General features: G+C 45.2%; 2 protein-coding genes across 5 annotated transcripts in view; one reads left to right on the plus strand and one right to left on the minus strand.

Moving 5' to 3' along the window:
* The window catches only part of mxd3 (MAX dimerization protein 3), a 48,728-nt gene extending 45,853 nt beyond the window's left edge, over positions 1–2,875 (minus strand). The window contains exon 1 of the mRNA XM_041873021.1: positions 2,707–2,875. Within this exon, the coding sequence (XP_041728955.1) occupies positions 2,707–2,776 (70 nt within the window). The 5' untranslated portion in view covers positions 2,777–2,875. The remainder of the gene's footprint in view (positions 1–2,706) is intronic.
* A 5,116-nt stretch (positions 2,876–7,991) lies between these two features.
* Positions 7,992–44,485, plus strand: LOC121559987 (protein FAM193B). 4 transcript variants are annotated; one of them, XM_041873026.2, is made up of 12 exons: positions 7,992–8,280; positions 11,800–12,078; positions 17,185–17,371; positions 17,768–17,980; positions 19,096–19,621; positions 22,785–22,974; positions 31,495–31,731; positions 33,519–33,797; positions 39,506–40,060; positions 40,106–40,700; positions 41,947–42,022; positions 42,237–44,485. In XM_041873026.2, exons 1-12 carry the CDS (start codon positions 8,125–8,127, stop codon positions 42,331–42,333), a joined length of 3,390 nt encoding a protein of 1,129 aa, XP_041728960.1. In that variant the 5' UTR covers positions 7,992–8,124; the 3' UTR covers positions 42,334–44,485. The 4 variants fall into 4 exon arrangements, with proteins under 4 accessions (XP_041728960.1, XP_041728961.1, XP_041728959.1 ...); XM_041873027.2 differs by having other exon boundaries at positions 40,247–40,700; XM_041873025.2 differs by having other exon boundaries at positions 39,506–40,700.
* The last annotated feature ends 9,973 nt before the right edge of the window (positions 44,486–54,458 follow it).

Genomic DNA, 54,458 nt, shown 5'->3' on the forward strand with positions numbered 1-54,458 from the left:
CCTACAGCTCTACACCAATATCACTAGACAACTAGCCTACAGCTATACACCAATATCACTAGACAACTAGCCTACAGCTATACACCAATATCACTAGACAACTAGCCTACAACTATACACCAATATCACTAGACAACTAGCCTACAGCTATACACCAATATCACTAGACAACTAGCCTACAACTATACACCAATATCACTAGACAACTAGCCTACAGCTCTACACCAATATCACTAGACAACTAGCCTACAGCTATACACCAATATCACTAGACAACTAGCCTACAACTATACACCAATATCACTAGACAACTAGCCTCCAGCTATACACCAATATCACTAGACAACTAGCCTCCAGCTATACACCAATATCACTAGACAACTAGCCTCCAGCTATACACCAATATCACTAGACAACTAGCCTCCAGCTATACACCAATATCACTAGACAACTAGCCTACAGCTCTACACCAATATCACTAGACAACTAGCCTCCAGCTATACACCAATATCACTAGACAACTAGCCTACAACTATACACCAATATCACTAGACAACTAGCCTACAGCTATACACCAATATCACTAGACAACTAGCCTACAACTATACACCAATATCACTAGACAACTAGCCTACAGCTATACACCAATATCACTAGACAACTAGCCTACAACTATACACCAATATCACTAGACAACTAGCCTACAGCTATACACCAATATCACTAGACAACTAGCCTACAGCTATACACCAATATCACTAGACAACTAGCCTCCAGCTATACACCAATATCACTAGACAACTAGCCTACAACTATACACCAATATCACTAGACAACTAGCCTACAGCTATACACCAATATCACTAGACAACTAGCCTACAACTATACACCAATATCACTAGACAACTAGCCTACAGCTATACACCAATATCACTAGACAACTAGCCTACAACTATACACCAATATCACTAGACAACTAGCCTACAACTATACACCAATATCACTAGACAACTAGCCTACAGCTATACACCAATATCACTAGACAACTAGCCTACAGCTCTACACCAATATCACTAGACAACTAGCCTACAACTATACACCAATATCACTAGACAACTAGCCTACAACTATACACCAATATCACTAGACAACTAGCCTACAGCTATACACCAATATCACTAGACAACTAGCCTACAACTATACACCAATATCACTAGACAACTAGCCTACAGCTATACACCAATATCACTAGACAACTAGCCTACAACTATACACCAATATCACTAGACAACTAGCCTACAGCTATACACCAATATCACTAGACAACTAGCCTACAACTATACACCAATATCACTAGACAACTAGCCTACAGCTATACACCAATATCACTAGACAACTAGCCTACAACTATACACCAATATCACTAGACAACTAGCCTACAGCTATACACCAATATCACTAGACAACTAGCTCCAGCTATACACCAATATCACTAGACAACTAGCCTACAACTATACACCAATATCACTAGACAACTAGCCTACAACTATACACCAATATCACTAGACAACTAGCCTACAACTATACACCAATATCACTAGACAACTAGCCTACAACTATACACCAATATCACTAGACAACTAGCCTACAGCTCTACACCAATGAGCATCGAATCCATCCAAGTATAGGTTAATGACAGTAGGACTGTAGTTGTCTTTTTCTGTTAGAAGGATTAGATGTTGCATGGGCCTACATCATTTAGGATTTGTGTGCCCATGAGAACTGTTTTCACGGAGAAACACTTCCAGTGCATTTCCCGAGATCTCCATGATTCGGGATTCGTATAGGGTTTAAGTTTAATGTTCTGAATTTCATTGTCAATAAATTTGCTAACATTTCTAAATGTTTTCACTTTTTCCTTATGGGGTATTGTGTATAGATGGGTGAAATAATAGTTTTTTATCCATTTAAAATTCAGGGCTGTAACACAACAAAATGTGGAATAAGTCAAGGGGTCTGGATACTTTCTGAAGGCGCTGTAAGTAGTTGGACGTTTCAGATGACAAATATACCGGCGAAAGTCCCCACAATTTAACTGCTTCATGGGATATTGAACAACAATCCATAACAGGTAAAGTGAGGAAATAGCTGTGATTGCAAACACAAAGATCAATTTTAGGCGGCTGGCTATTGTGCAGAAGAAAGAAAGCCGGGTGTCGTCTGTTCTATTCTCCCGTCCAAGTGTCAGACAGACGATGCTGCAGACGTTTTGTTTTCGGGTTTTGGCGCAATCGAGCAAATTTTAATCACGGAGCATCACATGGGCTATTTTGGTTATTGGTGCCAGTTGGCCACAAAGAACAACTGCTTGGAGTTGTTGAATTGCAACATCTTTATTAGCTCATTCATTTTCATTCATAAATTCTATCGCTGCAGCGGCTCCATTTTCAAACCGCTCCAGACTTGGCGCCTTTGAGTCCCGTATCTAGGTCACCGAGTCAGACATGAAGCGCCGAATATAACTAGGCTACTTTAACTGCTTATTGCATCGATCTATTACGGAATAGCAACGATCTTAACCGTACCATGCACCATTTATGTGAGATATTTGCAGTTAATGAATAGATATTCGCTATTTGTGTACATTTCGTTATTGTGCCTTAGCTGGTTGACAAGTGAAGTTGACAAGACAGAACAGAAACCTACCTCGTTCTCTTCTCTCCAAGAATTCAGCAGCTTGCAGAAGAACCTGAATGTTGCAAGTGTTCGCGTCCATTGTAAATAGTTGAAATATAGGTAAATATACCAAGCAAGATGTATCTCAACGACAGACTGCTGGAATAGTGTGTGCTACGTCTTCTGCACTTCAGCAAGAAATCACCTTCTTTTTAGCGACGTAATTGACGTCAGTCTCCCCCCTCCACACTGCCGCTCCCCTGTTTTCCTCTCGGTCCGAGAGGGCGCGATTTTGACTTTGAATTATGAACAGCCTAACAATAGAACAGAACTGATCGACTAATATTCTCGCAATATATGACCTTGAACTATTATATTTTTTAAATCAAGAACATGTTGTATTGACATCTAAAAAAAGCAGTTTTCAATGTTTTGTTCTTTAAAATGACACTTTGTACCTAGAGTATGTATGCATATTGAAACTGAAAACAACTTTTAGTGAGAAGTTCGTATGCCGTCAGTCGTTTTGTCTTCTTTTAATTTGGTGTTCAAGAGGATTGTGTCTTTATATCAATAATCATTCCACAATTGTCTAGGGCTACCATGGTCGTCCAAAGGACACACACATCTGTGCATTATTGCAGAGAGGATACAAAGTATGTCATCGTACACTGACATCAATAGCGTGCTACAAAATGTTCTGCAAATACAAAAAATTGGATGACCTTTAGGTCCACCCTATGTTCCCTTAGCCCTATGTTTCCTCAACCAGTATTCCTTCAGCCCTATGTTCCCAGGGCCCTATGTTCCCTCAGCCCTATGTTCCCTCAGCCCTATGTTCCCTCAGCCCTATGTTCCCAGGGCCCTATGTTCCCTCAGCCCTATGTTCCCAGGGTCCTATGTTCCCAGGGTCCTATGTTCCCTCAGCCCTATGTTCCCTCAGCCCTATGTTCCCAGGGCCCTATGTTCCCTCAGCCCTATGTTCACTCAGCCCTATGTTCCCAGGGCCCTATGTTCCCTCAGCCCTATGTTCACTCAGCCCTATGTTCCCAGGGCCCAATGTTCCCTCAGCCCTATGTTCCCAGGGTCCTATGTTCCCTCAGCCCTATGTTCCCAGGGTCCTATGTTCCCAGGGCCCAATGTTCCCTCAGCCCTATGTTCGCAGGGCCCTATGTTCCCTCAGCCCTATGTTCCCTCAGCCCTATGTTCCCTCAGCCCTATGTTCCCAGGGCCCTATGTTCCCTCAGCCCTATGTTCCCAGGGCCCTATGTTCCCTCAGCCCTATGTTCCCTCACCCCTATGTTCCCAGGGTCCTATGTTCCCTCAGCCCTATGTTCCCAGGGTCCTATGTTCCCTCAGCCCCTATGTTCCCAGGGCCCTATGTTCCCCTCAGCCCCTATGTTCCCAGGGTCCTATGTTCCCTCAGCCCCTATGTTCCCAGGGCCCTATGTTCCCCTCAGCCCTATGTTCCCTCAGCCCTATGTTCCCAGGGCCCTATGTTCCCTCAGCCCTATGTTCCCAGGGCCCTATGTTCCCTCAGCCCCTATGTTCCCAGGGTCCTATGTTCCCTCAGCCCTATGTTCCCAGGGCCCTATGTTCCCTCAGCCCTATGTTCCCTCAGCCCTATGTTCCCAGGGCCCTATGTTCCCTCAGCCCTATGTTCCCTCAGCCCTATGTTCCCTCAGCCCTATGTTCCCAGGGTCCTATGTTCCCTCAGCCCTATGTTCCCAGGGCCCTATGTTCCCTCAGCCCTATGTTCCCAGGGTCCTATGTTCCCTCAGCCCTATGTTCCCAGGGCCCTATGTTCCCTCAGCCCTATGTTCCCTCAGCCCTATGTTCCCAGGGTCCTATGTTCCCTCAGCCCTATGTTCCCAGGGCCCTATGTTCCCTCAGCCCTATGTTCCCAGGGTCCTATGTTCCCTCAGCCCTATGTTCCCAGGGCCCTATGTTCCCTCAGCCCTATGTTCCCTCAGCCCTATGTTCCCAGGGCCCTATGTTCCCTCAGCCCTATGTTCCCTCAGCCCTATGTTCCCTCAGCCCTATGTTCCCAGGGCCCTATGTTCCCTCAGCCCTATGTTCCCTCAGCCCTATGTTCCCTCAGCCCTATGTTCCTCAGCCCTATGTTCCCAGGGCCCTATTATCCCTCAGCCCCATGTTCCTCAGCCCCTATGTTCCCAGGGCCCATGTTCCTCAGCCCTATGTTCCCTCAGCCCTATGTTCCCTCAGCCCTATGTTCCCAGGGCCCTATGTTCCCTCAGCCCTATGTTCCCTCAGCCCTATGTTCCCAGGGTCCTATGTTCCCTCAGCCTTATCTTCCCTCAGCCCTATCTTCCCTCAGCCCTATGTTAGTTCCCTCAGCCCTATCTTCCCTCAGTACCAACTGAACCAATTTAAATCAAAATTGGCACAAATGCTTATTGACCAAATAATTTGTATTGTAGTCAAATTTGGCCTTGTTTGGGGATGGAGATCATCAGAATAATGTGCTAATTTAATAGTGTGGTTTCCAAGTGTTCATTTTTACATACAGTAACATTTTGGTCATTTAGCAGATGCTTTGATCATACCATAGTGCCATCACGCTTCTGATACCAATGCAATACATTTGGGGTGATAGGGGGCCACAAAATTGTGAGCCGCTATAAAAAATGGTATAGAAAAGTATTTTATATTTAGAAATTGTGAAACTTATTACGAAACACATTGCAGTTCAGGCCAGTGAAATACACATGACTAAATACTCAAAAGTAATTGAAATACGTATTTCAAAAACACATATAACAGAAACACTGCCATCTCTGTTCCAACATGCAACAGTGGATCAACTCACCCAAATATATGTGTACATCAAGGGTGTGAAAAATATAAGCTTTGTAAAATATTTTAGGACCCAGGAAACATAGGACCCAGGGAACATAGGACCCAGGGAACACAGGACCCAGGGAACACAGGACCGAGGGAACATAGGACCCAGGGAACACAGGACCCAGGGAACACAGGACCCAGGGAACACAGGACCGAGGGAACATAGGACCCAGGGAACACAGGACCCAGGGAACACAGGACCGAGGGAACATAGGACCCAGGGAACACAGGACCCAGGGAACATAGGACCCAGGGAACATAGGACCCAGGGAACATAGGACCCAGGGAACACAGGACCGAGGGAACATAGGACCCAGGGAACATAGGACCCAGGGAACATAGGGCAGAGGGAACATAGGACCCAGGGAACATAGGACCCAGGGAACATAGGACCCAGGGAACATACGGCAGAGGGAACATAGGACCCAGGGAACATAGGACAGAGGGAACATAGGACCCAGGGAACACAGGACCCAGGGAACACAGGACTGAGGGAACATAGGACCCAGGGAACACAGGACCCAGGGAACACAGGACAGAGGGAACATAGGACCCAGGGAACACAGGACCCAGGGAACATAGGACCCAGGGAACATAGGACCCAGGGAACATAGGACCCAGGGAACACAGGACTGAGGGAACATAGGACCCAGGGAACATAGGACCCAGGGAACATAGGGCAGAGGGAACATAGGACCCAGGGAACATAGGACCCAGGGAACATAGGACCCAGGGAACATAGGGCAGAGGGAACATAGGACCCAGGGAACATAGGACCGAGGGAACATAGGACCGAGGGAACATAGGACCCAGGGAACATAGGACCCAGGGAACACAGGACCCAGGGAACACAGGACCGAGGGAACATAGGACCCAGGGAACACAGGACCCAGGGAATATAGGACCCAGGGAACATAGGACCCAGGGAACATAGGACCCAGGGAACACAGGACCGAGGGAACATAGGACCCAGGGAACATAGGACCCAGGGAACACAGGGCCCAGGGAACACAGGACCCAGGGAACACAGGACCCAGGGAACATAGGGCTGAGGGAACATAGGACCCAGGGAACATAGGACCGAGGGAACATAGGGCTGTGGGAACATAGGGCAGAGGGAACACAGGACCGAGGGAACACAGGACCGAGGGAACATAGGACCCAGGGAACATAGGGCAGAGGGAACACAGGACTGAGGGAACACAGGACCGAGGGAACATAGGACCCAGGGAACATAGGGCCGAGGGAACATAGGACCCAGGGAACATAGGGCAGAGGGAACATAGGACCCAGGGAACATAGGACCCAGGGAACATAGGGCAGAGGGAACATAGGACCCAGGGAACATAGGACCCAGGGAACATAGGACCCAGGGAACATAGCACCCAGGGAACACAGGACCGAGGGAACATAGGACCCAGGGAACATAGGACCCAGGGAACATAGGGCAGAGGGAACATAGGACCCATGGAACATAGGACCCAGGGAACATAGGGCAGAGGGAACATAGGACCCAGGGAACATAGGACCCAGGGAACATAGGACCCAGGGAACATAGGACCCAGGGAACATAGGACCCAGGGAACATAGGGCTGAGGGAGTATAGGGCTGTGGGAACATAGGACCCAGGGAACATAGGACCCAGGGAACACAGGACCCAGGGAACATAGGGCCGAGGGAACATAGGACCCAGGGAACATAGGACCGAGGGAACATAGGGCTGTGGGAACATAGGGCAGAGGGAACACAGGACCGAGGGAACACAGGACCGAGGGAACATAGGACCCAGGGAACATAGGGCAGAGGGAACACAGGACCGAGGGAACACAGGACCGAGGGAACACAGGACCCAGGGAACATAGGACCGAGGGAACATAGGACCCAGGGAACATAGGGCCGAGGGAACATAGGACCCAGGGAACATAGGACCGAGGGAACATAGGACCGAAGGAACATTTCACTCTAAAATTGAATATTGAACCGCATGTGCAAATGTATGCATGCACCAATCTGCATTATGTTATTTTTTAGTTTACATTTAGATCTTAGACAAAATTTAGATCTCTTAGATGTATAATGCAATTCATATAATGCGCGTGTAATAACATTACATTTTACATTTTAGTCATTTAGCAGACGCTCTTATCCAGAGCGACTCACAGTTAGTGAGTGCATACATTTTCATACTTAACATGACATTGAATGGTGTGGTAGCCAATCATTGATAGATTATTATCATTATATAATAGTTCAGGTGGAAATATTCATTATGCCAATAAATGCAAAATGCACCAATTTGTGGCCTGTAACCAGAGATTTTGTACAAAATCACTGTGTGATTTACCTGGTACGGTTGCCCTCACTCAACATGGCGACTGCTTAGCTTCATCACGGTGAAGCCATTTTGCCATCACTATCTTTGACCTATGAACCCCAGAGTGTGGCAGCGCTCCGCCATATTGACTGTTGTCTTGACTGGAGAAGATAGGGCGCGTTTGTGATCCTAGAAGAATCGAAACCGTGCTTTTAAACACCTCTAAACTAGTGCAACCTTGGTCAAAGGATATCTCCGACACCTGCGTGATGGCGAGGAAAAAAAGCAAACAGCAAGGAGTCGGGAGCAAGGAGCTGGTGCCCGTACAACAGAACATATCGAAGAGCCCCGTATCTCCCGGAGATGCAGCTGGCGGTGGTGGCGGAGATGCAGGGCTGGATAGACTGGCCGCCAGGGCGAACCAGGTAACGTTAGCTAGCCGCAAAAATAACTAGTGGGCTAACTAAAAGGTTTGCTAACCTACCAATCAGTTAGGGCCATCCTTTATTTCTGCTAATTCCTTTATTTATTTTTTGATGGCTGATTGGGGATTCTAGCTAGTTAAGTTGCATAACTAATTAGTGTTCCAGGGTTGTATTTTTGTTCATTTACTATTTCTGGTCGGGGCGTAGTGATATCTAGCTCCACTTACATTTTACATTTTAGTCATTTTAGCAGACGCTCTTATCCAGAGCGATTTACAGGTTAGTTGCTTAATAAATAATTCAAACTCAGCCAGTGTTGTAAATTGTGCAACCTATAAATAAAAGACCCATTCACATTAGTTTTAGCCAACAAGGCTAGCTAGCTAACGACATCCAGTCTGCATTTGCTGGTAGTAGTTAGTGTCAGGCGCAAGATTGACATTGTTGCCACAGACACGTCGTAAAATGTTGCCTATCGAATTTGTATCTAGCTTGTTAGCGCCTAGCCCGCGGTGGTATTGCAAGTTTGCTGACATTCAATCTCACTTGGCAGCTAGTACACAATATACTGCGCACCGGTACTGTAACTACATGTGCTAGCTAGTTGACTAACAAACTACATCCCGGGGATATTTACCTGGCTAGCTGTAAATAGTGTTAACGTTTAGCTAGCACCATGCATGGCTTGCTTTGTGAAGTTTGCACTTTGCAAACGTGTGCACTTTCTCTGCACACATTTCTACTCTCAAGTGTCATATGCATGCGTCGAAGTTTTTACATAAACGTTACATGGACGCCCTTGTAGGTGTATGGGGTTTTGTGGTAAACAAAGTTTACTGTACCAGAAGACCACTAGCTAGTGTGGACCTGGGCCACATTAAATCACTACATACTAACCACTGTGTTTTGTAAGAAACCACTGTGCATGTGGCAAGCTGCCTCCATGGTCAACTTTTGCTTCCTCTTTGCAATACAGATGTTGTTGTGATCATTGTCAACATGGTGAGATCTTACTCGTGAAATTCTAATCTCTGTGTTAAAAATCTGACCTTAGATCAGTGTCCAGGGGGTTAAAAACCTGAGCTTTGATCAGTGTCCAGGGGGCAACTTCATCATACTCCATGTCCATCTCACTAACATCCACCTCTCCTCAGATCCCATCCTCTTCTCCACCCCTAATCTTCTTGACCTAAAATGTCCTTCTCTCCCCCATCTTCCTCTCCCCCATCCTTCTCTCCCCCATCCTCCTCTCTTCTCTCCCCCATCCTCCTCTCTTCTCTCCCCCCATCCTCCTCTCTTCTCTCCCCCATCCTCCTCTCTTCTCTCCCCCCATCCTCCTCTCTTCTCTCCCCCCATCCTCCTCTCTTCTCTCCCCCCATCCTCCTCTTCTCTCCCCCCATCCTCCTCTCTTCTCTCCCCCCATCCTCCTCTCTTCTCTTCCCCAATCCTCCTCTCTTCTCTTCCCCATCCTCCTCTCTTCTCTTCCCCATCCTCCTCTCTTCTCTCCCCCATCCTCCTCTCTTCTCTCCCCCCATCCTCCTCTCTTCTCTCCCCCCATCCTCCTCTCTTCTCTCCCCCATCATCCTCTCTTCTCTCCCCCATCCTCTCTTCTCGTCCTTCACCTAGATGATTGACCTCCTCTCTCCTCCTCTCTTCCTGTCCTTCACCGAAACGCAGCAAAAAAAGAAACATCCCTTTTCAGGACCCTGTCTTTCAAAGATAATTTGTAAAATCCAAATAACTTCACAGATTTCAATTGTAAAGGGTTTAAACACTGTTTCCCATGCTTGTTCAATGAACCATAAACAATGAATGAACATGCACCTGTGGAACGGTCGTTAAGACACTAACAGCTTACAGACGGTTGCAATTTAAGGTCACAGTTATGAAAACTTAGGACACTAAAGAGGCCTTTCTACTGACTCTGAATAACCCCAAAAGAAAGATGCCCAGGGTCCCTGCTCATCTGCGTGAACGTGCCTTAGGCATGCTGCAAGGAGGCATGAGGACTGCAGATGTGGCCAGGGCAATACATTGCAATGTCCGTACTGTGAGACGCCTAAGACAGCGCTACAGACAGCTGATCGTCCTCGCAGTGGCAGACCACGTGTAACAACACCTGCACAGGATCGGTACATCCGAACATCACACCTGCGGGACAGGTACAGGATGGCAACAACAACTGCCCGAATTACACCAGGAACGCACAATCCCTCCATGAGTGCTCAGACTGTCCGCAATAGGCTGAGAGAGGCTGGACTGAGGGTTTGTAGGCCTGTTGTAAGGCAGGTCCTCACCAGACATCACCGGCAACAACGTCGCCTATGGGCACAAACCCACCGTCGCTGGACCAGACAGGACTGGCAAAAAGTGCTCTTCACTGACGAGTCACGGTTTTGTCTCACCAGGGGTGATGGTCGGATTCGTGTTTATCATCGAAGGAATGAGCGTTACACCGAGGCCTGTACTCTCGTGCGGGATCGATTTGGAGGTGGAGGGTCCGTCATGGTGTGGGGCGGTGTGTCACAGCATCATCGGACTGAGCTTGTTGTCATTGCAGGCAATCTCAACGCTGTGCGTTACAGGGAAGACATCCTCCTCCCTCATGTGGTACCCTTCCTGCAGGCTCATCCTGACATGACCCTCCAGCATGACAATGCCACCAGCCATACTGCTCGTTCTGTGCGTGATTTCCTGCAAGACAGGAATGTCAGTGTTCTGCCATGGCCAGCGAAGATCCCGTTCTCAATCCCATTGAGCACGTCTGGGACCTGTTGGATCGGAGGGTGAAGGCTAGGGCCATTCCCCACAGAAATGTCCGGGAACTTGCAGGTGCCTTGGTGGAAAAGTGGGGTAACATCTCACAGCAAGAACTGGCAAATCTGCTGCAGTCCATGAGGAGGAGATGCACTGCAGTACTTAATGCAGCTGGTGGCCACACCAGATACTGACTGTTACTTTTGATTTTGACCCCCCCCTTTGTTCAGGGACACATTATTCAATTTCTGTTAATCACATGTCTGTGGAACTTGTTCAGTTTATGTCTCAGTTGTTGAATCTTATGTTCATACAAATATTTACACATGTTAAGTTTGCTGAAAATAAACGCAGTTGACAGTGAGAGGACGCTTCTTTTTTTGCTGAGTTTAGATGATTGACCTCTCTCTTCTCTTCCTGTCCTTCACCTAGATGATTGACCTCTCTTCCTGTCCTTCACCTAGATGATTGACCTCTCTCCTTCTCTCTTCCTGTCCTTCACCTAGATGATTGACCTCTCTCCTCTCTTCCTGTCCTTCACCTAGATGATTGACCTCTCTTCCTGTCCTTCACCTAGATGATTGACCTCTCTCCTCTCTTCCTGTCCTTCACCTAGATGATTGACCTCTCTCCTCTCTTCCTGTCCTTCACCTAGATGATTGACCTCTCTTCCTGTCCTTCACCTAGATGATTGACCTCTCTCTCCTCCTCTCCGCTCCATTCCTAATGTCACTGACTCACCTCTCTGTCGCTCTCCCCCAGCCGATGCACACCTGCTGCCTCCTGTGTCATCGTGAGTTTAAGGACTGGGGGGCGAGCTCTGACAACGGTCTGCCTGGGGGCCACGGGGCGAAGCTAGCCGATGCTGTCCCAGCCCTGTCCCAGGCCCTGCTCAGAGAGGTGCCGGGCCGGAAGCTGTCCGACACCGTGCCTTCACTGAGCCAGTCTCTGCTGGGAGAGGTGCCGCTATGGATCTGCCAGAGCTGCCGGAAGAGCGTTGAGGAAGAGGAGAGACAGAGCGCACAGGAAACGTCTGCACCGGTAAGAGGGGGAGGGAGGAGGTAGGGGAGAGACGGAGCGCCCAGGAGACGCCCGCACTGGTAGGAGGGGAAGGAAAGTAGGGGAGTGGAAAAGAGAGGAGAAGAGCGAGAAGAGCGCCCAGGAGACTTCTGCACTGCTGAATATTACAAGACCATGCAACTCAAGCTAGCCCAGCATTAGCACTAACTACAGTTACATGAATACCCATGTTACAGCTCGCTAGCTATGGGCTGTTTGCTACAATAGGGGGTATGTCTGGTCACCTCATCCACCAACAAGCTGAAAGGCACTGGATTTGGTGATGATGAAACCTGCACCATTTTCCAACTGTGGATGGATACAGGCAGCTTCAGTACTGTTATCCTGTGGCTGTTTATGTGGTGCTACAGTGGTCCATTCTGCATGGCTAAATGAATACCACATCTAAGGATCCTGACATCATAAGATTCGTCTCTTCTAAAGCGGTTTGTTCTCTGTCGGACTTGGCCTTCTCTCGTCACAAGCAGAGGTTCACTGAGGTAGACTTATTCATGTGGATTCAGCACAAGAACTGTTCGTCGGGAGCTTCATGAAATGGGTTTTTCCATGGCCGAGCAGCCACACACATGCCTAAGATCACCATGTGCAATGCCAAGCGTCAGCTGGAGTGGTGTAAAGCTCACCGCCATTGGACTCTGGAGCAGTGGAAAGTGATAAATCACGCTTCACCAATTTGGGGAAGGCCCTTTCCTGTTTCAGCATGACAATGCCGCCGTGCACAAGGTGAGGTCTATACAGAATGGTTTGTTGAGATCGGTGTGGAAAAACTTGACTGGCCTGCACAGCCCTGACCTCAACCCCTTCGAACACCTTTGGGATGAATTGGAACGCCGACCGCAAGCCAGGCCTAATCGCCCAACATCAGTGCCCGACCTCACTAACGCTCTTGTGGCTGAATGGAAGCAAGTCCCTGCGACAATGTTCCAACATCTAGTGGAAAGCCTTCCCAGAAGAGTGGAGGCTGTTATAGCAGTAAAGGGGGACCAACTCCATATTAATGCCCATGATTTTGGAATGAGATGTTCAGGTGTCCACATACTTTTGGTCATGGAGTGTAACTAGTCTTGTCAGAGCCAGACCGGCCCATAGGGTGGGAGTAGAGCTGGGATGATAAACCCAAAATCATTGACACTGATTTATCACAGGCATTTTGTCTGATATCATTCATTATGATAAGTAGTTACTAGAGAAATGTGAAGTTTGAAATCAACTGTGGATCACATTATTCACAGGGCAGGAGTCTATCTCCTGTTTCTGTAGAGTGAACCAGAACGGCCCATAGGGCAGGAGTCTATCTCCTGTTTCTGTAGAGTGAACCAGAACGGCCCATAGGGCAGGAGTCTATCTCCTGTTTCTGTAGAGTGAACCAGAACGGCCCATAGGGCAGGAGTCTATCTCCTGTTTCTGTAGAGTGAACCAGAACGGCCCATAGGGCAGGAGTCTATCTCCTGTTTCTGTAGAGTGAACCAGAACGGCCCATAGGGCAGGAGTCTATCTCCTGTTTCTGCAGAGTGAACGGAACGGCCCATAGGGCAGGAGACTATCTCCTGTTTCTGTAGAGTGAGGCAGCTTGATGTACCAGTACAACCCTAGCCTAGACAGGACGCTAGTCTATCGCAGGCGTCTTGGCAAGGTCATGTAAATGACAAGGAAAAATGGGACCGTCTTGGTGAGGTCAGGAGAAACTCAGGGCTCTGCCTCTCAACCTGAGCTAAGGGCTTCTCTCCTGTCCGTATTTAAATGCTACGCACATCCAGGAGACTGCTCAAGTGCTTATTCAACTCCTCTCCTCTATCCTCTAACTTTTACTCAGGTGTTTGCTGTAAAACAGAATGTGTTCTGGTAAAACTAGAGTCATTTGTATTTATTATGGATCCCCATTAGTTCCTGCCAAGGCAGCAGCTACTCTTCCTGGGGTTTATTATGGATCCCCATTAGTTCCTGCCAAGGCAGCAGCTACTCTTCCTGGGGTTTATTATGGATCCCCATTAGTTCCTGCCAAGGCAGCAGCTACTCTTCCTGGGGTTTATTATGGATCCCCATTAGTTCCTGCCAAGGCAGCAGCTACTCTTCCTGGGGTTTATTATGGATCCCCATTAGTTCCTGCCAAGGCAGCAGCTACTCTTCCTGGGGTCCAGCAACATTAAGGCAGTTATATACCATGGTAATATTTTAAATGACATTACATTTCATAACACTTTTCACAACATATTTAGTGTGTTCCCTCAGGCCACTACTCCACTATCACATATCTACAATACAGAATCCATGTGTAGGTGTGTGTATGGAGTGCGTGTCTTATGGTGTGTGTTTCTTCACAGTCCCCGCTGTTCCATAAGGTGTATTTTTATCTGTTTTTTTAATCTAATTCTACTGCTTGCATCAGTTACCTGATGTGGAATAGAGATCCATGTAGTCATGGCTCTATGTAGTACTGTGTGCCTCCCATAGTCTGTTCTGGACTTGGGGACTGTGAAGAGACCTCTGGTGGCATGTCTTGTTGGGTATGCATGGGTGTCCGAGCTGTGCGCCAGTAGTTTAAACAGACAGCTCGGTGCATTCAACATGTCAATACCTCTCACAAATACAAGTAGTGATGAATTCAATCTCTCCTCCACTTTGAGCCAGAAGAGATTGACATGCATATTAATAATGTTAGCTCTCTGTGTTCATCCAAGGGCCAGCCGTGCTGCCCTGTTCTGAGCCAATTGCAATTTTCCCAAGTACCTCTTTATGGCACCTGACCACACGACTGAACAGTAGTCCAGGTGTGACAAAACTAGGGCCTGTAGAACCTGCCTTGTTGATAGTGCTGTTAAGAAGGTAGAGCAGCGCTTTATTATGGACAGACTTCTCCCCATCTTAGCTACTGTTGTATCAATATGTTTTGACCGTGACAGTTTACAATCCAGGGTTACTCCAAGCAGTTTAGTCACCTCAACTTGCTCAATTTCCACATTATTTATTACAATATTTAGTTGAGGTTTAGGGGTTAGTGAATGATTTGTCCCAAATACAATGCTTTTAGTTTTAGAAATATTTAGGACTAACTTATTCCTTGCTACCCACTCTGAAACTAACTGCAGCTTTTTGTTAAGTGTTGCAGTGATTTCACTGGCTGACGTGTATAGTGTTGAGTTATCCGCATACATCCGCATACATCGACACTCTGACTTTATCCACAATATAGCAGGGGGTGTAAAGCCATAACACATACGTTTTTCCAGCAACAGACTATGATCAATAATGTCAAAAGCCGCACTGAAGTCTAACAAAACAGCCCCCACAATGTTTTTATCATACATTTATCTCAGCCAATCATCAGTCATTTGTGTAAGTGCTGTGCTTGTTGAATGTCCTTCCCTATAAGCGTGCTGAAAGTTTGTGTCAATTTGTTTACTGTAAAAATAGCATTGTATCTGGTCAAACACCATTTTTCCCAGAAGGTCACCAAGGGTTGGTAACGGGCTGATTGGTCGGCTATTTGAGCCAGTAAAGGGGGATTTACTATTCTTAGGTAGAGGAATGACTTTTGCTTCCCTCCAGGTCTGAGGGCACACACTTTCTAGTAGGCTTAGATTGAAGATATGGCAAATAGGAGTGGCAATATCGTCCGCTATTATCCTCAGTAATAAAGCTGTCAGACCCCGGTGGCTTATCATTGTTGATAGACAACAACAAAAAAATTCACGTCTTCCACACTCACTTTACTGAATTCAAAATTACAACGCTTGTCTTTCATAATTTGGTCAGATATACTTGGATGTGTAGTGTCAGCGTTTGTTGCTGGCATGTCATGCCTCCGTTTGCTAATCTTGCCAATGAAAAAATCATTAAAGTAGTTGGCAATATCAGTGGGTTTTGTGATGACTGAGCCATCTGATTTAAATGAATGCTCCATTTAAGGTGCTCCAAAAGCGTTTTTACTATAATTTTTTATGTCATTTATCTTTGTTTCATAGTGTAGTTTCTTCTTCTTTTTATTCAGTTTAGTCACATGATTTCTCAATTTGCAGTACGTTTTGCCAACCGGTTGTGCAGCCAGACTTACTTGCCATTCCTTTTGCCTCATCCCTCTCAACCAGACCATTTTTCAATTCCTCATCAATCCACTGGGATTACTTTTTTTTTTTTTTTTACAGTCATTTTCTTAATGGGTGCATGCTTATTAGTAATTGAAATAAGCAATTTCATAAATGTGTCAAGTGCAGTGTCTGTTTGCTCCTCATTACACACCACGGACCAACATATATTATTTACATCAACAACATGGGAATCACTACAAAACTTATTGTATGACCTCTTATACACTATATTAGGCCCAGCCTTTGGAACTTTGGTTTTCCTAGATATGGCTACTATATTGTGATCACTACACCCGATGGATCTGGATACTGCTTTCAAACAAATTTCTGCAGCATCAGTAAAGATGTGATCAATACATGTTGATGATTTCCTTCCTGTGCTGTTTGTAACCACCCTGATAGGTTGACTGATAACCTGAACCAGTTTGCAGGCACTAGTTACAGTTTGAAGCTTTCTCTTGAGTGGGCAGCTTGCTGAAAGCCAGTCAATATTTAAATCACCCAGAAAAATACCTCTCTGTTTATCACATGCATTATCAAGCATTTCACACGTTATCCAGATACTGACTGTTAGCACTTGGTGGTCTATAGCAGCTTTCCCACCAGAATGGGCTTTAGGTGAGGCAGATGAACCTGTAGCCATATTACTTCAACAGTATTTACCATGAGATCCTCTCTAATCTTTACAGGAGTGTGGTTCTGAATATAAACAGTAGTGCGTTGCTTTGACCAGAGCCCTGTAGGCCTTGCTTTGGGCCCTGGTTAAAAGTAGTGTACTGTTTTTGACCCTGAACTAACATCTCTTGTTTCTCCTGTGTCCTCCTCTCCCAGGTACCAGTCAGACGGCTCCAGTTAATGTAAATTAATACATTGTCTTCCTCCATTTCTGCTCTGTCTACAGCATCAAATGTTTAGTGGGGAAAAAGGCTGTACCTATCAACCATGTCCTGAACCACCATCTTCCCTTTCCCTTCTCTGCCAGGTTCCGTTGTCCCACTCATCGTCGTGTAAGGCCCAGAGTTGTGATAACGGTTACCCAGAGCAGAGCTCCGTAGACTGGGACCCATCCTCCTTCCTCTCAGCCCACAAGCTTTCTGGTCTCTGGAACTCGGCTCACAGCAACGGAGGGGTCCACTGCAACCACAGCACTGCCTTGCACGCACAGCAAGGTAAACACACACACCATGACCTTGACCCCACACCTCTCTCTCTCTCTCTCTCTCTCTCTCTCTCGCTCTCGCTCTCGCTCTCGCTCGCTCTCGCTCTCGCTCTCGCTCTCGCTCTCGCTCTCGCTCTCGCTCTCGCTCTCGCTCTCTCTCTCGCTCTCGCTCTCTCTCTCTCTCTCTCTCTCACACAAATGCAAACTAATTTAGACATTTTGTTATTTGGCATGTTTTCAATTAATTTACTTTAACGAAATTGTAACATTTGCAGACATTTGCACTGACAAAATTGAGGGAACTGTACTCGTGTGTAGCTAGCTACTGGCTACCTGGAAACAGCAACACAACCTGTTACTCCTCTGAGTAAAACGTTCTCCCTCCCCCCCTCCTCTGGTCCAATAGGAACAGGGGGACCAACGTGTCACGAGAAGCGAGTCTCTCACGAGGCTCCTGGGAAATCTGCTAAAACGCCTGGGGCCAAGGTGTGCCCCTACAGTCACCCTTCCCAGAATTCCAGTGGTTCGTCCCCCGGGAACCCGCTCTCTACCTCCGGGGACCTCTGTAAGAACACCCCCAAGCACTTCAAGACCATGTGCCGACGACCAACTCCGCCTGGTGAGGTCTTTTTTTTTCCTCACCCTTTTTAGGACACAGACAACTCAAGACATACCGGCATCTAACTCGAATTACTGTTCACATGTCCCATTGACAATAGTGCATTATTAATGGATACACACGTAGAACTCAAGGAAGGATTGTGCCCATAGATTACACCTCTAGAGAGAAGCAGAGATATGGCCCATAGATTACACCTCTAGAGAGAAGCAGAGATATGGCCCATAGATTACACCTCTAGATATGGCCCATAGATTACACCTCTAGATATGGCCCATAGATTACACCTCTAGATATGGCCCATAGATTACACCTCTAGATATGGCCCATAGATTACACCTCTAGATATGGCCCATAGATTACACCTCTAGAGAGAAGCAGAGATATGGCCCATAGATTACACCTCTAGATATGGCCCATAGATTACACCTCTAGATATGGCCCATATATTACACCTCTAGATATGGCCCATAGATTACACCTCTAGATATGGCCCATAGATTACACCTCTAGATATGGCCCATAGATTACACCTCTAGATATGGCCCATAGATTACACCTCTAGATATGGCCCATAGATTACACCTCTAGATATGGCCCATAGATTACACCTCTAGATATGGCCCATAGATTACACCTCTAGATATGGCCCATATATTACACCTCTAGATATGGCCCATAGATTACACCTCTAGATATGGCCCATAGATTACACCTCTAGATATGGCCCATAGATTACACCTCTAGATATGGCCCATATATTACACCTCTAGATATGGCCCATAGATTACACCTCTAGATATGGCCCATAGATTACACCTCTAGATATGGCCCATAGATTACACCTCTAGATATGGCCCATAGATTACACCTCTAGATATGGCCCATAGATTACACCTCTAGATATGGCCCATAGATTACACCTCTAGATATGGCCCATAGATTACACCTCTAGATATGGCCCATAGATTACACCTCTAGATATGGCCCATAGATTACACCTCTAGATATGGCCCATAGATTACACCTCTAGAGAGAAGCAGAGATCTGTAACCACTGGGAATCACAACTATGTTTGTCCAATATTCCACTCAACACTTTTGTCTCTCCTCCAGGCGAAGCGTTCCACCCCAGCGACCACCACCAACACTCGGACCTGTCTGTCCCCCCCAACAGCCCCACTGGCCTCTCCTCCTCTCAGCATTCCTCTCTCCTGCCCCTCAAGCAGAGCTCTGGAGGGCAGCAACACGGCCATGTCTCCTCATCCTCCTCCTCTCCCAGTCTAGCTGCTCCCGCTCCCTTCTCCCCGCTGGTACCAAACCTCCACGGCCCCGCGGCAGGGGCCAAGCTGGGGACCCTGGGTGGCCCTGACTGCCCAACAGGGGCCCTCCATAAGCCCTTGGCCTGTAAGAACTCACACATTCCTCCTGTGAACGGTCAGCACAGCAAACTGGGCCCATCCCTGATGGGCTGTAATCACCCCTGCAACGGCCACAGTGGGGGGGCACTGCCCTCTTCCAACGTGGGACACCTGACCGCTGGGCAACACCTGAGCGCTGGGCAACACCTGACCGCTGGGCAACACCTGACCGCTGGGCAACACCTGACCGCTGGGCAACACCTGACCGCTGGCGCCTGCAGGTTGGTAGTTTGGTAGATAGTTTCACAGGAATCTGATGGAGAAGAACAATGTGTATATACTATCTAGTGATGAGACGGGTCTATCTAGTGATGAGACGGGTCTATCTAGTGATGAGACGGGTCTATCTAGTGATGAGACGGGTCTATCTAGTGATGAGACGGGTCTATCTAGTGATGAGACGGGTCTATCTAGTGATGAGACGGGTCTATCTAGTGATGAGACGGGTCTATCTAGTGATGAGACGGGTCTATCCAGGTCTTGGTTGTTACTTTCAACTTCCAACTACAGTAGTGTTCCGTAGATAGTTTGATGGTTCTACAGTAGTGTTCCATAGATAGTTTGATGGTTCTACAGTAGTGTTCCGTAGATAGTTTGATGGTTCTACAGTAGTGTTCCGTAGATAGTTTGATGGTTCTACAGTAGTGTTCCGTAGATAGTTTGATGGTTCTACAGTAGTGTTCCGTAGATAGTTTGATGGTTCTACAGTAGTGTTCCGTAGATAGTTTGATGGTTCTACAGTAGTGTTCCGTAGATAGTTTGATGGTTCTACAGTAGTGTTCCGTAGATAGTTTGATGGTTCTACAGTGTTCCTAGATAGTTTGATGGTTCTACAGTAGTGTTCCGTAGATAGTTTGATGGTTCTACAGTAGTGTTCCGTAGATAGTTTGATGGTTCTACAGTAGTGTTCCGTAGATAGTTTGATGGTTCTACAGTAGTGTTCCGTAGATAGTTTGATGGTTCTACAGTAGTGTTCCGTAGATAGTTTGATGGTTCTACAGTAGTGTTCCGTAGATAGTTTGATGGTTCTACAGTAGTGTTCGTAGATAGTTTGATGGTTCTACAGTAGTGTTCCGTAGATAGTTTGATGGTTCTACAGTAGTGTTCCGTAGATACATTTTACATTTACATTTTAGTCATTTAGCAGACACTCTTATCCAGAGCGACTTACAGGAGCAATTAGGGTTAAGTGCCTTGCTCAAGGGCACATCGACAGATTTTTCACCTAGTCGGCTCGGGGATTAGAACCAGCGACCTTTCGGTTACTGGCACAACGCTCTTAACCACTAAGCTACCTGCCGCCCCACCAGATAGTTTGATGGTTCTACAGTAGTGTTCCGTAGATAGTTTGATGGTTCTACAGTAGTGTTCCGTAGATAGTTTGATGGTTCTACAGTAGTGTTCCGTAGATAGTTTGATGGTTCTACAGTAGTGTTCCGTAGATAGTTTGATGGTTCTACAGTAGTGTTCCGTAGATAGTTTGATGGTTCTACAGTAGTGTTCCGTAGATAGTTTGATGGTTCTACAGTAGTGTTCCGTAGATAGTTTGATGGTTCTACAGTAGTGTTCCGTAGATAGTTTGATGGTTCTACAGTAGTGTTCCGTAGATAGTTTGATGGTTCTACAGTAGTGTTCCGTAGATAGTTTGATGGTTCTACAGTAGTGTTCCGTAGATAGTTTGATGGTTCTACAGTAGTGTTCCGTAGATACATTTTACATTTACATTTTAGTCATTTAGCAGACACTCTTATCCAGAGCGACTTACAGGAGCAATTAGGGTTAAGTGCCTTGCTCAAGGGCACATCGACAGATTTTTCACCTAGTCGGCTCGGGGATTAGAACCAGCGACCTTTCGGTTACTGGCACAACGCTCTTAACCACTAAGCTACCTGCCGCCCCACCAGATAGTTTGATGGTTCTACAGTAGTGTTCCGTAGATAGTTTGATGGTTCTACAGTAGTGTTCCGTAGATAGTTTGATGGTTCTACAGTAGTGTTCCGTAGATAGTTTGATGGTTCTACAGTAGTGTTCCGTAGATAGTTTGATGGTTCTACAGTAGTGTTCCGTAGATAGTTTGATGGTTCTACAGTAGTGTTCCGTAGATAGTTTGATGGTTCTACAGTAGTGTTCCGTAGATAGTTTGATGGTTCTACAGTAGTGTTCCGTAGATAGTTTGATGGTTCTACAGTAGTGTTCCGTAGATAGTTTGATGGTTCTACAGTAGTGTTCCGTAGATAGTTTGATGGTTCTACAGTAGTGTTCCGTAGATAGTTTGATGTTTCTACAGTAGTGTTCCGTAGATAGTTTGATGTTTCTACAGTAGTGTTCCGTAGATAGTTTGATGTTTCTACAGTAGTGTTCCGTAGATAGTCAGATGTTTTCATGGAATGTGCAGTAATAGACTGCTTGGCTAGTATAGGTAGTGTGAGTAAAGATGGTTTCATGTGAGAAAAACAACAACAGGTTTATTATAGAATCTAGTAGGTAAGTACTTGATTCAAGGTTTGTATTCGATTGCTAATAATCGAATACAAGTACTGGAAATGTCCAAACTATTTAGCAGGTTAAATTGATAAGCACTGACTAAATGTCAATCTCTAAGATGTGTTTATTGTTTGGGGAAGTATTGCCCAAATGCGGTGACATTTTTTTTCAATTTAAGTTGTAAATTACAGCACCATTTCACGGTAACATGCGAGGACTTTAAATGATTTGCATGAGATACTGGAACACAGACATAGTTTCAGATGGCCTCCCCTAGAATCTAGTGATAGGACATGGTCGTGGTTCTGTCTGTCATCACATGGTTTCTCTCTGTCACTGTCTGTCCATCTGTCTGTGCTACCTGTTGTCCACTGTCTGTCCATCTGTCTGTGCTACCTGTTGTCCACTGTCTGTCCATCTGTCTGTCCATCTGTCTGTGCTACCTGTTGTCCACTGTCTGTCCATCTGTCTGTGCTACCTGTTGTCCACTGTCTGTCCATCTGTCTGTCCATCTGTCTGTGCTACCTGTTGTCCCCATCCTGTGTCCACTGTCTGTCCATCTGTCTGTGCTACCTGTTGTCCACTGTCTGTCCATCTGTCTGTGCTACCTGTTGTCCACTGTCTGTCCATCTGTCTGTGCTACCTGTTGTCCACTGTCTGTCCATCTGTCTGTCCATCTGTCTGTGCTACCTGTTGTCCACTGTCTGTCCATCTGTCTGTGCTACCTGTTGTCCCCATCCTGTGTCCACTGTCTGTCCATCTGTCTGTGCTACCTGTTGTCCCCATCCTGTGTCCACTGTCTGTCCATCTGTCTGTGCTACCTGTTGTCCCCATCCTGTGTCCACTGTCTGTCCATCTGTCTGTGCTACCTGTTGTCCCCATCCTGTCTCCATGCTACAGGGACCAGGCGTGTAAAGGACACAAGCTGTCTAACGGGGCGGGGGGGTTGTGTCACCCCCCGTCGGAGCTGGAGGAGGGAGAGGATGAGGACTCTAGTTCTGAGAGGAGCTCCTGTGCTTCCTCCTCAAACAACCAGAAGGATGGGAAGTACTGTGACTGCTGCTACTGTGAGTTCTTCGGACACAACGCGGTATGTATAGGAGGGGGGGGGACGCGGTATGTACAGGAGGGGGGGGGGGACGCGGTATGTACAGGAGGGGGGGGGGGGGACGCGTATGTACAGGAGTGATGGGGGAAAAAGCCATACATATCGGATATGATTTTTGACGATATATTGCAATATTATTTTGGACAATATCACAATATTATTTTTGCGCTAGTCGGCTCTACTTACACCAAAACTCCGGGATTTTTCCTTAATAGCTTCTCTTCTCCTTCTCCTCTTCTTCTTCTCTGTTCTCCAGCTTCTTTTTAAAAGGGGAGCGTCTGTTTCCATGACTGATCAGAACTACACTGCTCCAAAAAATTAAGGGAACACTTAAACAACACAATGTAACTCCAAGTCAATCACACTTCTGTGAAATCAAACTGTCCACTTAGGAAGCAACACTGATTGACAATACATTTCACATGCTGTTGTGCAAATGGAATAGACAACAGGTGGAAATTATAGGCAATTAGCAAGACACCCCCCAATAAAGGACTGGTTCTGCAGGTGGTGACCACAGACCACTTCTCAGTTCCTATGCTTCCTGGCTGATGTTTTGGTCACTTTTGAATGCTGGCGGTGCTTTCACTCTAGTGGTAGCATGAGACGGAGTCTACAACCCACACAAGTGGCTCAGGTAGTGCAGCTCATCCAGGATGGCACATCAATGCGAGCTGTGGCAAGAAGGTTTGCTGTGTCTGTCAGCGTAGTGTCCAGAGCATGGAGGCGCTACCAGGAGACAGGCCAGTACATCAGGAGACGTGGAGGAGGACGTAGGAGGGCAACAACCCAGCAGCAGGACTGCTACCTCTGCCTTTGTGCAAGGAGGAGCAGGAGGAGCACTGCCAGAGCCCTGCAAAATGACCTCCAGCAGGCCACAAATGTGCATGTGTCTGCTCAAACGGTCAGAAACAGACTCCATGAGGGTGGTATGAGGGCCCGACGTCCACAGGTGGGGGTTGTGCTTACAGCCCAACACCGTGCAGGACGTTTGGCATTTGCCAGAGAACACCAAGATTGGCAAATTCGCCACTGGTGCCCTGTGCTCTTCACAGATGAAAGCAGGTTCACACTGAGCACATGTGACAGACGTGACAGAGTCTGGAGACGCCGTGGAGAACGTTATGCTGCCTGCAACATCCTCCAGCATGACCGGTTTGGCGGTGGGTCAGTCATGGTGTGGGGTGGCATTTCTTTGGGGGGCCGCACAGCCCTCCATGTGCTCGCCAGAGGTAGCCTGACTGCCATTAGGTACCGAGATGAGATCCTCAGACCCCTTGTGAGACCATATGCTGGTGCGGTTGGCCCTGGGTTCCTCCTAATGCAAGACAATGCTAGACCTCATGTGGCTGGAGTGTGTCAGCAGTTCCTGCAAGAGGAAGGCATTGATGCTATGGACTGGCCCGCCCGTTCCCCAGACCTGAATCCAATTGAGGACATCATGTCTCGCTCCATCCACCAACGCCACGTTGCACCACAGACTGTCCAGGAGTTGGCGGATGCTTTAGTCCAGGTCTGGGAGGAGATCCCTCAGGAGACCATCCGCCACCTCATCAGGAGCATGCCCAGGCGTTGTAGGGAGGTCATACAGGCACTTGGAGGCCATACACACTACTGAGCCTCATTTTGACTTGTTTTAAGGACATTACATCAAAGTTGGATCAGCCTGTAGTGTGGTTTTCCGCTTTAATTTTGAGGGTGACTCCAAATCCAGACCTCCATGGGTCGATAAATTTGATTTCCATTGATAATTTTTGTGTGATTTTGTTGTCAGCACATTCAACTATGTAAAGAAAAAAGTATTTAATAAGATTATTTCATTTATTCAGATCTAGGATGTGTTATTTTAGTGTTCCCTTTATTTTTTTGAGCAGTGTAGTTTTAATCATGGCTCTCTCGACCTTCTGCAGCAGACATGGGGCGGCCCTAGGGAAACCCTTCACATCGTGAAATATATATTTCTGAAAACTACAAACCGTTCCAAATCCAGATTTTTTTTTTTAATCGCAGATTTATTTATCAGAACCCGAGTTATGAGCTTTTAAAGTTCACCAAAGCCAAAAAGTAAAAAACTGCTAAGATTTGTTACGTTGTTTTCTAATTCCGATGAGGCATGAGAGAAGAACTCCGCAGCTTGATTTGTTTCAGAACAGATTGTCATGAGTTATTATTTATAAAGCAGTAACTGCTGGTATTGATGCATTAAATACTCATTACTAGAACTAATGATTACACTGTACAGTAATAGATAAATATACACTATCGTTCAAAAGTTTGGGGTCACTTAGAAATGTCCTTGTTTTTTAAAGAAAATCAAAAAATGTTGTCCATTTTAAAATAACATCAAATTGATCAGAAATACAGTGTAGACATTGTTAATGTTGTAAATTGCTATTGTAGCTGGAAACGGCAGATTTTTTAAATGGAATATCTACATAGAGGTTTGAGAAACAGACGCCTCACAGGTCCTCAACTGGCAGCTTCATTAAATAGTACCCGCAAAACGCCAGTCTCAACGTCAACAATGAAGAGGCGACTCCGGGATGCTGACCTTCTAGACAGAGTTGCAGATAAAAAGCCATACCTCAGACTGGCCAATAAAAATAAAAGATTAAGATGGGCAAAAGAACACAAACACTGGACTTTTTCTTTGCAACTCTGCCTAGAAGGTCAGCATCCCGGAGTCGCCACTTCACAGTTGACGTGTTGCAAAGAGATCTCTAACACAGAGAAACACAAACTACTAGGTTTTCATTCTTACCTGAGCCGAGTGCCCCATGGTGACAGCCACCTTGGATCCGGTGCTGGGCACCAGATCCACAAGCCTGCCCATTCCCTTCACCATCTAACCCTGAGGGGAAAAACATGTTTCAGTGCTTTACCACTCTTATTTATTTAGGTCCACAATAAAGTCAATTGTCACGGAGACCCAAATGTTTTAAAACACATACATAAAGAAGGGGTTCTCTTCAAACCGCTTTCTCTCATCTCCCTCTCTTTCAGTGAATCAACATTCACTTGTTAGCTAGCTAATTTGTTTTGTGTGATACAGGGATGAAAAATACCATGGCTGGTGAAATAGGCAGTGAAACATTTAGGCTAGCGTTAACTATAGCAGCCTGTAGCTCAGTTGGTAGAGCATGGCGTTTGCGACGCCAGGGTTGTGGGTTCGATTCCCACGGGGGGCCAGTATGAAAAATGTATGCACTCACTTAACTGTAAGTCGCTCTGGATAAGAGCGTCTGCTAAAATGACTAAAATGTATTCAATAGTACTGTGGCTATAGCCTACCTTGAACAATACTACAAAGTAGAGGCAGGTAGCGAAGGCCTGATACTTGATCAAGTCTAGCTAATGCACTGTGTGACGGGCCAAAAACATGAGTTGGAGCACTCGGCAAAAAAAAGTAGATTGCTTTTCTTTTAGCTCACTGTAGTCCGTTGTACAGGATGGGATAGAGCTCACTGTAGTCCGTTGTACGGGATGGGATAGAGCTCACTGTAGTCCGTTGTACAGGATGGGATAGCGATTCACGAGATCTAGATTTTTATAATACACTACTGTAGAAATAAGCTGTGTTGTACAATTAATGGTCAAATACACTGTGTTTAAAACAGTCTGCAATAATCTAATGAATTCAGAGCTTGTGAAATTATACCTAGGCTGAATACATGCCTTCCAAAACCATAAGACCCACTAATAATGTAATTATTTTATCAAAATAGTTTTACCTGCTTTTTGTTGTTGTTGCAATAATCACTTATCTGGCTTTCAAGTCTGGCTATAACATTTCCCTTTTTGTTCCAAATTTAACCAGAACCATGCATAATGCACATTCATTAATAATGTAGCAGACATTATAGAAAATGAACACCGGTCTCATAAACATTCTCCTAAACACAAGCCCACGTGCTAGTGAGTAGCCAGCTGACCAAGCCCATGTCCTAGTGAGTAGCCAGCTAATCAAGCCCACGTCCTAGTGAGTAGCCAGCTGATCAAGCCCACGTGCTAGTGAGTAGCCAGCTGACCAAGCCCATGTCCTAGTGAGTAGCCAGCTAATCAAGCTCACGTCCTAGTGAGTGGCCAGCTGATCAAGCCCATGTCCTAGTGAGTAGCCAGCTAATCAAGCCCACGTCCTAGTGAGTGGCCAGCTGATCAAGCCCACGTCCTAGTGAGTAGCCAGCTAATCAAGCCCACGTGCTAGTGAGTAGCCAGCTGATCAAGCCCACGTGCTAGTGAGTAGCCAGCTGATCAAGCCCACGTGCTAGTGAGTAGCCAGCTGACCAAGCCCATGTCCTAGTGAGTAGCCAGCTAATCAAGCCCACGTCCTAGTGAGTAGCCAGCTGATCAAGCCCACGTGCTAGTGAGTAGCCAGCTGACCAAGCCCATGTCCTAGTGAGTAGCCAGCTAATCAAGCTCACGTCCTAGTGAGTGGCCAGCTGATCAAGCCCATGTCCTAGTGAGTAGCCAGCTAATCAAGCCCACGTCCTAGTGAGTGGCCAGCTGATCAAGCCCACGTCCTAGTGAGTAGCCAGCTAATCAAGCCCACGTGCTAGTGAGTAGCCAGCTGATCAAGCCCACGTCCTAGTGAGTGGCCAGCTAATCTTCATATTTCCAGTTTAGCCAACTTGGATCTAGGTATAATTTCACAAGCTCTGAATTCAGCTAAAAAAGGCAAAGCAGTTGAATTGTTATGAACACAACCTTCTGTCCGTCTCCAACTGTTTGAACAGCATGCTAGCCTGTCCACTTTGCTCAGATGTTGAAATCAAGTGGCCTGCCTTATTTCACAGAATGAGAACGAGTTGTCAATTCCTTATTGAATCGTTTTATGCTTATTGCACATTTTATAAAAACACAGACTAAACAGCTAGTATAACAAACTTTTATTTGAAAGAAATTCTGCTAGCGATACGTGGTACCATAATACGTGCGCGACAAACTGAGCATACATTTTCCAGAGTGAATGTTCGTTGGTACATCCGTTTTAGTAGCGTCTGCTCTGCTCTAAATTTGAAGAGTTGAAACATAAACAGGATATGGTTCGGAAGGTTAACTTCTCCTCTATTACGGTAAATGTAATGTCTCAATGTGTTTTGGTGTCCATATGACCAATTCTGTTGGACCAAACCTCAAATGCAAATAGCGATTTGAAACCATTTGTCAGAGTGGAAGAAAGTGGTCTCTCATCTTTGTTGTTGTGAGTGTTAGGGGCTTGGGAGAAAGAGGAGAAGCGAGAGGTTTCACTCTCGGCTAAATCTGTCCAAAAAGACAACATGAGAATAAACCGACAAACGCTCATAAAAATGAAAAATACAACAACAAAAAATAGATTCTGCGATACAGGCATTTGGTATATCGCGCAAAAACATGTATATTCAAATGAATTAAATTAATTTGATATATTGCCCAGACCTAGGATGTGAACAGGTGACTGACGTTTCGACGTCAAGCTGACGTCTTCCTCAGTGACCTGACCATTGCACTTGGCTCCTATTTCTAGCCTAGTGGCCATTATGACACAACAATGCAAGAGAAGAACAATGTTAAATTATCAAAATACTACTAAGAGATAGTGTCTGGTTAACCAATAGGCCGTGTCAAAATACACATAAGTGATATTTGGGTCTCGTGTCAAAATATACATAAGTGATATTTGGGTGTCTGTGAATCAGGAGACACAGAGACCCAAAACATCAATGCTACAACATTTATAGAAACGAGGACAGTCAAACATCATCGCTTAGCCCCTTAGGATCCACAGTGTCTAAGGAGTACTGTCCCTTAGGATCCACAGTGACTAAGGAGTACTGCCCCTTAGGATCCACAGTGTCTAAGGAGTACTGCCCCTTAGGATCCACAGTGTCTAAGGAGTACTGCCCCTTAGGATCCACAGTGTCTAAGGAGTACTGCCCCTTAGGATCCACAGTGTCTAAGGAGTACTGCCCCTTAGGATCCACAGTGTCTAAGGAGTACTGTCCATTTAGGATCCACAGTGTCTAAGGAGTACTGCCCCTTAGGATCCACAGTGTCTAAGGAGTACTGCCCCTTAGGATCCACAGTGTCTAAGGAGTACTGCCCCTTAGGATCCACAGTGTCTAAGGAGTACTGCCCCTTAGGATCCACAGTGTCTAAGGAGTACTGCCCCTTAGGATCCACAGTGTCTAAGGAGTACTGCCCCTTAGGATCCACAGTGTCTAAGGAGTACTGCCCCTTAGGATCCACAGTGTCTAAGGAGTACTGCCCCTTAGGATCCACAGTGTCTAAGGAGTACTGCCCCTTAGGATCCACAGTGTCTAAGGAGTACTGCCCCTTAGGATCCACAGTGTCTAAGGAGTACTGCCCCTTAGGATCCACAGTGTCTAAGGAGTACTGCCCCTTAGGATCCACAGTGTCTAAGGAGTACTGCCAGAATGCCTCGTTTTAGTGTACGTACGATGTCACCTCCTCTTGGTGAAATTTGGACGTCTTCTATGGTTACAAAGCGCAGGGAGGAAGGTGAGCCATGGTTGGCTTCGATGCAGTGGCGCAAAATATCATAGTCTGTGTTTTTATTTCGAATAGCAAGCCTTATGTTCTGCGGAGTTTCAATGCCTGTTTAGTTTGACCAATAGAAGCAGCCCCACAGATGCATTTGAGCATGTATATGACGTGGTGTACTTAACTAGCTAGCTAACTAACTAGCGTATCATACCTTGCTTGTTCCTCGTTGAAGATGCTGTCATCTCCATCCATGATGATGTGACAGACGATCATATAAAATAATCCTTGATTAAACGGTGACCCAGAGCTGTCAGCTCAAAGTAATGAAGAGTAACTCAATGAAACAAGCAGCATGGCTATTTATCTGAGAAGTCAGCTTCGACATGATTGATTGACTAACTAGAAAGAGACTGGGTGGGCTACGATGACAGGAGCCCAATCCCCTGTGCACTCGTTCACACCCCCTTCAAAGATCAAAAGCAGTGGATTGGTGTAACTGTGTTTTATCCAATACTTTTCCATCTTTGAGGGGAATTGCCAGGGCTAGCAAAGAAATGGGTTGCGGCTCAAAATGACAGATAATGACAGCAAATTAAAGATAGGATATGAATTGCTTTGCTACCTAAAATCTAAATAATTCTGAACTGCTGAAATTACTGCAATACTGTTCATATATTTAGTTCACTTTTCATGTCATTTTGACCAGCTGATAGGCCTTCCCACTGATCAAGCAACATCAGAAGTAAGTGTGAACCTCGTATGAACGATAGCGCCGGTGTACGGCAACTTGTAGACAAAATGAAAATCCGACCCACTTGACTCATAACTACATTGTTGATTTGTAAATTACAACATTATACTACTACATGACTAACTAGCCAGCTAATTATTCTGTGTCTAAACCAGCCTGACTTTATTGACTTGTAGCATGTTATCTTAATAATAATAATAATAATAAATATAATATGCCATTTAGCAGACGCTTTTATCCAAAGCGACTTACAGTCATGCGTGCATCCATTTTTACGTATGGGTGGTCCCGGGGATCGAACCCACTACCCTGTGGTTACAAGCGCCGTGCTCTACCAGCTGAGCTACTGAGGGCCAAGTGAGCTGCGACACTCTCAGGGAAGTTTGAGCTAGCGTTTTCACATTGAGCATGCTAGCTAATTACAATAAAGAAAAGGTTTTAAAGTATCCAAAACAACCAAAATCACAATTTCCACAAAAACAGATTTGGCTTTATCCCAACAGTGAGTCGGCGCAACATCCGACGGGTTCTCGTACGTCTCCTCACAATATGGTGAGTCATATGTTTGGAACGTCGAACCGCAATAAAATCGCAGTCTCGAATTGCAATACGTATAGAATCGTGATATCGTGAGGTCCCTGGACATTCTCAGGCCTAATGTATAGTATGGTACAATTGGCTAATTTATTGAAATAGCATTAAAAGCATGAACAATATAAACAGTGAGTAACAAAAGTAATGTTTGACTGCTGCTCCTGTGAGTTCTTTGACACACTTTAGTAATGGATTGTTATTGTAATAGCATTTATGAGCACTTTTCACTTGGCCATATTGCGTTTATGTTGGGGCCGAATGTAAACCCATTGGTTGTTAAATGTGAAATCAGGTGACCTGGGAGTGGTCTAGCGGTCTTAAGCCGCTGTAAGATGTACCGCTGCCAGCATGGGTTGGAATCCCACCCACTGCTCTTTCAGCACTCTCTCTCCTACCTTTCATCTTGGTCTCTCTCCAGCCAATGAACATACAACAACAAAAAGAGAAATCAGATTGTGGCTGGGTTTCAATCCACCAAATGCTCCCTCCCTTCTGCCGTCCTTCCCCTGTATCTGAGATGACTGGATAGTTTCTGCCGTGTTACGGTCTGTCCAGCCTTCTCAGATGTCTGAAAGGGAGTGAACAAGGGCAAAGGAAGGGAGCAAGTTATTGAAATGAAATGCATCCTATTGAAGGAAATTCTCTCCTCTGATCATGTCCTCTCTTCCCTCCAGCCCCCGGCGGCTCCGACCAGCCGCAACTACACAGAGATCCGTGAGAAGCTCCGGTCCCGTCTGACGCGTCGTAAGGAGGAGTGTCTTCCCCAGAGACGGGAGTCTGACCCGGCCGTGTCCACCTCCATCGACCACCGAGACGTGGACGAGCTGATGGACTTCATCAACTCCTCAGAGCACAAACCGGCCAACAGTGCTAAGGCTGCCAAGCGGGCGCGACATAAACAGAAGAAGAAGGTGATGTCAAATGACCTGGTGGGAATACTGCAATACAGATCAGTTAATACATCTTTAACGGTTTGGTGTTTCTTTGGAACATCTACATGTGTATTTGTGTAAGTAGTACGTAATATTTCTAGTAATCGCCTGTTTCTGTAGTGAGACAGCTTGATGTACCAGTACACCCCCTGGACAGGACACTAGTCTATCTCCTGTTTCTGTAGTGAGACAGCTTGATGTACCAGTACACCCCCTGGACAGGACACTAGTCTATCTCCTGTTTCTGTAGTGAGACAGCTTGATGTACCAGTACACCCCCTGGACAGGACACTAGTCTATCTCCTGTTTCTGTAGTGAGACAGCTTGATGTACAGGACACCCCTGGACAGGACACTAGTCTATCTCCTGTTTCTGTAGTGAGACAGCTTGATGTACAGGACACCCCCTGGACAGGACACTAGTCTATCTCCTGTTTCTGTAGTGAGACAGCTTGATGTACAGGACACCCCCTGGACAGGACACTAGTCTATCTCCTGTTTCTGTAGTGAGACAGCTTGATGTACAGTACACCCCCTGGACAGGACACTAGTCTATCTCCTGTTTCTGTAGTGAGACAGCTTGATGTACCAGTACACCCCCTGGACAGGACACTGAGTGTTTATATGCTAATAATGAATTTATAATGGAAAGTAACCACATTTTCATAGTTGTAATTACATGTATTCTGTCTGTCTAACCGTCTGTCTGTCTAACCGTCTGTCTGTCTGTCTAACCGCCTGTCTGTCTGTCTAACCGCCTGTCTGTCTGTCTAACCGCCTGTCTGTCTGTCTAACCGCCTGTCTGTCTGTCTAACCGCCTGTCTGTCTGTCTAACCGCCTGTCTGTCTGTCTAACCGCCTGTCTGTCTGTCTAACCGCCTGTCTGTCTGTCTAACCGCCTGTCTGTCTGTCTAACCGCCTGTCTGTCTGTCTAACCGCCTGTCTGTCTGTCTAACCGCCTGTCTGTCTGTCTAACCGCCTGTCTGTCTAACCGTCTGTCTGTCTGTCTAACCGTCTGTCTGTCTGTCTAACCGTCTGTCTGTCTGTCTAACCGTCTGTCTGTCTAACCGTCTGTCTGTCTAACCGTCTGTCTGTCTAACCGTCTGTCTGTCTAACCGTCTGTCTGTCTAACCGCCTGTCTGTCTAACCGCCTGTCTGTCTAACCGCCTGTCTGTCTGTCTAACCGCCTGTCTAACCGTCTGTCTGTCTAACCGTCTGTCTGTCTGTCTAACCGTCTGTCTGTCTGTCTAACCGTCTGTCTGTCTGTCTAACCGTCTGTCTGTCTGTCTAACCGTCTGTCTGTCTGTCTAACCGTCTGTCTGTCTAACCGTCTGTCTGTCTAACCGTCTGTCTGTCTAACCGTCTGTCTGTCTAACCGTCTGTCTGTCTAACCGTCTGTCTGTCTAACCGCCTGTCTGTCTAACCGCCTGTCTGTCTAACCGCCTGTCTGTCTAACCGCCTGTCTGTCTAACCGCCTGTCTGTCTGTCTAACCGTCTGTCTGTCTAACCGCCTGTCTGTCTGTCTAACCGCCTGTCTGTCTGTCTAACCGTCTGTCTGTCTAACCGTCTGTCTGTCTAACCGTCTGTCTGTCTAACCGTCTGTCTGTCTAACCGCCTGTCTGTCTGTCTAACCGTCTGTCTGTCTGTCTAACCATCTGTCTGTCTAACCATCTGTCTGTCTGTCTAACCACCTGTCTGTCTGTCTAGCTATCTGTCTGTCTCTCTAGCTATCTGTCTAACCATCCGTCTCTCTCTCTCCCCACCTCAGGAGAAGCAGACCCAGGTGGGTAGTGGTGATTGTGAGGAAGCTGGCAGTGACCCCCCCTCCACCTCTCCAGACCCAGACCACCCCAGCCAGGAGGAGGGGGATGTGGACGGGGAGGAGGGTGAGGACCCAGACCTCCCCAGCCAGGAGGAGGGGGATGTGGACGGGGAGGAGGGTGAGGACCCAGAGGCTAGTCGGCTGTTGGAGTGGCCTCAGCTGGAACTAGAGAGGGTCAACTCCTTCCTGACCTCTCGGCTAGAGGAGATCAAAAACACCATCAAGGTAAGGATAGATGCGTCCCAAATGGCACCCTATTAATAGCAAGAATTTCAGAAAGTGTCTGTGTCACAAATGGCACTAAATAGTGCACTACCCTAAATCATGCACTACCTTTGACCAGGGCCCATGGGGAGAATATAGGGGACAGGGTGCCATCTGGGACTCAGTTGATCACTGTCCATAGGGCACTATAAAATCGGTCATGCTGAGAACGCGGACGAAATTCAACAATATAAAAAAATTGTATTGAACTTAGTAGAAAATGTATTAATTTACCCAAGATTATGACATGAACAAAATGCATCAGTGATTAGTATTGTCCTTTAACTTTCTGAAGAGGCAACACAGGAATGCCCCTTGATGTACCAGTACACCCCCTGGACAGGACACTAGTCTATCTCCTGTTTCTGTAGTGAGACAGCTTGATGTACCAGTACACCCCCTGGACAGGACACTAGTCTATCTCCTGTTTCTGTAGTGAGACAGCTTGATGTACCAGTACACCCCTGGACAGGACACTAGTCTATCTCCTGTTTCTGTAGTGAGACAGCTTGATGTACCAGTACACCCCCTGGACAGGACACTAGTCTATCTCCTGTTTCTGTAGTGAGACAGCTTGATGTACAGGACACCCCCTGGACAGGACACTAGTCTATCTCCTGTTTCTGTAGTAGAGACAGCTTGATGTACCAGTACACCCCCTGGACAGGACACTAGTCTATCTCCTGTTTCTGTAGTGAGACAGCTTGATGTACAGTACACCCCTGGACAGGACACTAGTCTATCTCCTGTTTCTGTAGTGAGACAGCTTGATGTACCAGTACACCCCCCTGGACAGGACACTAGTCTATCTCCTGTTTCTGTAGTGAGACAGCTTGATGTACAGTACACCCCTGGACAGGACATTAGTCTGTCTCCTGTTTCTGTAGTGAGACAGCTTGATGTACAGTACACCCCCTGGACAGGACACTAGTCTATCTCCTGTTTCTGTAGTGAGACAGCTTGATGTACCAGGACACCCCCTGGACAGGACACTAGTCTATCTCCTGTTTCTGTAGTGAGACAGCTTGATGTACAGTACACCCCCTGGACAGGACACTAGTCTATCTCCTGTTTCTGTAGTGAGACAGCTTGATGTACAGTACACCCCCTGGACAGGACGCTAGTCTATCTCCTGTTTCTGTAGTGAGACAGCTTGATGTACAGTACACCCCCTGGACAGGACACTAGTCTATCTCCTGTTTCTGTAGTGAGACAGCTTGATGTACAGTACACCCCCTGGACAGGACACTAGTCTATCTCCTGTTTCTGTAGTGAGACACCTTGATGTGCAGTACACCCCCTGGACAGGACACTAGTCTGTCTCCTGTTTCTGTAGTGAGACAGCTTGATGTACAGTACACCCCCTGGACAGGACACTAGTCTATCTCCTGTTTCTGTAGTGAGGCAGCTTGATGTACAGGACACCCCCTGGACAGGACACTAGTCTATCTCCTGTTTCTGTAGTGAGGCAGCTTGATGTACAGTACACCCCCTGGACAGGACACTAGTCTATCTCCTGTTTCTGTAGTGAGACAGCTTGATGTACAGTACACCCCCTGGACAGGACACTAGTCTATCTCCTGTTTCTGTAGTGAGACAGCTTGATGTACAGTACACACCCTGGACAGGACACTAGTCTATCTCCTGTTTCTGTAGTGAGACAGCTTGATGTACAGTACACCCCCTGGACAGGACACTAGTCTATCTCCTGTTTCTGTAGTGAGACAGCTTGATGTACAGTACACCCCCTGGACAGGACACTTGTCTATCTCCTGTTTCTCCTGTTTCTGTAGTGAGACAGCAGGACACCCCCTGGACAGGACACTAGTCTATCTCCTGTTTCTGTAGTGAGACAGCAGGACACCCCCTGGACAGGACACTAGTCTATCTCCTGTTTCTGTAGTGAGACAGCAGGACACCCCCTGGACAGGACACTAGTCTATCTCCTGTTTCTGTAGTGAGACAGCAGGACACCCCCTGGACAGGACACTAGTCTATGGCAGGGCCTATTGTATTGATGTTTGTCTATTTATTTATATATCGTATCTTACATATTATTAGTCACACATTGTCTACTGCAGTGTTCGCCAACCTTTTCTGATTTAAGATCACTTTCTGGGATCTACTGCTCTGATGTATTTATTTATACGTAAACCTACGCAACATTAACCTATTTATTTATACGTAAACCTACGCAACATTAACCTATTTATTTATACGGAAGCCTACGCAACATTAACCTATTTATTTATACGTAAACCTACGCAACATTAACCTATTTATTTATACGGAAGCCTACGCAACATTAACCTATTTATTTATACGTAAACCTACGCAACATTAACCTATTTATTTATACGGAAGCCTACGCAACATTAACCTATTTATTTATACGGAAGCCTACGCAACATTAACCTATTTATTTATACGTAAACCTACGCAACATTAACCTATTTATTTATACGTAAACCTACGCAACATTAACCTATTTATTTATACGGAAGCCTACGCAACATTAACCTATTTATTTATACGTAAACCTACGCAACATTAACCTATTTATTTATACGTAAACCTACGCAACATTAACCTATTTATTTATACGTAAGCCTACGCAACATTAACCTATTTATTTATACGGAAGCCTACGCAACATTAACCTATTTATTTATACGTAAACCTACGCAACATTAACCTATTTATTTATACGGAAGCCTACGCAACATTAACCTATTTATTTATACGTAAACCTACGCAACATTAACCTATTTATTTATACGTAAACCTACGCAACATTAACCTATTTATTTATACGGAAGCCTACGCAACATTAACCTATTTATTTATACGTAAACCTACGCAACATTAACCTATTTATTTATACGGAAGCCTACGCAACATTAACCTATTTATTTATACGTAAACCTACGCAACATTAACCTATTTATTTATACGGAAGCCTACGCAACATTAACCTATTTATTTATACGGAAGCCTACGCAACATTAACCTATTTATTTATACGTAAACCTACGCAACATTAACCTATTTATTTATACGTAAACCTACGCAACATTAACCTATTTATTTATACGAAGCCTACGCAACATTAACCTATTTATTTATACGTAAACCTACGCAACATTAACCTATTTATTTATACGTAAACCTACGCAACATTAACCTATTTATTTATACGTAAGCCTACGCAACATTAACCTATTTATTTATACGGAAGCCTACGCAACATTAACCTATTTATTTATACGTAAACCTACGCAACATTAACCTATTTATTTATACGGAAGCCTACGCAACATTAACCTATTTATGTATACGTAAACCTACGCAACATTAACCTATTTATTTATACGTAAACCTACGCAACATTAACCTATTTATTTATACGGAAGCCTACGCAACATTAACCTATTTATTTATACGTAAACCTACGCAACATTAACCTATTTATTTATACGGAAGCCTACGCAACATTAACCTATTTATTTATACGTAAACCTACGCAACATTAACCTATTTATTTATACGTAAACCTACGCAACATTAACCTATTTATTTATACGGAAGCCTACGCAACATTAACCTATTTATTTATACGTAAACCTACGCAACATTAACCTATTTATTTATACGTAAACCTACGCAACATTAACCTATTTATTTATACGGAAGCCTACGCAACATTAATCTATTTATTTATACGTAAACCTACGCAACATTAACCTATTTATTTATACGTAAGCCTACGCAACATTAACCTATTTATTTATACGTAAACCTACGCAACATTAACCTATTTATTTATACGGAAGCCTACGCAACATTAACCTATTTATTTATACGTAAACCTACGCAACATTAACCTATTTATTTATACGGAAGCCTACGCAACATTAACCTATTTATTTATACGTAAACCTACGCAACATTAACCTATTTATTTATACGGAAGCCTACGCAACATTAATCTATTTATTTATACGTAAACCTACGCAACATTAACCTATTTATTTATACGTAAGTCTACGCAACATTAACCTATTTATTTATACGTAAACCTACGCAACATTAACCTATTTATTTATACGTAAACCTACGCAACATTAACCTATTTATTTATACGGAAGCCTACGCAACATTAACCTATTTATTTATACGTAAACCTACGCAACATTAACCTATTTATTTATACGGAAGCCTACGCAACATTAACCTATTTATTTATACGTAAGCCTACGCAACATTAACCTATATATTTTTTAACCAGTTCTGTAGTAATGAGGTTAGTGCAGTAGGCTATGGGTTAGTGCAGTAGGCTATGGGTTAGTGCAGTAGGCTATGGGTTAGTGCAGTAGGCTATGGGTTAGTGCAGTAGGCTATGGGTTAGTGCAGTAGGCTATGGGTTAGTGCAGTAGGCTATGGGTTAGTGCAGTAGGCTATGGGTCCAGGACGTTATCACTGCATGTTGGCTGTGCTTGAATTGCCCTGCCAATGTTGTTCTCAGACCATTTAGATATTATATTTATTTTTTAATTGAGGCGGCAGGTAGCTTAGTGGTTAAGAGCGTTGTGCCAGTAACCGAAAGGTCGCTGGTTCTAATCCCTGAGCCGACTAGGTGAAAAATCTGTTGAAACCCTGACTAAGGCAGGTTAGCTGTTTATGAAACCCTGACTAAGGCAGTTTAGCTGTTTATGAAACCCTGACTAAGGCAGGTTAGCTGTTTATGAAACTCTGACTAAGGCAGGTTAGCTGTTTATGAAACTCTGACTAAGGCAGGTTAGCTGTTTATGAAACCCTGACTAAGGCAGGTTAGCTGTTTATGAAACTCTGACTAAGGCAGGTTAGCTGTTTATGAAACCCTGACTAAGGCAGGTTAGCTGTTTATGAAACCCTGACTAAGGCAGGTTAGCTGTTTATGAAACCCTGACTAAGGCAGGTTAGCTGTTTATGAAACCCTGACTAAGGCAGGTTAGCTGTTTATGAAACCCTGACTAAGGCAGTTTAGCTGTTTATGAAACCCTGACTAAGGCAGGTTAGCTGTTTATGAAACCCTGACTAAGGCAGGTTAGCTGTTTATGAAACCCTGACTAAGGCAGGTTAGCTGTTTATGAAACCCTGACTAAGGCAGTTTAGCTGTTTATGAAACCCTGACTAAGGCAGGTTAGCTGTTTATGAAACCCTGACTAAGGCAGGTTAGCTGTTTATGAAACCCTGACTAAGGCAGGTTAGCTGTTTATGAAACTCTAAGGCAGGTTAGCTGTTTATGAAACCCTGACTAAGGCAGGTTAGCCGTTTATGAAACCCTGACTAAGGCAGTTTAGCTGTTTATGAAACCCTGACTAAGGCAGGTTAGCTGTTTATGAAACCCTGACTAAGGCAGGTTAGCTGTTTATGAAACTCTGACTAAGGCAGGTTAGCTGTTTATGAAACCCTGACTAAGGCAGGTTAGCTGTTTATGAAACCCTGACTAAGGCAGTTTAGCTGTTTATGAAACCCTGACTAAGGCAGTTTAGCTGTTTATGAAACCCTGACTAAGGCAGGTTAGCTGTTTATGAAACTCTGACTAAGGCAGTTTAGCTGTTTTAATAAACTTATTTCCGCTTTTCTTCTCTTTTCTAAAATAAAAACGTTGACCTTTGACCTTGCAGGACTCTATCCGGGCCTCGTTCTCCATGTACGACCTCAACCTGGATGTGAATGACTTCCCTAAGAAGGCTGCTACTCTGGAGGGCAACCATCTTCTCTCCCACCTCAACGGCTCCTCCTGCTCTGACCTGCAGCAGATAGACCTAGACCTGGCCCCTCTCTCCCTGGGTACCTTCAAGAGTCATCTGGACCTGGTCAAAGGCTGGGAGGAGGCCCATCCCCGGGACCACTCCCCCATCGGACCCATCTCACCCCTGGCTAGTGCTACTGTACCTGGGGTAGGGGGACCAGGGGCTGCGGCTGGTACTGGGGCGAAGGATGTTCACAGGCTCCACACCACCCCCAGCCTCTCCAAGCTGATCCGGGTGCGCACCCCAGAGAGTTGCCCCTCTGCTAGGCCTGAGAATAAACACCAGGCCCCTGCTTCGACCCAGACCCAGGCCTCCACCACGGTGGCTAAGCCTAAAGAGGAGGCCCCAGCGGAGCCCAACAACATTACTCCTGGGGCTAATGCTGGGGCTGGCAAGAACATTACTCCCCCTACTCCTGGGGCTGGGGTTAATGCTGGGGCTGGCAAGAACACTTCTACTCCTGGGGCTGGGGTTAATGCTGGGGCTGGCAAGAACACTTCTACTCCTGGGGCTGGGGTTAATGCTGGGGCTGGCAAGAACACTTCTACTCCTGGGGCTGGGGTTAATGCTGGGGCTGGCAAGAACATTACTCCCCCTACTCCTGGGGCTGGGGTTAATGCTGGGGCTGGCAAGAACACTTCTACTCCTGGGGCTGGGGTTAATGCTGGGGCTGGCAAGCTGAAGAAGGGCAAGAAGCAGCAGCAGCAACGGCAGGACCAGCTACCTCCAGAACAGAACCAGACCAGACCCGGATCCAAAGCAGCTGCAGAGTCTCAGAAAACTGGTTCCAACGCTGGTTCTGGTTCCAAACCACCACCTCACTCAGCTGAGAGCCAGAGAACCGGGCCAACGAGGGCAGAGGAGACCAGGCCCACCCGGCAGCAGGCCACCAACGGGACAGTGAGTAGCGGGGGTGCTCCCAGCGCCCAAAGAGGGAAGGGGGAGGAGCAAGAGGCCAAAGTTCACTCTGTCACCTCAGCCAATCACAACCAAGCCCAGCAGCAGCAACCCAAGGGGAAGAATAAAAAGAACAAGAACAAGGGGGAGAAAACCAGCCGCAACATCGGTACGTTAGTTTAGATAACCCTCGTTGACTGTCTCTTGTGTTATACATGTTGTAGGATGGGAGACATGTCAGGTACGTTAGTTTAGATAACCCTCTAGTTGACTGTCTCTTGTGTTATACATGTTGTAGGATGGGAGACATGTTAGGTACGTTAGTTTAGATAACCCTCTAGTTGACTGTCTCTTGTGTTATACATGTTGTAGGATGGGAGACATGTTAGGTACGTTAGTTTAGATAACCCTTGTTGACTGTCTCTTGTGTTATACATGTTGTAGGATGGGAGACATGTCAGGTACGTTAGTTTAGATAACCCTCTAGTTGACTGTCTCTTGTGTTATACATGTTGTAGGATGGGAGACATGTTAGGTACGTTAGTTTAGATAACCCTTGTTGACTGTCTCTTGTGTTATACATGTTGTAGGATGGGAGACATGTCAGGTACGTTAGTTTAGATAACCCTCTAGTTGACTGTCTCTTGTGTTATACATGTTGTAGGATGGGAGACATGTTAGGTACGTTAGTTTAGATAACCCTCTAGTTGACTGTCTCTTGTGTTATACATGTTGTAGGATGGGAGACATGTTAGGTACGTTAGTTTAGATAACCCTTGTTGACTGTCTCTTGTGTTATACATGTTGTAGGATGGGAGACATGTCAGGTACGTTAGTTTAGATAACCCTCTAGTTGACTGTCTCTTGTGTTATACATGTTGTAGGATGGGAGACATGTTAGGTACGTTAGTTTAGATAACCCTTGTTGACTGTCTCTTGTGTTATACATGTTGTAGGATGGGAGACATGTCAGGTACGTTAGTTTAGATAACCCTCTAGTTGACTGTCTCTTGTGTTATACATGTTGTAGGATGGGAGACATGTTAGGTACGTTAGTTTAGATAACCCTTGTTGACTGTCTCTTGTGTTATACATGTTGTAGGATGGGAGACATGTCAGGTACGTTAGTTTAGATAACCCTCTAGTTGACTGTCTCTTGTGTTATACATGTTGTAGGATGGGAGACATGTCAGGTACGTTAGTTTAGATAACCCTCTAGTTGACTGTCTCTTGTGTTATACATGTTGTAGGATGGGAGACATGTTAGGTACGTTAGTTTAGATAACCCTCGAGTTGACTGTCTCTTGTGTTATACATGTTGTAGGATGGGAGACGTCAGTGTGTCTGATAAAGCTACCAGTCAGCGTTACCGTTCTTTGGTTGTGATGTTTCTGTCACGTTTCTTTCTTCCCCAGACGATGTGTTTCTCCCTAAAGACGTAGACCCAAAAGAAATGGATGAGATTGATCGTGAGGTGGAGTACTTCAAAAGGTAACGCTCAGCCTCTGTGACAATCCAAAACATTTAGGGCCGCTTTACCAAACAGACAGAGATTCTCCATTAAGTGATTCTTAGTCCAATACTAGACATAGTCTCTGTCTGGGGAAACTGGCCCTTGTTTTTGTTTTTTTGCCCCCACCAGCCTCCTGTTCATAGAACCATAGAGTGATATTTCTCTCTCCCTCCATCTCTCTCCTCTCTGTAGGTTTTGCCTTGACTCTGCTAAACAGACCCGCCAGAAGGTTGCAGTAAACTGGTCCAACTTCAGCCTCAAAAAGGTTCCTTCCAACGCAGCCCAGTAACTAACAGGTTCTAGAATGCAGAACCCCCCCAACATAACTATGTCCAGACAACCCCAACGGCCTGAGGCCTCCTTTTTCCTCACCAAGCCGAGGGACCCTGGTGTAACACCATTTTCTATTGGTCAGGACTGCGACGCTATTGGCTCACAGCCAGGGATCATTCACACACGGGGCCGACTGAGACCCGACTCTTTACTGTTTCACAACGAGGGAGATGAGCGATCCAGGTTGAAACATGGAGAACCAAACACCCTTCTGTCTATCAGATCTGATCTACTGCGTACTTCACTATGTAGTTTGGAAAACAGTTACCTTATATAATAAAAAGTGTTTTTATTGTAATTGTGGCACATTTTAAACATTGTTGAAACCCTCTTGGATTGTTATTGGTTGGTTCTATTAGGTGCTTCTGTTCTCCAAAAAGGTACTGACCCACGACTAACTTTTAGTTTACGGTATCTGCCCCCAGCTCTCCCTCAACACACAACCCTCTGTGGATAGGCACCGTTTTAGATGATGAATCGGCTCTAAATTATTTTTTACATTGATCTTAAGTTCAGATCAGAATAGGTGTTATGGTATGGAGGACACGGGCATTTTTAAAACTGTTAAAGCACATTATACTGTCATAGACACCACCATCGTGTGTGGGCAGGTTATCCATACAGGGTTTTGTTCTCTCGTGACCTCAAATCGTACTGCTCCGATTGGGCCAACCTGTCCCCTCAATATGACATCACAGGCTGAACCAACGCTGGTCATTCATTAATGGTTTGTAGCTTCAACATCAAGGCCAAGTTCAAGATGGTGCCCTATTCCCTATGTAGTGCGCTACTTTAGACCAGGCCCCATAGGGCTATAGTAAAAAGTTGTGCACTATATAGGGTTCCATTTGGGATGCAACGATGATGTAGTTTAACAACGTTCCAAACTGTAGGATTCAAACGGCAGTGGATGACATGAAACCCGATGGATCAATAGATTCAATACCCCCTTGTACAATGTTATTATTTTGTATGAAAGTGACAAAAGAAATGGTTTTGTTTTAACAAAATGAACGTTTGCGAAGTAATCAACGACACTAATATAAACTCAAATTATTTTATTTTTTTTATAAAGAAAAGAAGAAAAATCTGGTTACTGTGTTTAACACTTCGATTCGAATCACATCTTGACAAGATGTGTTTTAAATTAAACCAGATTGATTTCTCCCCTGTGTAATCTATAAAAGTCATGGGTATCTTCAGTGGCCAGCCTCCATGTTGTTCAGATATCTGATATCGAGCCATGGTCCATATTTCCCATTGGTTGTTGGTGATGTAACTGCTATCAGAGCTGATATCTTCCCCCGTGGTGGTCTGTGATATAGTTCTATACTGTGGCCATGTTCTCGACACTCTGCGTCTCAAACAGCACCCTATTCCCTATATAGTGCACTACTTGGGGAATAGGGTGCCATTTGGGACGTTGCTCAAGGCTGCCTCATACTGTTGTTTTGACCTCTTAACTCCTGCTCATACAGGATTGTATTAATTAGGTATCAAACGGAAGAAAACAGGCAAAAAAACAGGAAGAGACGACGTGGACTGTTTTTGTTTTCAGTTGGAAAAAGGTCCTCAATCCTCACCTGATTTCAATGTTTGTACATAAAATAAGTGATTTTTAGGGAATTTTAAAACACGTCCGCAATGATGACCTGTCTCTCTGAGGATGGGTGAGGATTTCAACCATGGTACAAAATTCACATTACTCTTGACCTTCTGGTGTCATACACCTCAATAAGTCCCTCTGCTGTCACTGATTCTGCAGTCCTGAACTCTGTTCCCTTTCTGATCAGAAAACAATCAATAGTTTAAGTGACGTTATGAAATAACCGGTATTTCGATGATTCTAAGTTAGTCATCAACATCTGTTTTAAAAGGGTTTCCATTAGATGTTTTTTTTTGTTGTTGTTGAAAATCTGTTATGAAATTTTGTATGCAGTTTATATTCAACTAGAAGACATTATCTTAAAATGTGTGGAATGTAGTATCCTATACCATTAGTGTAGGCCTAAGCCAAGTTGGCTTTTCTGTTTTTTTATTCACTTTTGATACTGTGAAAATCTTTCGTTCAGAAAGATTAAAACATTACAGTTTTGACAAAATAAAGTGTGGCGTTTTATTTCTGAGTGGTTTCAGCTCTAAGAGTTAATGTCTCATGACATGATGCATCATATGAAGTACATTTTGTCCCAGCGTCGTCCAGGGTAGGGGAGGGAACGGCCGGCAGGGATGTAGCTCAGTTGGTAGAGCATGGCGTTTGCAACGCCAGGGTTGTGGGTTCGATTCCCACTGGGGGTATGAAAAATAACAAAATAATACATGTTACTCACTAACTGTAAGTCGCTCTGGATAAGAGCGTCTGCTAAATGACTTAAATGTAAATTCGTTTCATAATTGTCTAATCAATAAGTTATTTTCAACCAAAGTCCTCTTTCAAGGTAATCGCAGACACAGAAGGGCCAGACTTGGTCTGGTTTACACCAGCTCTCGCACTCTTCCTGACAGCTCGCTGGGAAAAATGAATGGGGAAATAATGGGGTTTTGGAATAAACGCTGAAAATAAGGTCCGAGGTAAACAGGCTTAGGAGATCTTATACGTTTTGTGTTTATTTAGCCTTGTGTTTTATTACACATTCTTATTTTCGGCGTTTATCCAAAAAAACGCCATTCATTTTCCTCATTGCCTTTGTCCAACGAACCAGGGCACAGTTATCGCCTACACAGACGCGTCATAAACCCCAGCGGTAAAACACCGTAATGGTTCCAAATGTGTTTGCGTTGGGGATTTTAGGACAACTTCATATAAGGTCTGTGTTTCGTGTAGGCTTACCCTGGCGTAACGTTTTCATAGCCATGTTATTTGTTTTAGCAATATATTAGCCTCAATTTACTCAACAAAAAAAATTAAAAATGCTAATTAGCAACAGAGAAGACCACAGCAAGACTACAAATTCCTGCACGTCATCTCTAGAAGACACTTTCCCCCTTTCTCGGTCTGAGCTAGCCAGTGACCACACTTTAGTTATCTGGTTAGCAAAGCAGTAGATAAAAAAAAATATTTTGGTTTTTACTTAGCCTAAATAATTGTTTGTACAGTACTTTGGTGTCTATTTCAGCCATAGTGTTTTTCAAGGATGAGCATCAGAGCATTACAAAGGGGAGAACACTATAAGTCTGGCCATGTGGAGAGGTGCAGCTACAGTGAGGGCCAATTTACCGGTTTGGCGTGAGGGATACACTTTATCCTGTGTCTGAGTGTAGCTAATAAGTTTGTGCATCTTAGCAGTAATGTGTTTTATACATGCTGTCAACTTACTACAAGGAAAGAGACACTTTATCAATTATATAATCGTTAACCAGATTAACCCGGATACCAGATTTTAGATGAATGCACAACGCCGTTCTAGAATGTTGTCATTGATGTGAATGATTCTAAAATTCTATTGACATCCACCCTGTATTGTAGTTTCATGACCAGAGACAAATCTTCAAAAGGCACAGTATTTATTTATTCAGAGTGGTACATGCATTCACACAGTCAAGTGATAAAATCCCAAATTATCAATTAAAAGTTTATGGAAAAACTGCACTTGTCCTCATGAAAATTACAGTTTATTAAATATTCTACAGCTGTAATGTCACCAATCAAAATCAAACTTTATTTATATAGCACATTTCTTACAACAAATGTATTTCAAGGTGTTCAAAGTCATGCGTTGAAAGGCATGTGGCACTTAACGCCCTTCCTCTTGGCAGGTATTTTAGGTGACCAGGGGATTCTCTCTACCGCATGCGAATGCTCCCGTGGAGCTCATAAGTGTAGCCATGCGGCTGCATTGGCTGTTTGCGGTTCACAATATCGGACGTGGAATGTGAGTGTAGGGAAGCCAGCCGTGGCCCAACCAGGTGCAGCCAGAGGAGGACCTGTACCCAGACGAAGTCTACAACCCTCTGTCCAGAGAGCCCACAGAGGAGGACCTGTACCCAGACGAAGACTACAACCCTCTGTCCCGAGAGCCCACGTGGAGGACCTGTACCCAGACGAAGTCTACAATCCTCTGTCCCGAGAGCCCATGTGGAGGACCTGTACCCAGACGAAGTCTACAACCCTCTGTCCCGAGAGCCCACGTGGAGGACCTGTACCCGGCCGAAGTCTACAACCCTCTGTCCCGAGAGCCCACGTGGAGGACCTGTACCCGGCCGAAGACTACAACCCTCTGTCCCAGGAGCCCACGTGGAGGACCTGTACCCAGACGAAGTCTACAACCCTCTGTCCCAGGAGCCCACGTGGAGGACCTGTACCCAGACGAAGACTACAACCCTCTGTCCCAGGAGCCCACGTGGAGGACCTGTACCCAGACGAAGACTACAACCCTCTGTCCCGAGAGCCCACGTGGAGGACCTGTACCCAGACGAAGTCTACAACCCTCTGTCCCGAGAGCCCACGTGGAGGATCTTCAGTAGCTAAGGAACTGTCTCCGGGGCAGGTTCAGTGGAATGGCATGGCTCCTTGAACCTGAGCCAGAACAACCACTACCCTCCCCGGTCATCCCTGTCTGTACCGGACGCTGTTAAAAAACAAGGGCAAGATCATGAGAACCATACACAAACATACCGCCTCCGTGAAGACCATCCTTACTGGCACCAGGTCAGCGCCACATCACTGGACGGGACACCGGCTTCTTCGTTGTGTGGCCCACCAAAGCCTCCATTACCATCCCGACTGACGACCTCTGAAAGACTCGTATTGCTCCTCCTGTCAGTACCTGTTTTCAGGGAAGCCAAATGGTCCAAATATATTCCACATAGTTCATACACACACACTAGCCTCCCAGAATAGGTTATATTACATACAAGTTTTGCTCAAAGCAGCCAACTAAAGTAATGCAGTTAACTTTATCATGGGCACAGTAGGGATTTATATCTGTGATGTTTAAATGATGGTCTTACCCCCCCAGAGTGAGAGAGAGTAAATCACTTCCAGCAGATCTCCGTGCTGGCATTGAACAGGCATTGCTTCTCGTGACCCGATGTTACGCATGTCCAGTGGCGATTTTAGCATGTAAATCATGGTGGGGTAAACTCAAAAAATAAAATTGGGATGCATGCCAGCAAAGCCACAACACAACACTACATTAATTGCACTATAACGGTGACCACAAACTGTTAGGGCCTCCATAAAGCTGTCCCAACAGCAGATTCCCAACACCTTACCACTGCTACACCTGGCTATCAGCGGAGCCTTGTCTGGCAGCGAAACAGTTCATTCAGCCTCATTTACTGCCTTAAAAAAAAAACATAGCTGATATGGCTGATTTGCTTAAACAGATGTGGTTTCCACTGACAATTGAGATGTACAAACTATGGCATAAGGGGACGACGAGCGGATAAGAGGCAATCTGTAATTTAGATTAAGACATTAATGAGCGAGCTAGGACGGACGTAGTCAATATAACTATTTGTTCAGCACTTTTGAAATGTACAGCGACAGAATTCAGAACATGGGCCGTTCTTACAGTGTTCTCCCTGTACACCAAGTCAGAACCGTAGGATGAATAAAGGGGGCATATAAGCAGACAATGAAAGCTCTTACAATATTCAATGATTACATTTCTCTAAAACAGGCTATAGGCTACATATGCACCACCAAGTCAGAACAGTAGGCTAAATTATGAGGGGGAAAGGGACCAAATTATTAGGGTGAGGAACATGGGCTACTAACAGCTTACTACACAACATACACTTAGTATTACTTTCTTAGCTACAGTATACATATCTCCCTGGCATATTACATCATTTATGCAGCAGCATACAATACATTTTTTGGACTCACCTTGTTGTGCTGTGCTCACTTGAACAGGAATGTGGCGCGACGGTCCTTCATGGGCAAATTTTGTCATTAAACTTTGTCATCAAAGTCTGGCATTCTCCGGATTTATGGTGCTTTCAAGACAACTGGGAACTCTGGAAAAAAACAAAGTCGAATCATGATGACGTCAGTGATCTTAAGGTCGGAGCTCTAGAAAGAGGCCTGAGTTCCCGACTTGGATGGAGTTGGATGACCGTTCAAAACATATTTTCCCAATACGTTTTCTTCCGAGTTCCCAGTTGTTTTGAACTCACTGAAGTCTGATATTTCCCAGTTCCGAGTTTCCAGTTGTTTTGAGCGTGGCAGAAATCATGCTGGATTGACAGCATGGCCAATGTTGAATGTTTATCCTTTTAAGCTTGGACAAGAGACCCTTAAACCCAGACTTGGACCACACATCCACTCCACTGAATAGCAGGCTAGTGATTGCTTTGCAATGCTTGCAGTTAGCCACTGATTCCTTCCAAACCACTCATTGTTGAATTTGCGATTTCCAACTTGTTGTGTAATGTTTATGTCCAATGGCCGACGAGCCATACGCTTGATCTATAATCCCTCTTCATATGACAAGGATTGAAAAGGATTTGCCATTAGATTGTCGACTTGATTCACTGCTAGCTTGCTAGATAAGATATTGAAAGTATGATGTTGACATGATCAGTCCAATCAAAGCTACGGAGCCTTCTTGGATGGGACCTTCTAATGTAACTCTATGGCAGCACCCAAGAGGCTTGAATTTTCGAGCTCTACCTGTAGATTTTGCAGCGACGTAGTGTCCACCTGAGTCATAGAACACTGAGCCAATCACGGGGCAAATAGAGAACATTACCAACCCCTACGCTCTGTATTTTCCGCTGAGCATCCTGACTGGTTGCATCACTGCCTGGTATGGCAACTGCTCGGCCTCCGACCGCAAGGCACTACAGAGGGTAGTGCGTACGGCCCAGTACATCACTGGGGCCAAGCTTTCTGCCATCCAGGACCTCTACACCTGGCGGTGTCAGAGGAAGGCCCTCAAAATGGTCAAAGACTCCAGCCACCCTAGTCATACACTGTTCTCTCTGCTACCACACGGCAAGCGGTAACGGAGCGCCAAGTCTAGGTCCAAAAGGCTTCTTAACAGCTTCTACCCCCAAGCCATAAGACTCCTGAACAGCTAATCATGGCTACCCAGATTATTTGCTTTGCATTGATTTGGCTGCCCCACCACCACAGAAAGCACTGAGCTGAAACAGCTGCATTTTGGATCTGCCTTACTCAAGAAAGCTCTTATGCTGCTTTATTAACTCAATTATTATTATTATTTTTACATTGTTTGCAAACTGATATGTGACACGTATTAATGCCAAAATAACATTCAAAACAGGCAAAAAATATGTATATATAAAAGTACAGTACCAGTCATAGGTTTGGACACCTACTCATTTAAGGGTTTTTCTTTATTTTTTTACTATTTTCTACATTGTAGAATAATAGTGAAGACATCAAAACTATGAAGTAACACATGGAATCATGTAGTAACCAAAGAAGTGTTCAATCAAAATATATTTTATATTTGAGATTCTTCAAAGTAGCCACCATTTGCCTTGATGCCAGCTTTGCACACTCTTGGCATTCTCTCAACCAGCTTCATGAGGAATGCTTTTCCAACAGTCTTGAAGGAGTTCCCACATATGCTGAGCACTTGTTGGCTGCTTTTCCTTCACTCTAAGGTCCAAACCATCTCAATTGAGTTGAAGTCGGGTGATTGTGGAGGCCAGGTCATCTGATGCAGCACTCCATCACTCTCCTTGGTCAAATAGCCCTTACACAGCCTGGAGGTGTGTTTTGGGTCATTGTTCTGTCGAAAAACAAATGATAGTCCCACTAAGCGCAAACCAGATGGGATAGCATATCGCTGCAGAATGCTGTGGTAGCAATGCTGGTTAAGTGTGCCTTGAATTCTAAATCAATCACTGACAGTGTCACCAGCAAAGCACCCCTACACCATCACACCACCTCCATGCTTCACGGTGGGAACCACACATGCAGAGATCATCCGTTCACCTACTCTGCGAGAAACTCTGGTTGGAACCAAATATCTCAAATTTGGACTCAGATTTCCACCGGTCTAATGTCCATTGCTTGTGTTTCTTGGCCCAAGCAAGTCTCTTCTTATTATTGGTGTCCTTTAGTAGTGGTTTCTTTGCAGCAATTCGACCATGAAGGCCTGATTCACACAGTCCCCTCTGAACAGTTGATGTTGAGATGTGTCTGTTACTTGAACTCTGTGAAGCATTTATTTGGGCTGCAATCTGAGGTGCAGTTAACTCTAATGAACTTATCCTCTGCAGCAGAGGTAACTCTGGGTCTTCCTTTCCTGTGGCGGTCCTCATGAGAGCCAGTTTCATCATAGCGCTTGATGGTTTTTGTGACTGCACTTGAAGAAACTTCAAAGTTCTTGAAATATTCTGTGTTGACTGACCTTCATGTCTTAAAGTAATGGACTGTCATTTCTCTTTGCTTATTTGAGCTGTTCTTGACATAATATGGACTTGGTATTTTACCAAATAGGGCTATCTTCTGTATACCACCCCTACCTTGACACAACACAACTGATTGGCTGAAACGCATTAAGGAAAGAAATTCCACAAATTAACTATTAAGAAGGCACACCTGCTAATTTAAATGAATTCCAGGTGACTACCTCATGAAGCTGGTTGAGAGAATGACAAGAGTGTGTAAAGCTGTCATCAAGGCAAAGGGTGGCTATTTGAAGAATCTCAAATATAAAATATATTTTGATTTGTTTAACACTTTTTTGGTTACTACATGATTCCATGTGTTATTTCATAGTTTTGATGTCTTCACTATTATTCTACAATGTAGAAAATAGTAAAAAATAAAGAAAAACCCTTGAATGAGTAGGTGTGCCCAAACTTTTGACTAGTACTGTATGTATGCATGTATGTACAGTGGGGAAAAAAAGTATTTAGTCAGCCACCAATTGTGCAAGTTCTCCCACTTAAAAAGATGAGAGAGGCCTGTAATTTTCATCATAGGTACACGTCAACTATGACGGACAAATTGAGGGAAAAAAAATCCTGAAAATCACATTGTAGGATTTTTTATGAATTTATTTGCAAATTATGGTGGAAAATAAGTATTTGGTCAATAACAAAAGTTTCTCAATACTTTGTTATATACCCTTTGTTGGCAATGACACAGGTCAAACGTTTTCTGTAAGTCTTCACAAGGTTTTCACACACTGTTGCTGGTATTTTGGCCCATTCCACCATGCAGATCTCCTCTAGAGCAGTGATGTTTTGGGGCTGTCGCTGGGCAACACGGACTTTCAACTCCCTCCAAAGATTTTCTATGGGGTTGAGATCTGGAGACTGGCTAGGCCACTCCAGGACCTTGAAATGCTTCTTACGAAGCCACTCCTTCGTTGCCCGGGCGGTGTGTTTGGGATCATTGTCATGCTGAAAGACCCAGCCACGTTTCATCTTCAATGCCCTTGCTGATGGAAGGAGGTTTTCACTCAAAATCTCACGATACATGGCCCCATTCATTCTTTCCTTTACACAGATCAGTCGTCCTGGTCCCTTTGCAGAAAAACAGCCCCAAAGCATGATGTTTCCACCCCCATGCTTCACAGTAGGTATGGTGTTCTTTGGATGCAACTCAGCATTCTTTGTCCTCCAAACACGACGAGTTGAGTTTTTACCAAAAAGTTATATTTTGGTTTCATCTGACCATATGACATTCTCCCAATCCTCTTCTGGATCATCCAAATGCACTCTAGCAAACTTCAGACGGGCCTGGACATGTACTGGCTTAAGCAGGGGGACACGTCTGGCACTGCAGGATATGAGTCCCTGGCGGCGTAGTGTGTTACTGATGGTAGGCTTTGTTACTTTGGTCCCAGCTCTCTGCAGGTCATTCACTAGGTCCCCCCGTGTGGTTCTGGGATTTTTGCTCACCGTTCTTGTGATCATTTTGACCCCACGGGGGTGAGATCTTGCGTGGAGCCCCAGATCGAGGGAGATTATCAGTGGTCTTGTATGTCTTCCATTTCCTAATAATTGCTCCCACAGTTGATTTCTTCAAACCAAGCTGCTTACCTATTGCAGATTCAGTCTTCCCAGCCTGGTGCAGGTCTACAATTTTGTTTCTGGTGTCCTTTGACAGCTCTTTGGTCTTGGCCATAGTGGAGTTTGTAGTGTGACTGTTTGAGGTTGTGGACAGGTGTCTTTTATACTGATAACAAGTTCAAACAGGTGCCATTAATACAGGTAACGAGTGGAGGACAGAGGAGCCTCTTAAAGAAGAAGTTACAGGTCTGTGAGAGCCAGAAATCTTGCTTGTTTGTAGGTGACCAAATACTTATTTTCCACCATAATTTGCAAAGAAATTCATTAAAAATCCTACAATGTGATTTTCAGGATTTTTTTCTCTCTCAATTTGTCTGTCATAGTTGACGTGTACCTATGATGAAAATTACAGGCCTCTCATCTTTTTAAGTGGGAGAACTTACACAATTGGTGGCTGACTAAATACTTTTTTTCCCCACTGTATGTATGTAGCGAAACAGGAGGGGCTCTGCCCCACCCACCATGAATAACGGGTCGCTACTGCGCATGTCAAACCTCATGTCTAAAACATGGGGAAAGGGGGACAGTCAATTTAGATGCATCTACAAATTCAAATGTTTTACACTATATTGTATCATATTTGATGAGTTTGTTTTGTATGGGGGGAAAACATTGAGCCCACAAGTCCTTTGTGAGCTAGCTAGCCAACTTTAGTTAACCAAGGTGCCTAACTAGCTAGCCCACCAGGCTATATTTAGCTAGCTAGCTAGCTAAACATTAGCTCACCGTTCGTTTAGTCAGACTTTTCTAAGTGGTGACATGCTAGCTAACCAACTATCCTTGCCATGGTGCCGGCCTAACTTTAGTCTGACTACACGAACAGTGAGTTAACGTTAGCTCCAACACCATCATTAAGTTTGCCGACGACACAACAGTGGTAGGCCTGATCACCGACAACGATGAGACAGCCTATAGGGAGGAGGTCAGAGACCTGGCCGTGTGGTGCCAGGATAACAACCTCTCCCTCAACGTGACCAAGACAAAGGAGATAATTGTGGACTACAGGAAAAAAAAGAGGACCGAGCACGCTCCCATTCTCATCGACGGAGCTGTAGTGGAACAGGTTGAGAGCTTCAAGTTCCTTGGTGTCCACATCACCAACAAACTATCATGGTCCAAACACACCAAGACAGTCGTGAAGAGGGCACGACAAAGCCTATTCCCCCTCAGGAGACCGAAAAGATTTGGCATGGTCCTCAGATCCTCAAAAAATTCTACAGCTGCACCATCGAGAGCATCCTGACTGGTTGCATCACCGCCTGGTATGGCAACTGCTTGGCCTCCGACCGCAAGGCACTACAGAGGGTAGTGCGTACGGCCCAGTACATCCCTGGGGCCAAGCTTCCTGCCATCCAGGACCTCTATACCAGGCTGTGTCAGAGGAAGGCCCTCAAAATTGTCAAAGACTCCAGCCACCCTAGTCATAGACTGTTCTCTCTGCTACCGCACGGCAAGCGGTACCGGAGTGCCAAGTCTAGGTCCAAAAGACTTCTCAACAGCTTCTACCCCCAAGCCATAAGACTCCTGAACAGCTAATCATGGCTACCCGGACTATTTGCACTGCCCCCCCACCCCATCCTTTTTACGCTGCTGCTACTCTGTTAATTATTTATGCATAGTCACTTTAACTCTACCCACATGTACATATTACCTCAACTACCTCAACTAGCCGGTGCCCCCGCACATTGACTCTGCACCGGTACCCCCCTGTATATATAGCCTCCCTACTGTTATTTTATTTTACTTCTGCTCACTTTTTTTGTTGTTGTTTTATTTTTACTTTTTTGTTAAAAATAAATGCACTGTTGGTTAAGGGCTGTAAGTAAGCATTTCACTGTAATGTCTGCACCTGTTGTATTCGGCGCATGTGGCCAATAACATTTGATTTTATTTTATTTGAGCTAGTTAGCTCACTAAATACTTGTCAATATAAAAGGTCACAGCAGTCATTATGCTAGCCTAGGCTGGTTTTGTTTTTACTGATAAGGAAGGTGTTGTACACGTAACTACAGTCGGTGGTTATCTAGCTAATTTTCATAAGCACCTAAGGTAACCACTGATCTTTGACCTAACCAA

Source organism: Coregonus clupeaformis, unplaced genomic scaffold (assembly GCF_020615455.1).
Source record: "Coregonus clupeaformis isolate EN_2021a unplaced genomic scaffold, ASM2061545v1 scaf0015, whole genome shotgun sequence".
In the NCBI taxonomy this organism is placed as follows: Eukaryota; Metazoa; Chordata; class Actinopteri; order Salmoniformes; family Salmonidae; genus Coregonus; species Coregonus clupeaformis.

What these genes read in the sequence shown, in the direction of transcription:
- LOC121559987 (XM_041873025.2), top strand. Translation starts at nt 8,125, where the DNA reads ATGGCGAGGAAAAAAAGCAAACAGCAAGGAGTCGGGAGCAAGGAGCTG. An exon ending in AGATCAAAAACACCATCAAG is followed by an intron (nt 33,798 to 39,505) that starts GTAAGGATAGAT and finishes TTGACCTTGCAG; the next exon opens with GACTCTATCCGGGCCTCGTT. An exon ending in GAAAACCAGCCGCAACATCG is followed by an intron (nt 40,701 to 41,946) that starts GTACGTTAGTTT and finishes TTTCTTCCCCAG; the next exon opens with ACGATGTGTTTCTCCCTAAA.